This window comes from Pinus tabuliformis, chromosome 9 (assembly GCF_031772625.1).
Source record: "Pinus tabuliformis cultivar Carrire ecotype Pingquan chromosome 9, CPIR1, whole genome shotgun sequence".
NCBI lineage: Eukaryota > Viridiplantae > Streptophyta > Pinopsida > Pinales > Pinaceae > Pinus > Pinus tabuliformis.
The window spans coordinates 576,825,899-576,897,987 of NC_142307.1; positions in this window are offsets into that span (position 1 = coordinate 576,825,899).

A 72,089-nucleotide genomic window follows, 5' to 3' on the forward strand; every position below is an offset into this window, starting at 1 on the left:
TACGAAATGCCACGTGTCACTGTTTCGACCTTAGTACCTATAACTGATATACAAAAAACTATAGGTCATCGTATTTCTGAAACTTCTGACGAAATTTCAATCTGATGCTCAGAAAAAAGTTATGACGATTTTCTCCAGGTCAATTATTTGAGATATAATTCAGGATCCTGCAAAAAACCTAACTTTCATGGATCATATCTCCAACAATATAGTGAGAAAAGATCTAAAATTGGACCCCAGCTTCAAAGCAATTTAGACTCAAATGGGTTTTTTTTAGCTTTTGAAACTTCACAGAAAAAAGGCTATAGCGAAAATTCCACGATGACCTGTTTGGAGCAGCGAAACCCTATAATCCAAAGCTCTGATACCAAATGTTATGAAACCAGCTCACAAATAGAAGAAAAGATAGATGAACACCTTCAAAATTAGCCTCTTCGAGGGGGAAACCTCCTTTACATTACACAAATGAACAATTCTTGGATGATACAAATGAATAAACCTCCTTTTTATATATAGGAGTCTAAGGGTCACAATATAATCAAAGCCGACATAACAGTAATAACATAAGGTCACAACAATAATAATAGTGGGTATCTATTGGGCATACTAATATCAATATGAGGACAATAGGGGCATAATAATAATAATAGTAAGGGCTAGAATGAAAATAGTAATGGGGGAATCACTAGTATTATAGGGACCTAACAAGTTTTTTCTATTTTCCCTCTAAAATTTGATGATGTAATCTAATATTATTTTATTATTTCCATTATTATTTTATAATATTCCTTAGAAGCCCCATTTTAGACCTCAAGAAAGAGTTAAAATAGAGTTAAAAAATAAGAAAGAGTTTTTTGAACTTCACAATCCACTTTGATATGTGCATTGAACACAGGAAAGAAAGTTGATATTCTAAGAAACCTACTTTCCTCAACAAGTAGAATATGCACGATAAGATATATCATATTATTTAAATAGAGATAAATATATAACAAGAAATGAAAAAATAGATTTGATTTCATGTTACTAAGCATATGTTTTCTATATCAATTTTACAATATTTCCAAGGATACCTGAGAGCAATTAGCATATATATGAATCCATTCGAGACTATATATGTCAGATGCAGTACTCCAATTACAACTACTAGAACTATGAACAAAACTATGCTTTATTATAGTGCTTAGAAGTAGGACTCACACTTTCTTTATTTTCATTGACTAAACTGCATCATACATGTAAGTGACACGACTAAAATAGAGTGTATTCTAAGGGTGTCCAATTGGAAAGAGTATTACCTGCACTACGAAAAATTTTCTACGACCAATAATGTATTGAAATCTTGACCAACTTTGACACACATGGCACATTTACTATAGACCATCAAAACATTGTTGAACATATAAAATGATATGTTTCTTTGTTTATATTCTTAAATAATTCAGTAACGACACAATATTTTCTCCTTGCATTACCAAGCATTCTAACATTGCCTCAAAGTTTTGCTTGAGGAATTTTTGTTTTTTTTTCGAACAACTCTTTCACTTAACTTGATAAATAGGATATGATTTCACATTACCAATCAATATAATATTATCATGGGAAAAAGATTAGCATGTAGTCATCAGAGCAAAAAAGGAAATTTCTTCTACCAATGCAAATGATAGTATGAAATTGGATAGAAATGTAATCTAGTGAACTATTTTTTTTCCAACTATATGTTTTGTACTATGCTATGTCATTTTTTTCTTTTTTGTAGTCTCATTTCTTACATTGTTTTCTTGACATATCATATTTTCAAGTGTTATAACTACTCAGGCAATATTACAAATTGGTTACATTGTAATTTTTGGTAACATTACTTTACAATAATGAATTTCTTTGTTTATAGTTTCAACCAATCTAATTTTTTTGCTATTTAAAAGGATATTCCATACAAGATTTAAACAAATATCTAAATAAGTCATTGTCGTACAAAGTTAAAACAAATTTATAAACTGAATAACCAAGATTATGATATAACTTATAAAACATATTGCATTTATACATACATTTGTAATCCATGATAGTCTAATATGATATTTTCTTTAACTTTGTCGACAATATTACAATAAATAGCCTTTATCCTAAATTAAATTTCAAAACTGGTTCAACAAATAACAATAGTCAGCAGTGATTTCTTTACTAATTCACAATTGTTTCTAGACATTAACACTTCTACTTATTATATTTCTAGAATCAAGAACTGATTCATTTGTTCATGTTTTGTAAGAGATCTTATGACAATGTTCTTACAACAACTAGTGCATCTTCAAGATGCCTAAGCATTTTTTAAAATTATAGTATTTTATCCATTAAAATTAAAATATATTTTCTAAGCATTAAGATATTTTTGTTGAGCATTAAGATATCTTGGATTCCTGCATGTACCTCTTCCTTTGTGCTACTACCATTATTTCTTTGGGCTATTTCATCGGTGTTAGTAACAAATGAAAAAAGAGACAGACAAATTATAAAGAAAAACCTTAAGACACTTAACAATTTCAAAACAATAAAGCAAGTCAGTTGTCTATAGCTTACTAATGAGTTGAGAATGAAATGAACATTGAGAAATTTATTTGAAAGGCAATAGGCATGTACATAATGTGTGAGAGCCAATAATTAATCTAAATCGTGAATTCACATCTAAGTTATAAAATGACATTTAAATGCTATCGATTTCAATGTTATCCATTAACCAATAATCATCATCAATGTCGGTAATACAAATTTAATCATAAAAGTCTTGTGAAATTTGTTACTTTAAATCATATACATTTTACTTAAATTTCAACTTGACATAATCCAATTGCATGATTATTTTTTATGATTAATTATCTTACGGACTTTAGAAATCGATATCCAGATACGATTTTATTAATATCGTAATCCACATTCTATTTTCATTAACTAAAGCTATTTTTCAAATTAATAAATTTATTTTCCATAATTATTCAATGAACTAACACGTATTTATCACATTTACTATCTAGATTTTCCTTACTACTGTCCAGCTTTTACTCTACAAAAGTAATTTCAAATCCTATATGTCAACTTGTGACTTGAATGCCTTTTCACCTTTGTAGCATGATCCAAATATTAAATGAACTTTGTTCACTAAAGTAATTAAATTACGTAATGGTTTATAACTTCGTATGGTTTCTGCCATTTTACGTTAAGCTAAAAATTAACATTCGAAAACTATTATAAGTTTTTTTGCACATAAAAGCTTCGATTATAAACATTGCAACACTATAACAAAACTTTCAACATCTGGAAACCTTGCAGGATCATTGCATTGCCAAAAAAAAGAATTCTTTGAACATCACCACAACTATGGCAGAATAGCAATATCCATTTCCATGTTGCATTTTCATATAGGCACGGCATAATAGGAAAAAGATGAAAGTATTTAGTCAAAAAGTAGCATTCAAAATAGATTCAATCTACCTTCAAAGAAACAAAATTAGGTTGATTCGCATAAATATCAGTTTGCCTAAAACCTAGCGTATGGGCTATGTGTTGGTGCATTGTTTATAGGTGTAGGATTAAATTTTTATGACTAACATTTCTAACTGATGACAATAGAGCTTTGTATAGCTCAACTGGAAATAACCCTTTTCAGGTGGGCCTGGGATTTTAACCATTGTGTCTCATTGACCTCGCACTACACCTTGTAACAACCCAAGTACAATCTATAATAATTACGTAATAAAATATCTTATAAACACTAATGTTATACCACATAAATAACGAGTATAATATGCAATGTTAAATTTGATAAATGAATAATGATATTGTACATTAGCTTTGAACTTTTCCGCAGTCAGACTTTGCACTCACACATTTGTTCCAAGAAAAAATCTACAAACACCTTTAGTGTAGAATGCAGGGGTTCACAGAATGAATGCTGGAAAGCTTCCTTCACACAATGCACTTTCTTCATACTTCTACACATGTGTCTAATTTGAGCAACATAACCATAAACAAAACTTGTGCTCAATGGTTTGATTTTCTTTGTGCTTCACACAACCTTTACTCAATTTATTGTTGATATTCATGAATATAGGTATACACATTATTTATAATTTAAACAATGGCAAAAGGAAATATGGATTATTTAATACTAAAATATTAGCAATAAAAGCATTATTTATAATTAAAATATTAGCAATAATATCGTATGGGTCCATCGCTTGCCTTGATGTTATTGCAAACAACAAATATGGATTATTTAATACTAAAATATTACCAATAAAAGCCTCCAATGTGGAGTGCATATATTTGTACAATGAAATCTTGCAAGCTTCCTCTGCACATTGAACTTTGTCGGCACTTCTGCACATGTGCATAATTTCAGAAAGATAACCATAAGAAAATATGATAATCCAATTAAAAGGTAGAAATAACATTTATTGAAAATTTGATAATTTTTTTTAAACTTTGGTTAAAATTGCAAAAACATTTAGCCAAATAATGCACAATTAACTTCCAACATTTTGTACATTATTTTTATCATTACAATAATTACGAAATGAAATATGTTATAAACATTAATGTTATATTGCGTAAATCACAAGTAGAATATGAAATATTAAATTCAATAAATGAAAATTGACATTGTGTATTGGCTATTAAGTGAATGTACGACGTTGTATAAGTGTGGCATTCCACACAATGGAATTCCTTCGTACTTCCACACATGTGCCTACTTTGAAACATATGTGAAAGTACATAGATATGAATTGTTTACAATTAAAATAATATCAATAATATAGGCATAACCAATATTATGATGAACAACGAATATAGATTGTGTTTTAATATTAAAATATTATTAAAAATCTGCACAATGAATCTTATCTGTAGTTCCACACATATGCCTAATCTAGGAACATAACCATAAATAAAGCTTGTTCTCAATGAAATACGGTTTTGTACATAAATTTGTCCACACAATGCACAACCTTTGTTCAATTGACTACTTATATCAATAAAATACCAAGATCATAGGGATCTTTGAGAAAAAAAGAAATATAGAGATATGCATTATTTACAACAAAAATATTATATAAAAAAATTGGCAATATAAGCCTTTAGTGCCATGTGTGGAAATAATGTAGTTAACAATTACCACACATCCTTCATTGTGAGAAGGTCCTCAATGTGTGTGAAACTTTCCTTGTGTGGAGATTTATGCACATAGAAAGCTTTGCACAAGAAATGTGCCACACATATATAACAAATAGCTCATTGTCATAAATTTCATTATGTTGGTAAATGTGTAAGTGGAGAGAAATGTCAAACTCGCAATAAATGTTTATTTCAATGCCTTAGTTGCATATACTGGTTAAATATGCTTCAACACAAACAATTGATCTCCCACTTCAAATGAAATATTCATATCATAATTAATTACCTCTAAATTCAATAAATATGTTGTATTGCATATTATAAGCTCAAAAATGTTAATTTGCAGCATTCCTTTGTGAATTATTTTTATTAACTATACCTATGACCTATTACATAATTAAGGTGTTAAGTTAAAACAGATATATAATTAACAATTACCACACATATTTTATTGTGTGAAGGTACCTTTGTGAAATGGTTTCCGCACTGTGAAACACACAACAACTTTTAACATTAATTTTCTTTGGTAGTTAAACAAAAGTTTGGTTTCACCTAATTTTCAATATTTATTATATATTGTAAACTCTTGCTTCACATAATTTACTATGTTTATTATATATTAATAACTATTTCTTTTACAAATTTTCACATCATATATCGTATATCATATGAATGTTTACATAGTACAAGCTATGTGTGGGAGAATGGGGAATATTATTATGTTTCATTATCAGGAGATTTTACTATGCACAAAATGGGGTATGTGCCGGGAGAAAGGGGCGGCATACATAACTTTATTTGATAAGGAAGAAATCAATGTTAAAATACTTCCTTGTGTGGAGATTTTAGTATGCAGAGGACAAAGTATCTGTGGGAGAACAATTGCATAGAGATGTCATCAACCGATTACTAAATTATTAGCAATATTTTATGTCAATTTTCATTATGCACAATGTTGGAAGCATTTGTAAATGAAAAAAAAGATAACAATATATTCCACAAAAAATGGAAATTAGTACTAATAGTGCACTGTGCTATGCATGTGCAGAGGTTATGTAGAGAAAAAATGCATGTGTGCAACAATGAATGTGTGGAATTTGTGTGGAATGCGGAATGTGTGGAATTTGTACGGGATGAGGGAAGTTTAAAGGGATCATTTAATTGTAATGCATACTCAATATCTGACTGAAGGGAATTATTGAGCACAAAATTATCTATCTTTGGATGTTCACAAAGCTTTCATGGTGTAGAAAAAATTGGGTCTCCTTTTCTTAGACATGAGTGTTAAATGAACTATGATGTGTAGTAAAAGTAAGTGAGACAATTCATTCTGAATCAAAAACATGGATTATGTTTTAATACTAAAATATTAGCAATGAAAGCCTTTACTGTAGAGTGTGGAGATATGCACAATGAGAACTTGAAAGCTTCTTCCACACAATGAACTTTCTTTGCACTTTTGCATGTCCCATAAACAAAGCTTTCGCTCAATGAAATGTGGTTTTGTACAAAACTTTATGTGCACTCCATACAACCTTTACTCAATTGACTACTAATATCAATAAAATAACGTGATATCTGAGGGATCTTCGAGAACAAGGGAATAAAACGATATCCATTATTCACACTTAAAATATTTCCAATAATATGAGTAATAACATCATTTAGTGTAAATTGTGGATATCCACACAAAGAGCACTTCTGCACAAGAGCCTAAAGAAAGAGATATTCAAAATATTTGAAAATACAAAGATAATCATTATTTACAGTTAAAATATTACTAGTAATATCGTGTACATCAACCGCTTACTAAAATATTAACAATAAAAGCCTTTAATGCAAAAGTATTTATCAATTAATGACCACTTCAAAAGTTAGTGGATGACGGAATATAGGAATAGCTACTTGCGAAAGTGGCTAGAGATTTCGCTTTGAAAGAAACCTTTCTTCACACAATAGACTTCCTGCACACTTGTGCACAAGAGCCTAAACAAAGAGACATTCATAATACAAAGATAAGTAATATTTACACATAAAATATTACTAATAATATCATATACGTCAATCACTTACTAAAATATTAGCAATAATTTTTTTTAATGTGACTCTATTTATCAGTTAATAATCAGGGTGACTGAAAGATGTTATTGAGTATGAAAGTAGCTATCGACAGAAGTGGCTAGAGAATCTATTAAATAGGACTAGAGGTAGGGACTATGTTGCATCACAACTATTCATCTTGTTTTGTAGAGTTACTACTTTAAAGTTCAAAAGTCTTAAGAATTGGAATTCAACAACTAGTAAATGAGCCATGAGTTCCTTATGAATCATGATAATCTTCCTTAATGTTAAGATGCTAATTTTGATACATTTTCTATAATTGATGAATTGTGGGCCAGATTGTTGATTTGATTATTTGATTTTATTTTTTATAATATTTGAATAGTATATGTAATTTTTTATATCTTTTTAAAAATAAAATATATATAGGTATTTACATTATAAATAAAATTAGTGATTTGTAAACTATTATGGATATTTACAATTATTCATAACATATCTATTAAAGTAAATTGAAATTTATACTATGTCGGGTTATTCTTTAGATTGAATATATTATTACTTATCTTATTGTTTATGCATGCAAAAAATAAAATGTGTAAAATAAGTAAAAATTAAATACAAACACACACTAATCACATTTAAATCGAAGATATGCTCTAGGAAACCCTTTTGAGAGAAAAACCAACTAAAAGGTGAGACTGATCTACTTTCCTTTTCCTAGAATGGAAGTAATGCAAGTATAAAGGAGAAGGAACTCTCTATGGAGTTACCTACGACTTCTAGCCCTTGATCCGTAAAGTGTTGACACCTAATCATTGTGATTGGGTGAATTATTGTAAACAGATAGATAGGAATATGAACAGTCATCGGGAGACGAACTGAACAGTCTCTCCCTCATGTATATAATGAGGACCTACCTGATGGAATAATACAGTCAATTATTTTCTGCCCCATGGAGTTACTGCCTAGCCTGACACGGTATCAGAGCCAACTCCTTTTTAGCTCTTATGCCTTGTAACTCCCTTTTCTGACTGAGTGCCTGTACTACCTGCGCTCTGCTCCATATTCCATTACCTGCGCTCTGCTCAATATTCCATTACCTGCACCCTACTCCATACAATACGTTGCCCATATATTCATTGGTGTCAGTTCCCTGACATTTTCTGTCGAGCCTACCTACACCTTTTACTGCTGTTACGTTACTCTGCTGCGTTTGGCTCCCATACGCTCATACGCTGCTATGTCCACCTCGACCCTGCTGCAATAGAATTCCATGTGTCGTGTGTCTCCTTGACTGTTCAAAACTGCGCAGAGGTCTTGCATTTTAACCAGCGCTTGTACTATGGCTGTTTTGAAATGCTATCACGCTGTTTTGAAAGCGTATACGTTGGCTCTAGAAACGATGCAATTGCATAATCCTTCTAGCATCGCCTGAGAGATGTTAATAAAGATTTTGAGGGTCTCCTCATTTGACGAACTACTATTCTGTTTTTAACTGTGTAAAGAACCGCTGTATTTTTTGATTCCTGCGACCATCACTGTTCCCTTTCCATAATCCTTCTGCCTGGAGACTTGCATTTGAATGCCATTGTTGTGTGGCTAAACGAGATAAAGCACATCCAAAGAGGCCCAGCTCCCGACGGAAGAAGCCCTGCCACTGCACAATCTTAAGAGACCACGCACTGCTACTCCTCACCTATGGGAAATCATCACGCCTGCGTGTTTCATTGTATGGTAATGTAATATGTAATATTACCATTAGAGCATATAAAACGTTGAAGTGAAATATGTAATATTTTGTAATGGGTGTATATTACATTTAAAACATTGAAGTGAAATGTAATATGTAATGGGCGTATATTACATTTAAAGCGTTGAAGTGATATGTAATATGTAAATGTAATGGGCGTATATTACATTTAAAACGTTGAAGTGATATGTAATATGTAAATGTAATGGGCGCATATTACATTTAAAACGTTGAAGTGATATGTAATACGTAATATTTGAATGAAATGCGGGATGATTTTATATCAAACATTGGAGGGATTTGAAGAAAATAAGTTTGGAGAAAATATGTTGCATAAAGTTGTAGCGTGAGGTATTGATGTACATATTGGTATATGAGGAAGAGATTTGAAATCTTTTGAGAATGCTCTTTTGAGTACAATTTCACTGTATATTGGCAGAAGTATTGTTCTATCAGCAGAAGTATTTTTTTTTACAGAATGCATTCGATCATATCCATGGTGGGAATAGTTCTCACTGGCAAGGAGAACTATCCTAAATGGTCCTGGATGATAAAACACACCCTCATTTTCAATGAGTTGTGGAAAAGGGTGTGTGTTGGAGAAGGCGACAATGACCCAGTACAACCTACCTCAGACAAAGAGCTCGTCATTTGGGAAAACAAGAACACCAAAGCTTATGAATTAATCGCAACATCTGTAAATGAAGAGGTGAGTTGCCATATTTCGTGATATTCAACTGCCTATGAAGCCTTACAAAAGCTGAAAGAACTCTATGACTCACATTTTGCACTTGAAGTTGTCCAACTCATGATTAAACTCTTCACTCTTGAACTACAAAATAATGATCCTCTTGCTCTTGCATCTGAAGTAAAATATATAATGCATGATATCAAATCCACTAAGGTTGAATTGGATATTCCTCTTCTCGCTTTTCTCAAGGCACTTTATCCTACTTACTCCAATTATCTTGATTGCAAGCAAATGGAAATCTCAAAGATATAACCTTTGACTCTCTTGTGAAAAAGTTTGCTGAAAGAGAGAAAGCTTTTGGAAAGAAGACAGCCCCTGAATCTTCTGAAGAGACTGTGTGCCTTGCTCATAAAGAAAAGCATCCGGCTCAAGATTCTACAAGAGGAAGAGGTGGTCGAAGAGGAAGAGGAAGATATTTCAGAGGCAGGGGGGCAGACATTCTCAAGGAGAAAAGGCATATTTACACTGTATTTGCTGCAAAAGAAATGGATCACATGATGCCTCTACATCCAAGCTACCATGGGACAAAATTGAGCAGAAAAGAAACCAACAGAAAGGTAAAACTGATGATACAGACAAAGGTAAAGCACCTGAATCCGCTCATTATGTTGAGGCACAATGTAACATTGGAGTAAATGAAGATTTGTTTAATGCTTCACTTACTTCTTGGAAAAATGATTGGTTGCTTGATTCAGGAGCAACCTGTCACATGACTCATAGAAAAGATTTTTTTGAAGATTTCACTGACAATGTTGATGGAGTAGTATACTTTGCAGATCAATAAAAAATCAAGCCATCAGGGCTTGGCGCAATCAGGCTTAAACTGCCTGGTCTTCCAGACTTTCTTCTGCATCATGTTCTATATCTCCCACAACTAAAGAGAAACTTGCTGTCCCTGGTCCACATCCGCCAGCAAGGTCACTCCATTCATATGTTTGATGGCAAGCTTGAAGTAAGAAAAGCATCTGACCACTCACTTGTCATGAGGGGAATATAAGAAGAAAGGCTTCTCAAGTTGTAAGGAACCTATGCTCATGCACAACATTTCTCATACAATTGTCATCATGAAGAAGGTATACTTCCATCAAGTTTATTATGGAATGCTAGATTTGGACATTCGAACTATGATAGTCTCCGCTTGTTGAAGAAAAATGGTGTTGCTGGTTTGCCTACAATTCCTAGGAAACTTAAGCAATATGATGCTTGCATTCTAGGAAAGCATAACAAACAGTCTTTTCATGATTCACATTCAAGAGCACATAGAAAACTTGAAGTCATTCATTCAAATTTATGTGGTCCAATGCCTATTCCTTCTGCAAATGGAAATAAATATATCATGACATTTATTGATGACTACACCGGAATGTGTTGGGTTTATTTATTGAAGAACAAATCTTATGCTTTTCAAACATTCAAGAATTTTCATAAATGGATTGAAAATGATGCACAATCTCATATTGGGTCTATTCGCACTGATAATGGAAGAATACACATCAAATGAATTTGAAAATTATCTTTGCCAACATAGGATCAAGCATCAAACAACTGTGCCTTATAATCCCCAACAGAATGGTGTAGCTGAAAGAATGAATAGGACAATCTTAAATATGGTACGATCCATGCTCTTCTTCAAAAATGTAAAGATAATGTTTTTGGCTGATGCTATTCTATGTGCTGCATATATAAAGAATATATGTCCATCTAATGCTATAAGAAACAAGACTCCATATGAAATGTGGTATGGACATGTTCCTTCGGTAAAACATCTCAGGGTATTTGGTTCCACCTGTTATGCTTTGATACCAAAGGTACATAGAAATAAAATTGGTGCTAGAAGTCGTAAGTGTATCTTCCTGGGGTATTTAAACACCTCTAAAGCATATCGCCTCTATGATGAAGTAAATAAGAAATTTGTTGTATCTAGAGATGTAATTTTCCTTGAAACATCTAAAACTGACAATGTTTTTGAGCGGCAACTTGATCGCTTGGATATATTCGCAAAAGCAAAATCATTTCAAGAATTTGATAATCAGATTCCGCATCTTGAAGGTGGGATTCCTATACTAGATCAACATGTGGAATATTCTTCTGAAGAACACCCTCCCCTGCATGAAACTCCAACAACGGATGATGCTTTAAGTGATGTAATTGATAGAATTGGGAGACTCAATCTTGACTCAGTCCCAACTCAATCAATGGAGCAGCCTGGACCATGTGAGAAAGGTCCCCCTAAGTGGCTGACAAAGACACTTGAAAGTGTTCATCCTGATGAAGTTGGAAAGACAGGAACCAGAAATTCAAACCGGCAAAATGGAGGTGATGTAGATGACTCTAATTCACCTGTTGATATGGATGTTTCTTATGATTGTGAATTGAACTTGTCTACAGATTTTGAGCCAACTTCGTTCAAAGAAGCTGCTTTTCATGATGAATGGAAAGAAGCAATGCAAGAGTATGATGCCCTCATAAAGAACGGCACTTGGAAGCTGGTTGATCCTCCATTTGGAACCAAACCAATTGGCTGCAAGTGGGTCTACAAGAACAAGTATATAGCTGATGGCTCACTTGACAAGCACCAAAGCTAGGCTTGTGGAAAAAGGTTTTACATAGAAGGAAGGGGTCAATTATGAGGAGACTTTTGCCCCCACAACAAAATGGGCTACCATCCAGACACTCTTTGCACTAACAGCTCAGAACGGTTAGAAAGTCCATCAAATGGATGTAAAAACTGCTTTCTTGAATGGAGATCTAAAAGAGAATGATTTTATGTCCTAGCCTGAAGGATTTGCTGTGAAAGCACATGAACATAAAATATGCAAACTTGTGAAGTCCTTGTATGGCCTCAAACAAGCACCGCGAGCCTGGTATGAAAAACTAATTGAGCATCTTCTGAAACTCAATTTCAATCATTTTGATCTTGATGATGCAACTTTATTTGTCAAGAAAGTTGGAAAAATAGTTGTATATCTTGTGGTATATGTAGATGATCTTTTAATGACAGGGAACAATGAAAGCTACATTGCATCCATAAAGAACGAATTGGGGAAAAGTTTTGAAATGACTGATTTGGGCTATGTTCATTACTATCTTGGCATTGAAGTAACCCAACGTCTAAAGTCCATATTTCTTTCTCAAAAGAAATACATTGTAGATTTGTTGAACAGGTTAGGCATGACAGAGTGCAATCCTCTTACCACTCCAATGGAACAAAACTTAAAGCTCACATCTATTGAAGGAAAGGAATTTTAGGATGCAACAAAGTATAGACAGCTTGTAGGAAGTCTCAACTACCTAACTACTACCAGACCAGACATTTCATTTGCTGTTGGAATCCTCTCCAGGTTTATGCAAAAGCCTTGTGAGGGACATTGGTCTATTGCAAAAAAAGTTCTAAGGTACTTGAAGGGAACTCAAGACTTTGGAATCAAGTATACACAGGTGGACGACTTCAGCGTGATTGGATACTCTGATTCAGACTTCGATGGAGACAAAGAAACTAGAGTATCTACTTCAGGATATGCTATGAGTCTTGGATCAGGAGCTATCTCCTGGAGATCATGCAAACAATCAGTTCTAGCAGATTCCACAACAGAAGTAGAATACGTGGCAGCAGCTGAAGAAACAAAAGAAATTGTGTGGCTCAAGAAAATTCTTGAAGATTTGCAGGTAAAACAAGTACAATCAACTCCACTCATGATTGACAATACCTCTGTCATAAAGTTGGCCAAGAACCCGAAGTTCCATGATCGAACGAAGCACATCAATACTAAATATCATCTGATTCGACATCATGTTGAGGCCAAAACAATCCATCTCCATCCTTGTTCCACAAATGAGCAAATTGCAGACATCTTCACCAAAGCGCTTGGAAGGGAAAAGCTTGAACGATTCAGAATGATGCTTGGACTCACCAACATCCCTTCAGATTAGGGGGGGAATGTTGACACCTAATCCTTGTGATTGGGTGAATTATTGTAAATAGATAGATGGGAATATGAACAGTCATCGGCAGACGAACTGAACAGTCTCTCCCTCATGTATATAATGAGGACCTACCTGATGGAATAATACAATCAATTATTTTCTGCCCCATGGAGTTACTGCCTGGCCTGACATAAAGTTCCATGAATATTCCACTGGATAGTTCGTCACAAAACATATAATAAAATATATATTTAAAAACTGTAATTATACACTATTAAAGTTTATTAGATTTCTAGATTTGTATATTTATTGTGAATAATGCATGCATGCGAATTTAAAATTATGCAAAAAATATAGAACAATGAAATAAAATCTCACACACACACATTGGACACATGATAGGACTTGGGAAACCCTTTCGGAAGAAAAACTCAGCTAGAAGGTGAGGTCGCTCTACTCTCCTTCTCTGCATGAAAATAGGGTTATGAGTACAAAGAAGTACAACCTATAGCCCGTGGATGATACTGTGCATGAATCCTCTATATGTGATCTATCTCCTATCCCTCTTGGCTATTTTTTCTCATCTATGGAAAAAATTCATTCTAAAGAATGGAATCCCTTTTCCTCTTAGTGGCTCAGTTATAACATAACCCAGTAGCCTACTAGAGGCTACGTTTGACTACCTCAACTCTTAACCATAGTTACAATACAGACTCTTCTAGAGTCTTCTAGATAATAATCACATGGATAGCCTATTTTTCATGAATAATGGGGGTTTACATTGCATCTTCTCAAATTATGGTGATGAAAATAGGAATTTCAACATCTGAGTGGCATAAATTTCTCATGCAAACTCTGGTTGACATTATTGTTGTGCCATTAGAAAGGTCTCTGTGCCTAGAATAAGAAAAGACGTGTGGCACTAAAATTACAAATTTTTATCCCCAAATTTTTTTTTTGATGCCTCAAAATGCTCAAGAAAGGTTTGAGACCATGTTTTACCAAATTGGGCCTTGTTAGTAAAAATAATACCATGAACTATTTCCTCCACCTTTTCCATTCTAAAATCATCAAGATGGATGAAAAACAATATAATGGTCCAATATGGATCACAACTCCCCATTTTGGGAGACTTTTGGTCCCCAAAAGATTCTACTGAATGAGGTGAGGAAATTGTTCCCTTTCCTTCTCTCTGGTGTACTATTTAGCTTTGCCTGGAAGTTCTCCTTTCAATATAATATACCAAAGCTCATGCTTCCCCTATCTTGTAGTTCTAGACCAATTTTATAAAACTGTATCTTCTATCAACTCTACTTGAGAATATGGCACCAATCCTCCACAAAAGATAGGACATGTTCCTCTTCCTGATCAACATGGAAGGCTCATAGAGTTTCAAATTGTCTGCTTTCAACACTGAGTAAATATGCATATATAATGGTAAACTAAGTTGATAGGAATTATCACCAACCTTTTCTAGTATCTTGAGTGGACCATACCTCAGAGCCTTGATTTTCTTAGTGTCTCTTACACATTTAGATGGATTAGACTTATCTTCTATATAAAAATTTTAGCATCTAATGCATCCCCCATAAGATCGTCCCTCACTCCTCCTTGTTGCCCATATGTAATGTCCACAGATAAAGGCATAAAATATCCATAACATGTTCCAAATGGGGACATTACTATAGAAGTGTGGATTGCTCCATTGTAAGAATCTTGTATATATACAATATTTTCATCCCAGGTCTTTGGATGTTGCGAGTTGTATCACCTTAGAAGTTACACCAAAGTCTTGTTGACTACTTCTATCTTCCCATATTTATGTGGATGGAATGTTGTGGATCTTTTCAACTTCATGTCCATATTCTCCCTAAATGTAGTCCAAAATGCACTAATAAATCTTGTGTACTTGTCTAAAATGATGTTTGATTTGGTATCCCAATGTGCACCCAGACCTAGCCAAAAGAATTATTTTTTTGCTTCTTGTCCACTAATGGTCTTCTTATAGGGCATCAAAATGTACATCTTATTGAACCTATCAAATACCATGAATAGTTAGTCATATCCCTTCCATATTGTTGGTAAACCTCCCACAATGTCCATGTAAATGCTTTCCTAAGGATGAGTGGGTACCAGTGAGCGATGATATTGACCCTATTTCTTGTTGCTATGCTAGATGTACAACAAAGCATGCATCTTCTTATGAACCTAGCTACCTACTCTTGCATATTGGGCCAATACAAATACCTCTGCAAGTTGGCCATGGTCTTCCCTAATCCAAATTTTTTTGCAAAATTGGACGTGAGAGCCTCTCTAATTAGCTACAATCAATCAACTTTAGGAACACATAGCTTATCTATCTTGTAGAGGAACTCATCTCGAAGATGGAAGTTAATGGTGGTGTTTCCATTGTGCACATGACTCTGACTCTGTGACTGTTGAAACACCTCCTTGAAGTCCTCGTCCTCTGAATATGTCTCTTTGTATGCATCATGGGTTAATAGCTCCATGTGCATAAGAGTCCTCAAAGTTGTGATATTTGATGTGGGTTACCTTGAGAGCATGCCGGTTAACTTGTTGTGCTACCCTTCTTGTACTTGATCACCAAATGAAATTGTTGTAGAAACCCATCCACTTGTAATTCCTAGTTTGTTGTAGCTTACTTTGGGCATGCAGGTACTATAGTAGATAGTGATCTGTGTGGTTTACTGTCTCCTTTCCCATTAGATAGTGCTATGACTTCTTCATAACTTTAACTAGGGAATAAAGTTCCTTGTCATAAGTAGGGTAGTTAAGAAATACCCCATAAAATAATTTATAATGGTAGCATAGAAGCCTTCCTCCCTGCATCAAGAAAACATCAATAGGGTACCCACTCGCATTGGTATCCACTTCAAAGGTTTGTTACAAAATTGGTAATGCTATAACTACTGCTTGATTGATCTTATTTTCTAGCTCCTTGAAAGCCCTTTGTTGACCTTTTCCCCACAGGAAAATATTTCCACATGTTGTTATGGTATGGAGTAGTGATGCTACCATTGAAAAAGAGGCTATGAATTTTCTTAGGTACTATGTTTCCCCAGTGAAACTCCGAACCTCAAAAACATTATTAGGCACCAACCATTTCATGATGGCCTCCATCTTGGAAGGATCTATCTTCAACTCTCCTCCACCTATCACATACCCCAGATATACTAAAGACTATTGTGAAAACCCACACTTCTTGACATTTGTTACTAGTTGGTACTTCTTCAATGTCTCCAACACCTACGTCAAATGTGATATGTGCTCCTTATACGTAGCATTGTATACCAATATATCATCCAAATAAACAATAAGAAATGAATATATGGAAGGGCAGAGTACATCATTCATTAATATCATAAATGTAGTTGGTGTATTACATGGGCCAAATGGCATGACTAACCAAACATACAAACCTTGCCTAGTTTTGAAGGAAATCGTTTAGGCATCTTCTTCTTTGACTCGAACTTGGTGATATCTAGACTTTAAGTCTAGTTTGGTGAAGTATTTTTCTTGTTGCAAGTGATACAGTAGATCATCTATCCTAGTTAGGGGGTTCCTATTCTTGAGCATGATTTTGTTCAACACCTTGTAATCTATACACATTTTCCACGTACCATCCTTCTTTGGCCCAATGATAATGGGTGACCCACATGGTGATCTACTTGTTCGAGTTACACACTATTCGAGTAGCTACTTCAACTATTTATTCACCTTTCTTTCTTCTTGTTGTGGCCAGCAACAACCCCCCTTCTTATTTGGTGTTATTACTAATACCAAATAAGTGGGGACCCTTAGTCAAAATTAAAAAAAATCAATTAGTGCTTATATTTCCTTTTTCAATAAAACTTACCATCTTAAGCTTAGGAGAATACCCTTAAAAAATAAAAAAAGCCTAAGTTTTATGATAAAGTAGGATTATTCCTTAGGAAATATCGCATCGCAAAAGGATCATGGATACCCCCTTGCAAGCCAAATTCTAAGATTGCGAGATCGCGATACGGGACTATGGGTATATATCGCATCACATGCGTCAAACACCGCTTACGTTGAAAAACTTTAAACTGTCGATATGCGACGGCGCATATCGCAAATCGCAAGAAACAGATTAATGAAAATTGTCATATGCCACACTCCTGTGATATTGCGATATTTCGATATTGCGATAGAGAAATTATGCGATATTGTGATAAAAGTGGCAATACGATAGAACGATTATGCGATATTGCGATACAGCAATTATGCGATATATCGAGCAAGCGATGCCGTGATTCTGCGATGTTGCAACCTGCGATGTTGCAACCTGCGATATTGCGAAGCAAATCATAGAATCACCTCATCACAGATCTTTCGGGCTCGTGCTTTAAAAAATTATTTCCATAAACCAAGACCTGGTTATGCGCTTTAATGCCAATTAATGAGTTTGTTTCCAGTAATTAAAGGAATAGGGTTTCGTGCTTATCAAAAAATCATTTCATGTAAGGTGGTGTATTTTATATGTCTTCGGCATTTAAAGCTTTCCCGTCACCTTTTCCTGATCATTATTCTCATCTCATTTGTAAATTGCAGGAACGAAGAACAGAGAATGATACAAAGCAGTACACAGGATACTATGGGAAAGAAAGGCAAAGCCCCGAGCTCTGAAGAGAAGGAAATGGCACCCTTGTATACAGACACCGCCTGCGACCGAGATGCTGGTATTACTACCTGGGAAGGCATGTACAATCTAATTGAGGAAGAGAATCCCAGAGTAATGGAGGTTGAGGCTACTGCAGGCTCACATAGTTCCTCTGAGGCATCCATCACAGAACTGGCTTGTTCATTCTTACACTGAATAGCGGCAAGGCCCAAAATTCTTCCATATACAGACATGGTTAAATGGATACTAGACAATGCTGATATCAGAAACAAACAGTTTAAGACTTAGGGTGAAGGACTCATTGGGTCATTTGCTTCACAAGATTTGAGGCTCATGTATCATTTACCAGAGCCACAAGCAACTTATAACAAATAGTTCATTTAGAAGTTTGCAAAAGAAAACAAAGACCTGGCAGAATGCACCAAAGACTAGTCAAGAAGGGACGAACCGCTAAAAAAGGATAAACATGGTATGTATAGTACTGGTTCTCTCACCTCTCCGTATTGCTTTGCTTCTGCCATGCTTTGTAAACTTTTTGGAATGTCAGACATTAACAAATTTTCATCTGAATGGCTACCATTATTGGATGCTGCCACGAATGCTACTATCGTAGATTTGGCTAAAATATTGTTTGATAATTTAGTCATGGCCACTATAAATTACCGGTCTAAAAGAACTATTTCTCAGAGAATTTACCCCCCTTTCTACTTATTTTCATATGTGATGGATGCGATTTGTTATGTTTCCAAGTTTCGTTTGATGGGTTGGAAATGGACGACTCAAGACCCCTCACCCATTCATATGTATCATAAAGAATTGTGGGATTCTAAGTTCACCCCGTATTTCTACAAGATTTTTCATGGAGTCATGCTGCCCTTGTACAAAATATTGTATGATAAAGATCCTCCAAGATGTTCTCCTAAAGCAGATGTAGACATACTCCCTGTCGTGAGATGGTTCGGAGAGGAACTGTTTACATATGTCAGAGTATTTGGAAATACCACTTCCCCTCACATCTTACCCTTGTATGTCCCTGATGAACTCATGGCACGAGAAATTGCTTATCAAACCTGCGGAGAAGGAGGTTTGACCAAAGATTTGAAGGACAAAAAGAAGGCTATTTGGCCACAATTTCCTGTGGCCTGTGGGGCCTTTTCACTATTTGATGTAGGTCATGAATTCATGGAAGTAAACAACATAATGTGTTTACAATTATTCAAGTTTCCAGCAAGACCATTTGACCCTCATGATATTGCTAAGAATTTCACTACTACACTCAAAATAAAGGTGTTTTCCGGAAAAGATGATCTTTTTGATGACATATTCCAATAGAAAAACACACTTGAAGAAATTCTGCATTCGGCCCAGATGCGATTCTCTCTAGCAGAATTTCAAGAGTTCAAGACATACAAGGAAAGGAGATTAGCTAGTATCCCCTTGGAAAAACTATGCTTGGAACCCGAAAGGAAACCAACTCCGAGTGTCAGTCTGAGTAGAAGTTCAAGCATAGACAGGTCTAAATCTAAGTCAGGAAAAGAAACATCTGAACATTCCAAGAGATCAGAAAGTGACCATGGTAAAAGCGAGGGGTCAATAAAGGATACTGCCCAATCAAAAGAGCTCCCACAGCAACAGGCTTTTACCTCCCCGCAAACAGATCCTCCCACTCTCATCGTTCAACCATCAACAAACAGAACCGAACTAGATAAAGAATGGGAGACCTTCAATGAGTTGATCAATCTAGAGGGACCAAGTACAAAGACACCTGCAAGTGATGTACAGGCAACAGAAGATATAATTACAGGAACAATTAGCAATGTCCCAGAGATGGAATATATTCCCATCACCCCATCCTCTGAACTTATCCTCAAGATAGAAGAGATTCCTCCTCTTGATATATTTTATAGTCCACAACACAAGGCAGTAGTGAGAAGACAAAGGAAGAAAAGGAAATTGGAAAACGTGCTCTCTAATGAGGCAGAACAATTAGACGTCCTATGGCAAGATCCTACTACTGATCCCACTGAGAATCTCACCAAATTATCTCAAATCACAGGAGCATATGCCTCTGCAACCATTGACAAAGAATCTGAGGCACAACAACTGCTAAAAGAAAAAGAAGACCAGATACAAGTTTTACAACAACAGTTGCAACAAGCCAATACAAACAACGAAGCACAAAAACAGCTTGAAAGACTACAACAGGACTTCCAACAAATGCAGATAAGCTACCAGAATAGTTTGGCTGAGAAAGAAAAATAGTTGCAGGATATACAGGAGATGCACAAGGATGATCCTAAACTTACAGAATTCATCACAGAATCCATTTCTTTGAATGATCAACTACTGCAGCAATAGGAAGCATTGTGCCAAAGAATATCACAGTGGAACTCTTATTGTGAAATACGCGATAAAATCACTAATCAAATTGTAGGTTTACGAAATGATTATGATTTAGTTGATAAACGAGTTACCGAATATTTGACTTGGCAAGAAAAAGAGGAGGGAAAGAAAGCAGGCACACCAAGGATCAACGACAATCACAAAGAAATACTTTCTAATAAATGGGATGCACAACTCAGGGAAGGAGAACAAGTAGCAGAAGAAGCAGCCACGGCAGCAAACAGTGTTATTGATTGTATAAATGAAAATTTGCATAGAGCAAACCTGATCACAGAAACCACTCCAGGGTATCTACCAAAGGCATAGTAATTACAGACAAACTGGAGACAGAAGGCTCAAGAAAAGGCAGAATCAATCCAAAGGTTAACCAAGTTGAATTGGGATTCTTACTGGATGTACTTGGTAAAACCACACAACCAGTGCATGACTCTCAAGTGTATCATCAATTCTGCCGAGAAGATGGTTCAAACTCTTGCCAATTCTGTTTTCTCAGCATAGCTAAAATCAAAATTCATCCAGCCGACTCTTCTCAAACAGATGTTGAGCGCATGCAATTTCAAGGATCAGATACACAGTTAGTTAGTAATTTTAATTTTTAGTTTTAATTTTGTCGTAATTTTTGCCTGAAATAAAGATGGTCATTTGAACCGCATCCTACATTTTTGTAATAAGTTATTTTTAGATTTAGTTAGTAGTATTTAAACCCTTCTCATGCATTTAGAGAAGGGTCCTAAAATTTGTCAAAAACTTATCCCCAGAACATCCACTTTTGTACCCGCTGAGAAGGTTTTGATGAATGAATGGAACAGGATTTATTGATATTTGCATTTAATATCTACTACTGATGTTGCACTTCTGTACTCTTAGTGGATGTTGGATTAAGAAGAGATAAATCATTATCACTTGAGGCTCATGAGTAGGACTAGTTATAAATGGTACTTCTATCTCTTAACTATTTCTTCCTTTGTGTTAAAAGTGATATTCAAGTTCATTTGTTTATATATTGATGTGTGAATGTTTGAGTTATCATTTGGCACTTTTGTACGGTGATAGCTATTTATTTATGCTTAATATATGAATAGCTTATTATGTGATACATTTTTCACAACTGTTTCATCTAACTTTTTATATGAAATGGTTCATCTTTACTGAATTCTTTTCTCATAACAATTGAATGATCTTTATTACCAATTATTATCTGAAATCATTTTAGATTTCATAACAGAAGGATTACACCACGAGTTAGTGTATAATTAGATGTTTCTGTTTATTAGAATAAAATTTGCATGTTATGAGATTAGAGTTAAAATTAGAGCATTTCACTTAAGAACTTTTAGAAGGGAAATATCAATTCTTCACACACACACACATAAATTGGGAAACTGGTCCCATATCCCCAGTCGGACCCACTATACCAAATGGAAAAGGAACTGCTAACCAAGGTCCGGACCGGGTGCGTATCCCCCTTATTGTAGACCCGATTTTTGGGGCTTCAACACTTCTATAACAGACTAGTAGTACAACCAAGTGCTTGGCAATGGGGAGTCTAGAAATAGCTAAATCTCATGCTCCACTTCCCTCTTAGGTGGTAACCCTTTAGGCTCTCTAAAAACATTCCTATATGCTTACCACAACTCTTCTATTGTTGTTTCTATTTCTTAGTGCACCCCTCTAAGGTTTCCTTGCTTCTTACTGACTCTTTTATAGAATGATTTTGTCTTAGAAATAATAAAACATACTTCTTGATGGAACTAATCAATTTCTTCGCTTGATTGGCACTTACTAGTGATATTTTTTAGTCACGCTTGTGCACATTGGTGGTGAAATATTTTCCATCCTTCACAAGCCAATATAAGTTGGCTCCCTACATGAATATTTCATCTCGCATGTACATGTAGGGACTCCCAAACATGACTCTACATACATCAAGGAGAACCACATCTAACTCTAATTCATCAATAAAATCAACACTGATCAAAATTCTAATTTTACATTGTTCTGTTACCTTCATCTCCACATCCTTATTTACCCATCCCAGTGGATATGGGCTTGGATGGTCAATAAATTTCAGTGACAATTTCCTAATAAGTTCTATTGCAATGAGATTTGCTTGTGATCCTAAGTCAAATACAGCATAAATATTCATCTTCTTGACTTGTACCTTTATGTGGAAGAGTTTGGTCATTTCATTCTCTTCTTATTTCTAAAGGATACATATATTCACCTAGTTTTGCATTTATGTACCTATGATATTATCATCTATGTCTACGCTACTTTATACTTGGTTGCATGAATCAATTTCCGTGAGATTATTCTTCTTCTTCTCTTTCTCTTTTCTCTTTAGGTTAAGCTTTGGATGCAACTTTCAACACTTCTCCTCTATATGGATGTCAAAGTTACAATGGTTGCAGTGATTGCTGGGATATTTGTAGTGGTGTGTTGTGCCTATCATCTTTTTATCTTTCCCCCCTTTCTAATTCTTCTTCTGCTAAGTAGAAGCATTTTTTTTCTCATTCTATTTCAATGCACTTGACTTCACTTTCTTTAGGCTTATGTTCTCCAAGTACTATATTTGTACACAAGACTCATCCACAAATTTGGGCTTGAAGAACATCACTTGCTCTCATAGATGGTGGTGTAGACCCTCCAAATACTTGAGGAGTACAATTTGGTTCTTCAGGGAGATACCTATAATTTTGTTCATCATTCGAAACTTTTTGGTATACTCTTGCACACTTTTCCCTTGATTTTCCCTAGAGTAGTGCCACTAGATCCATTGCTCTTCTATGTACCCAATAGTGTAAAATTGTGACTTAATGATGGTTTTAAATTCCTCCCAAATAGTCACTAGAGGATCTCCCTCAAACCCCAGTGATCTAGGAGGATCTTCAGATACAATGGCATGGAAAATATCAAAATTCAAAGTGGTAGAAAAGTAAGTATCCTGAAACTAGATCAAAGTGCTTGTCACCTTGATTCCAACGGTGTGAATGGCACTCCAATCTGAGTCTGGATGATGAAGTTATGGCAGAAAGAGGGTTTCCTTGTTCCTTTGGAAAATGAGCCTTTTTCCCTTAAAAATGGATTTAAGCCTTTAAAAAGGAAGAATCGCAATCGCAGGGTCCAAAGGAGCGGAGTTAAGGAGGTGCAGTAGAACCCCTAATCAACGATCTCTGATTAAATTGGAGTCAGGGACAAGTGATGGCTGATATCGGGACTTAGGGTAGACGACATGCGATCGGAATCGGCAAATGCGAGATGATCGGATCGGTGGATCGGGTTGGAGAAACCTAAGGGACAGGACTGGGACCCCTAGACCATAGTGATGCAATATGCCAATGCGATAGGGCTGATGCGATACGTCGATATCGGCAGATTAGCGATCGATGATATCGGTGATCAGTGATCGACGGTTGGCAATCCCCACTAACAGGACTATTGAACCAGTGATATGTTGATTGTGATATGGGGATTAGACTCGATGGGTCTAAAAGCCCGATTTAAGGAAATTTGAAGTCCGGGACTTCGATTTTCTTAGTGTTTTCTGTGTATTATCCGTTTAAATCGAAAAAGTCCAATTTTGGGGTTTTTGTGAGGGAAGGGCGGATTCGTCGTGCCTGATTGATCCATACGTTAGAACAACCTTCTATTCTAATCAGACAACCCCCGATTTAAGTGCACTTGTAACAAAACAAGGATTATAAAGCCCAATGATCGGAAAAAGCAAGGGGAAGAGGATTTTTCAGCATGCAGTTCGAGGCAGGAGAGCTTATAGGAGGGCCGATAGTGCATTTTGCCTGAATTGGACAAATCTTATATGTTTTCAGCCCCTCTCAACACCACGGAAATAGTGGTATTGTCCATTTCTCCATCTGAGGTCTCTATTTTACAGCCATTTTCCAAAATGGAGGTATAAGCCACCTTTTATGTAAACTGGTGATTGTAATTCTCTTCTTTTCATGACATTTAATATATGAAGGCCTTCCCATTGATCGAGCAAGGCCCAGAGACATTGTCTAAGTGGAACAAACTTCGTTATCAAGTCTTGTTGTCCTATTTTTGTGCCTTTATGTGTTCCTTCTTCTTTTATGCGTGCACATTAGATTTTTGTGTTAAGCTGCAATTTTCACATGTGATTCTTTTCATACATCTTTAAACAAAAGGTCACTGGATCAAGTGGTATTAGAGCAGGTCTTTCTAGATGTGAATTGCATGTTTGTATGCTAACAAGAGATAGACTTCGAAGAGGTGAAGGGGAATTAGAGCCTTTTGATCCCGAAGCAGAGCGCGCACATCGAAGGAGAAACATGGCAGAAGATGATGCTCATCTTGAAGAGGAGCGCAATTTTTGCAAGGCCTTCTATTCAATGGCAGAGAATATCAGTCAGTTGGTTTTAAGTTTGGAGAAAGCAGAGGAGAGAAACCCAGAAGAACAAGGTTCAGCACATGGGAATGGTGGAGGAGAACCCACTCCTTCTCCTTCCGCGAGTGAAGGTTCCCCTTCCTCTCACCACCATAATTGTAGAAATTCAAAGGATGCATCTAAGAAACCTTTCTTTAAATTAGATGTTAAATTTGATCTTCCCATGTTTAATGGTGAAATTAATGCAAAGAAGCTTAATAATTGGATTAGGCAGATTGAGGTCTAGTGTAAGATTCAGCAGATCGTGGAGGATGAGGCAAAGATTCAGCTGGCCTCTTTACAGCTAAGCATCACCGCTCCCATTTGGTGGGAGAGAAAATTACAGATCAGTAAGAATGTGGGTAACCTCTTTTCCTCATGGCCTGATTTTATTTCTATGTTAAAGGAACAGTTTTATCCCTTGGGATACAAGCAAAAATCTTTAATGAATTGGTAGTATTTAAGACAAGGCAAAGGTTAGGATGTTTAGAGTTTTACAAAGGAGTTTAGAAAGTGTTACACAAAATATTGTCCCCATGATTATTTGCGGTCAGTATGGGACTATCATCATTCATACTATCCTCCTTAGCAAGTCTCAAACCTCAGCTCTTCATGTCAAGCTTTGAAAATGAGAGAAAGTCCTTGAAAATCAATAAAGCTCTGGTTCCGCACTTTCTCTTACTGTCACCTGTGGTCCCGCACCCCTTGGTCATGTTACCTGTGGACCTGCCCGCTCTGTCTCTAAAGGAGTGGGTGCGGACCCCTGTGAAAGTCAAAAAGGTGCAAGTTTATTATTAAAAACTCACTTGTGGTTAATTCTGGATGCTTCTAGAAGGAATCTTGACGTGGATGGTTTGCTCCTAGGTGGTTCATGCATCCCATAACTAAAGGAGCTAATCCCTTGATGACAGGAGCTTATCCCTTTGAAGGAGGGATTTATCCCTTTGAAGGTGGACCTAGTAACTTCCCTCCATTGCACTATAAATTAAGGCATTGGGCTGGTTGCTATGGGGGTTAGAAGCTGAACATTTTTGAGGGTAAATTCTATTGGAATTGAGACTTCCTAGTTAAGCTTGAGAGGAGAGATTACATACCTTTTGGCTTCTTTGGGAAGAGAGTGAAACTTGTCAAAGTAGAGGAGATTCTTGCTAGACCCTGGGAGGAGCTTGTACAGCATCAAGGCACCAAGGTTGTAAAGTTCTTCTTTGATTAAAGTTAATACAATCAGATTCATTTTTCTCAATAAATTGTCTTATATGGTTTGTTTCATGAATTCCTTGATCATCATGATAAATATGATTTATTATATTGGCTTTTCAGGAGCTATTTAATGTGTGTGCTTGTTTGTGTTTGCAGATTCTTTAAAAGGGAGCTCATTTGGATCATCGGAGCGTGGCTTCCACAAACTAGCATTGGACCCGAGGTAGGCCTAAAACACCTATTTTCCTTTCTTTATAAATTGCATATTTAGAGAAAGATATAATTTGTTTGGTTTGCTTGTCACTAGATATCATTAGATACTAGGGAGGTTGGTCTTGTCCACAAGAACGACTTATCCGACTGACAGAAAGCAAGCACTGAATTTGGTTATTGCACTTAATACACCTAAAGTTGTAACTAAGTATTTTGGCTCATTGCATAGCTACATTAGGCATTCATTGTTGTTGTTTGAACCAATCACTATTGACTCAGTGAGTGTGAAGGAAATTCATACTGAGAACAGGGAAAAAAATGAAAGAGATGATCATTCCAAAAAACCACCGTTCAAACCTCCCAATGGAAAATCTAAAGTGAAATTGAAAGGAAAGGAGAATAAGACGGCAACAACCAAAGAAGGAGAAAGGCCATATTGCAATCACTACAAAAAGGAAGGCCACGATCACGATCATTATTGGAACAACACCCAAAAAAGCGTCCAAAGAAGTATGGAGGAAAAGGGAAGCAGAAGACAATGGCAACTGCATAACAGGTCCTTGGATTGGATTCGGGAGATGAAGCATTGATCACAGCAGCAGGAAAAAAAGGTACTCTTACACCTCATGTTAATTTTGAATCACATGAAGGCACCAATTCTGTAAATGAGTCCCATCCTAATGATCGAAAGAGAATTTCACTATTTCATATCAGAGTTTTTGTAAATCATACTAAAGTAGAAACTCTGTTTGATACCGAATCCCAAGCAAACTTAATTGTAGAATCCTTGGTAAAGAAACTTGGCTTAGAAACAAAACCACATCTGAAGCCTTACCTGCTTGGATGGATAGATGATAAAGCAAAAATAAATGTAACCAACCAGTGTAAAGTAAAATTTGTAATCGCTTCTAAGCTAGTGGATGAAGTAGAGCTAGATGTAATACCATTGAATATCTGTGGCATGGTGTTAGGAGTCCATATCTGTATGATAGAAAGGCAGTCTTCTTTCATCATGAAAACAAATACCAAATCACAAAAGATGGGGTATAATATATGGTAAGGGCTCATCAAAATAAAATCAGTGCTAGCCTTGTAAGTGTTAGACAAATGAAAAGACTGGTGAATTCCAAGAAGGGTTACATGCTGATGGTTGTAAGGTAAAAAGAGGCAGAATTAGCTGATGCTCTCTAGGGCTGTGATCGGGAACATAAATAAGAATTATCTATATTAATTTCTAATTATGATGAGCTATTTTAGGAACTGAAGGGATTACCTCCGAAGAGGGAAATCCAACATGATATCCATTTGCAGCATGACGCTCCTTTACCAGATATTGGCATGTAGAGGATGTTGACCATTGAGATGGAGGAAATCAAGAAACAGGTGCAGGAATTGCTGGACCAAGGGGTCATCAGGCCGAGCACTTCTCCATGTGGCTCATTGATTGTCTTAGTCCCAAAGAAAGTCGATACATGGAGGATGTGTGTGGATTATCGCACACTAAACAAGATCATGCTGAAAAATCGCTACACTCTTCCATGCATTAATGACTTATTATATCAGTTAAAGAATGTTTTTTATTTCACCAAATTGGATTTTCACAGTGGGTATCACCAGGTCCAAATTGTAGAGCAAGATGTGTGGAAAACCGCTTTCAAGACGAAACAGGGGTTGTTCAAATGGATGGTGATGCCATTCAGACTTTGCAATGCTCCAGCCACTTTTATGAGGGTCATGAATGATCTCTTTCAGCCTTTTATTAATGAATTTGTTCTTCTATATTTAGATGATATACTTGTCTTTAGTAAAAGTTGGGTTGAACATGTGGGTCATGTAAAGAAAGTGCTTGATGTAATGAAAAAGGAAAAACTCTATGTAAAGTTGTCGAAGTGTGAGTTCGGGAAAACCTCTTTGGGTTACCTAGGTCATATTTTTGGTAATGATCAGTTAAATATTGATCCTTCTAAGGTTGAAGCAATTGTAAATTGGCCTAAGCCTACTAGTGTAACTGAGGTCCGTAGCTTTTTAGGTGTATTCCAGTATTGGAGGAGATTTATTACCAATTTCTCTGTTATTGCAGCACCTTTGCACACATTGACAAGTGTGAACAGGTCTTCCAATGGGGAGGAAGACAGCAGAAGTCCCTCGAAACATTGAAGGAAAAGATCAGCACCACACCAGTCTTAGCATTACTAGATCTCCATCAGCCATTCGAGATCGAAACCAATGCCAGTGGTTATGCCATGGGAGTTGTATTGATGCAACAAAAGAATCCGATTTGTTATCATTCTGAGAAGTTCTCTCAGGCTATGATAAATAATCCCACTTATGACAAGGAGCTTTATGCCTTGGTGCAGAGTGCGAAAAAGTGGAAACACTACCTGATCAACAAGGAGACCACCATCCATACGGATCAGTAACCCTTGCAGTACCTTCAATCACAAACCAAGTTGCAGCAATCTCGTCATTTCAGGTGGATGGGTTTTTGTTCCATAGTTTCATCTGCTAATAAAGTATAGGAAGGGAACTATCAATAAAGTGGCCGATATGCTATCTCGCCCTCCTATTTCTACTTCTATTATTTTGCATAATGCTTCATTATCTTTTGAGAGTTATGCTGAACAATATGCTAACGATGATGACTTTAAGGAGATTTATGCAAAACTAACCCATGGTTCACAGGTGGACAACTATCACTTGTAGGGGAAACTGTTGTATCACCTTTGTAAATTGTGTATTCCCACAGGGGAAAGAGTACATGTAATTCGAGAGGCAGACACCTCTCTTGTGTCTAGACACTTTGGTGTCGAAAAGACTTTATGTCATGTACAAAGATTTTGTTTTTGGCCTCATATGGAAAATATTGTGACTTGCTATGTAAAGGGTTGTGTGATGTGTTCTATGTCAAAGCCCTCTAATAGAAAACTCGGGCTCTACACACCACTCCCTATTCCAAGTCGTCCATGGGAAAGTGTGTCAATGGACTTTGTAGGAGGTTTGCCTTTGTCTAGGAAGAGTCATGACTATTTTTATGTCATCATTGACTGTTTTAGAAAGATGTGTACTCTTATGCCTTGTAAAAAGCAGATCACTGTAGAGCAGACTGCTTCTCTTTTATTTCAGCATGTTTGGGTCGATTTTGGATTACCCACATCGATTGTGTTAGATTGGGACTCTCGCTTTCTCGGAGAGTTTTGGACCAGAAGCATGACATTTAATCCATAAACTGACAGACAGATATAGATTGTCAACCATACCATGGTACACTTGTTACGAGGCTATTGTGGGAAACATCCCAAATTATGGGATGAGCATCTCCCATATGTACAACATTCCTACAACCGAGCAGTACATTCATCTACGCAGCGTTCACCATTTGAGATATGCTTTGTCTACCTGCCAAAGGACCCTTTTGATATGGTCTTTGGAAGGGAAGATGGCTCTAGTGGACGTAATGATAGGGCAAAGCTTAGCAGTTCATTCAGCGAATCCAGTTGATTCACCAAGCAGTACAAGAGCAGTTGGAGAAAATTCAAGCCCGTTACAAGGCTCGACATGACAAACACCGAGTTGACCATAAATTCCAAGTGAGCAACAAAGTGTGGTTCCATATCATCAAGGATAGGATGAAGGGAGAAGGGAAGAATTTGTGACCCATTCAATATGGTCCATTCACCATATTGGAGAAGAATGGAAATAATGCCTTTCGTCTTGATTTGCCAATATATATGTAGATGTACTCAGTAGTGAATGTAGAGAACTTAAAGTTGTATGAACCACCATTGATCATGGACATCGATGAGGTGGGCATAGTTCCTACAGTTGATGATTTTGCACCAGAATATCTCGATGAGTTACCTGAAGACATCATCCTTGATAGAAGAACCATGACTTCACGGCAAGGAGATGTGGAATACCTTTGAGTTGGTTTCAAGGGAATGCAACCCAGCAAGGCAAAATGGCTAGAGAAGGAAAGGGTGAGGGAACAATTCCCTCACTTGCCAATTCACTAATAAAAGCTTTTGGCAGTCCAAAATCTCCTCAATGGGGGGGATTGATCCAGGTGGATCTTCATATACAAGGGCATGGAAAATCTCAAAATTCAAAGTGGCAAGAAAGAAAACATCATAACATTAGATCGAAGTTCTCATCACCCTGATTCCAACGGTGTGAATGACAATCCAATCCGAGTCCGGATGATGAAGTTGTGGCAGAAATAAGGTTGCTTTGTTCCTTTGGAAAAAGAGGCTTTTTCCCTAAAAAATGGCTTTAAGCCTTTAAAAAGGAAAAATTGCAATTGGAGGTCCAAAGGGGTAGACTTAAGGAGGCACTGCGGAACCCCCGATCAGTGATCTCTGATTAAATTGGAATCGGGGACAAGTGATGGTCGATATTGGGACTTAGGGCAGGCGACATGCAATCAGCATCGGCGAATGCGGGATGATCGGATCGATAGATTGGGTTGGAGAAACCTAAGGGATAGGACAAGGACCCCTCGATTGTAGTGATGTGATACCCCTATATCGGCAGGTCGACGATTGGCGATATCGGTAATCAGTGATCGACGGTCGGCAATCCCCACTAACAGGACTATTGAATCAGCGATATGCCGAATGCGATATGGGGATTAGACTCGATGGGTCTATAAGCCCGATTGAAGGAAATTTGAAGTCCAGGACTTCAGTTTTCTTAGTGTTTTCTGTGTATTATCTGTTTAAACAGAAAAAGGCCAATTTTGGGGTTTTTGTGAGGGAAGGGCGGATTCGTCGCGCCTGATTGATCCATCTATTGGAACAGCCTTCTATTCTAATTGGACAACCCCCAATTTAAGTGTGCTCATAACAAAATAAGGATTATAAAGCCCAATGATTGGAAAAAGCAAGGGGAACAGGATTTTTCAGCACGCAGTTCAAGGCAGGAGAGCTTATAGGAGGGCCAATAATGCATTTTGTCTGAATTGGACAAATGTTATATGTTTTCAACCCCTCTCAATGCCATGGATGCAATGGTGGTGTCCATTTCTCCATCTGAGGTCTCCATTTCATAGCCATTTTCCATAATGGAGGTATAAGCCACCTTTTATGTAAACTGGTGATTGTAATTGTCTTCTTTTCATGCCATTTAATATATGAAAGCATCCATAATGATCGAGCAGGGCCCAGAGGTGTAGTCTATGTTGGACGAACTCCATTATCAAGTCTCGTTGTCATCTTCTTGTGCCTTTATGTGTTCCTTCTTCTTTTATGTGTGGACATTAGATTTCTATGTTAAGTTGCAATTTTCACATGTGATTCTTTTCATACATCTATAAGAAAAATGTCACTGCATCACCCAGGGTCTCCATGTGTCTTTGCCACCAAGTTAGGGCACAACCCTCTAATTTCAACTATGCAAATAAAATATTCTATTTTCCTCAATTTGATGGAAAATTAAGTACACTTCTAATTTCTACAATTAGTGATTTATCTTTAGAGAATCTAGCTCATTGCAGTATGGCTCGATATCAACCTTTGATTTCATTTGAAATAGAGCCTATGATTGACTCACGAAACCCAACCTGGGTTGATCCTTTCCAAATTACTTCTTCAGCTAGTTCTTAGTTTCCTCTTTATCCTATGATCCCCCTATGATTTTTCCTCTGCATTTGAACCACCATATTCTCCAAATATCCCAAGCTTATTGCTCAAGGCCAACATGAGGATATTTACACTATGATTTATATTAGAGACTTGTTGTTCCATCCTTGAAAACCTCTCCTCTATAGGGTCACGAGGGTTATTCACATATTCGCCAGCTATGATTAGGGTTTTATGACTTTTTCCTAGCTGATCTAGATCCCCTAAAAATATCCAAAAAACACCCAAAGAAACCTTCTCTTATACCAATATGATCTATAAATTTCCATGGATATTACATTGGATAATTCATCACAACATATCTGTTAGAAATATATTTAAAATCTGAAATTTTATGTTATTACAATTTATTATATTTCTATATCTATAGGTTGAATATGAATAGTGCATGCACGTGAATTTTTAAATTATGCAGAAAATAGAGAACAACGAAATAAATTTTCACACAAATATTTGACACACAATATTACCTTGGAAACCCTTTCGGGAGAAAATCCTAGCTAGAAAGTGAGGTTGTTTATTTGTTTACATGGAAATATGGTTGTGAGTACAAAGAAGTATGACATGTGGCTTGTGGCTACTATAATTCACAAAACCTCTATGTGTGCTCTAAACCCAATTCCTCTTAACTATTTTTTCTCAATTATGGAAAAAATTCACTCGAGAAAATGGATTCCCTTTTCCTCCCAGTGTTTCGGTTACAATACAACCTAATAGCCTACTAGTGGTTAGGTTTGACTACCTTTGTTTTAACCAAAGCTACAATATAGACTCTTCTACAGTGCTCTACATCATAATCATGTGGCTAGCCCCTTTTCGATGAATAATGGGAGATGATGTGGCATTCTCTCAAATTATGGTGGTGAAAATAGGAAGGTTAACTTTTGAGTGGCATAAATTTCACGTGAGGACCATTATTGATGTAATTCTTGCACAATTGGAAAGGTCTCTATGTGTAGAATAGGGAAAAAAGGTGAGGACCTCAAGAGGAATTTCGTTTACCCCAAAAAACATCATTTTATTCCTCAAAATGCTCTAAGAAGGTTTTAGACCCTATTTTTCCAAACTAGGTCTCGTTGGTTAAAATTATCCCATGAATTGATTCCTCCACTTTTTCCACTCCGGAAGCATCGATATGGATGAAAAAAATATAATGATCCAATCTGGATCACACATGGGATGCTACAAAGCATAAATCTCCTATTTTATCCTCTCTCAATCCCTAATCCAAGTTGTTTCACTCTATTTTGGAGCGAGATACAATATAATGATCAGAACCCCTTTTCCTCCTAGTTCTCTGATCATAACATAGTCAGATATCCAACTAGGGGTTAAGAAGTACTCCTTCAACTCTCAACAATAGTTATGAACTTGTCTAATCTCAATGGGAAAGTTATTGTTTTCTGTACTAAATTCCAATTTAGAATATAAAAAAGTGCTTGAGGGTTATAAGGTAAATTGCAAGTTAACCATGAGTTTTTATGTGTTTTTACATAAATTTAATGAGAAAATGAACATAAGTAAAACACTAAACAACAACATATATCAGACATAAACATCACCATAACTAGTAACACAATAACACATGATGAAGCAGTTCACCCCTCTTGGGCTATGTCTCCTTGGTCCAGATTCCAATGGCTTAGCCCTCTTCAATTATGCTCAAACGTGTGAATACATACATTTACAATTCTCAAATGGCTTTGAAGCCTATTCCAATGGCTTCAGAAGACCCAAAAATGCTTTTCTAGCCTCCTCCTACTCCCAAAATTGTTAAAGAATGAAGAAGATATGTTCTTCCAAAGTATTCCCACCAATCGCAAATCAATTTCCCAAAAAGATGACACCGATACTACAATTTCGTCCCAAAATTTGCTAACGAAGCACTGATTCCACCAAACTCCTGGTGAAATTGTTGGAGCGATTAAATGCCCAATGAGGCCTTATTTCTAAAAATCCAGGCCACATGGGGGACATTGTGTCTAGGGGCTAAGTCCAATGGCCTGCCCTCGCTAGTTGTGCCCCCACTCTGCTCCGCCCATTGTTTTATTGGGTTGGATGCATCCAACAGCTGACCCGTTTTTTGAATGGCACAATATTGAAGTTTAAATACAATTTGTATGACAATATATAATAAGTAACATAGTGGCGCAACAATAGTTTTCAATGTTTTTTGGACGGAGGTCTGGTATTCAACCCCCATCCATTCCACTCAGCCCTTAAAAAATGTAGGTGGCCCTCAGGCTACCACGTGGCAACCCTTGGCCATGCCACATGGAAACCTCTGATTGGCCACCCAAAACCACTGAAAATTGCCCATGTTAGCTGGCACTTGTCACCACATCATTCGGGAGAGAATCCCAATCATTTTCACAGTCAAACTACCATGTAGGCATCCTAGTCAGCCTGCCACGTCAGTAGTAAGGATTGTTGATTGTGCAATTCTACATTTATTTTTTCACCAAATTTGGTTTTTTAAGAAAACAACCAAAAAAATTTTCTAGGCGCATACGAAGTCTTTTTCACATGAAACGAGTTGTGACAGATTTAGGACAACAAGCACTATGTGTTCGTTCAAGTTCCACACTAATTCGACAACTTTGAATTTTGAGCAAAATTTTGAGCACCTGATCACTCCTCCCCACCAGAAGATTTTGGACCACAAAAGATCACTTTCAGTTGTTCAACAGGTAAAGGTTTAGTTCCCTCACCTTTCCAATCTCGATCTATTTAGCCTTGGAAGGATTTTTTCCTTTGAGCCCTAGTTGAAGGTAGTCTAGACTCCCTCATTTTGAAGACCTTGTTCTTCTGTCAAGAATGATGTCTTTCTAATGTTCATAAAGGTATTAAGGAGAAAAATCCTCAATGGGAGGAATCTGGACATTCTCTCCTTGATCTTTAATCAAAGGAGGCTCATACAACCTTAAATTTTCCACATTAACAACAACATAAATATGCATATATGAAGGCAAATCCAACCTGAAGGCATTGTCACCAATGTTTTCCAGAATTTTGAATGGACCACATTGAATTGGTTTCGTGCTTTTACCTTCCCCTTGGATCTTCTCTTTGCTAATGTGAAGATAAACTTCATCACCAACTTGGAACTTGTGATCTAACTTATGCTTGTCGTACCTTGACTTGTACTTGCCTTCGCTCTTTTTGAGTTGTTCTTGAACTCTTTGGTGTACCAATTGGATTTGTTCAATGAACCTTGTTGCTTTGTCTATCTCACTTTGACAATCAATAACAACATCCTTTCCAAAAATAAAATCCAAAGAAGACTTAGGAAAGTATCCCAAACATGCTTCAAATGGTGATGTTTGAGTTGAAGAGTGCTTGGAACAATTGTAAGCATGTTGAATGTAGTGCAAATGTTCATCCCACAACATAGGATGCTTGTTGCAATACCCATGAATAAGATGTAGCATGGTCCTATTTACCACCTCCTTTTGACCATTTGTTTGTGGATGAAATGTTGTACTCTTTTTCAATTTGGTGTCCATGAATCCCCACAATCTTGACCAAAAGTTCCCATGAGAATCTCGATCACTAACAATGAATTTTGGCAGTCCAAAATGCACCCATGCATTTTGAAAGAATAATTGAGCAGTTTGTTTAGTTGTAATTTGCTTTCTACATGGAATCAAAATACACATTTTTTTGAACCTATCCACAACTACATACAAATAATCATGACCTCTTTTTGACAATGGAACACCCCCTACAAAATCCATAGAAGCACTTTCCCATGGTCATGAAGATACCGAAAGTGGTGTGTACAATCCTAACTTCCTATTGATAGGCTTAATGACTGCACACAATTAACATTCTTTAATAAAACATGACACACTTTCAAGCATACAAGGCCAATAACAATACCTATGTATATGTGCCATCGTCTTACTTACACCAAAATGACCAATAATAAGAAAAGTATGTGCCTCTCTAATGATGTTGACTCTTTCTCCTTGTGGAATACAAAGCTTACCAAGATGGTACAACAAGTTATCATGCAAATGATAATCCAATTCCTCTACCTAGTTACCTTGACTCAAGTTTTCATAAACATCATGAAACTCATTGTCTAATGCATACTGCTCAATATAACTTTCATGCTAAACAAAATTATGCTGGAGTAAAGTAGATGCACTAATAATAGGCCTAGAAAGCATATCGGAAACCTTGTATGAGATACTTTTCTTATACCTTATTACCAAGTGGAATTGTTAAAGAAAGCCCATCCATTGGAAGTGCCTTGATTTTTGCAACTTAGATTGAGATTGCAAGCATTGCAATGGCTGATGATGAGTGCGAGTGATTGTTTCCTTACCCATCAAGTAGTGTTTCCACCTTTTGACACTTTGCACCAATGCATACACTTCCTTGTCATATGTAGGATAATTAATCACTGCACCATTGAATGTTTATGAATGAAAATAGATAGGCTTACCATGTTGCATGAGGAATTCACCCATGGCATAGTCACTAACATCAATCTAGATCTGAAATGACTATCTCAAGTCTAGAAGTGCAAGTACTGGAGCTGAAATGATCTTTTCCTTCAATGCATCAAAGTCCTTTTGTTTTTTTCCTCCCCACTAGTCAATGCATGCAAAGGAGCTTCTATAGAAGAAAATTTAGGAATGAATTTCCTCCACTATTGGGCTGCTCCAAAAACACTTCTTACCTCAGTAACTATCTTGGGCCTTGGCCAATTCAAAATGGAACAAACCTTGGAGGGATCTATTTTCAACTCACCTCCAAGAACAATATGATCCAGGTAAACTAAACAAGATTTTCCACACTCACACTTTGACATCTGTAAATACAATTGTTCCTCCTTTAAGACACCAAGTACTTTTCTCACATGCATTACATGTTCATCATGAGATTTACTGAAAATTAAGATGTCATTTAAGTATACTATAACAAACTCATCAAGAAATGGCCTCAACACATCATTCATCACGCACATAAAGGTAGCAGGGGCATTACATAAACCAAAAGGCATAACTAGCCATTCAAACAAACCTTTTTTTGTCTTGAATGTTCTCTTCCAAATGTCTCCTTCATCAATTCTAATTTGATGGTAGCCACTCCTTAAGTCCAACTTAGTAAAATACTTTGCATCTTTCAATCAACCAAGTAAATCATCTATTCTAGGCAGTGGGTAATGGTTCTTTACTGTAATCTTATTCAATGTACGGAAGTCCACACACATGTGCCATGTTCCATCCTTCTTTGGCACCAAAAAAATAGGTGAACCACATGACGAAGAATTTTTCATGATGATCCCTTTGTCCAACAACTCTTGAATTTTATTTTTAATTTTTGCACTTTCCATCATTGAGATCCTATACATTCCAATGTTAGGAAGAGGAAAATATTGCTGCAACTATATTTCATGTTGGATTCCTCTCTTGGGAGGCAATCCTTTCTATTCTTGAAACATATCATCATATTGGTTAACAACATCAACCAATTCAGATTTCAATCTTGAGTCAAAACCTTGAAAGGCTTCATTATCAACATCATTCTTTGGTTTGATCATAAGCACAAAATTCTTACTAGAATTCATGAGGCTTTTCATCTACCCCTCATCTACAAGTGAAAGATTTAGTTTCTTGCTATGGGCTCTTACAATATATTCTACTCCATCTTTGAACAAATGGTATTTGTTTTCATGTCTATGGAAGATAGATTTTCTGTCACAGAGATATGGACTACCCAAAACTATACCACATATGTCTAATGGCACTACGTCAAGCTCTACTTCATCTATCAAATTTGAATTAATGGTGAATTTTAGTTTGCAGTTTCTAGTTACTTGCAACTGTGAATTGTCACACACCCAACCTAATGGATATGGCTTATGATGTGGAATGGTTTCCAAGTTTAAACTTTTGACAATATTTTCAGAGATGAGACTGGCTTGAGAGCCACTATCAAAAAGAGTATCAATTTTTCTATGTCCTGAGATTACCCTTATGTGGAAAGTTGTATTCTCTTCTTTTCATTTGAAGTTTCATTCTGTAAATTTAAAGTACTAGTGCTAGCAATGGAGTCCTTACCTTTTATCCCTGTGGCTGTGATTTTAGTTTCATCACCCAAGTCAGATCCTAGACCTTATTGAATGGTTTCAATTATCTTTTTCTTTCCCTTGTTGTTGAATTTATTTGCTTTCATATTAGGATGAAGCTTCCAACAATGAGATTCATCATGACCCTCCTTGGAACAATTCTTGCATGTTAGTTTATCTCCTTCCTTTGTCTCCATTTTTGAAAGGCTTCTTGATGCCCACTTGTCGAATGCTCTTCCCTCTTGATTCAAGATGTGTGGCCACTACACAAACCTCATCTAAATTGGTGGGATTAACCATTAGGATAGTATGCCTCAAATAGTTGTGTAAACCCCAAATAGACTTCAACAAAGTGTCTTGTGACTGCAAATCTACACCTAATATCTAAGACCTTCTAAACTCTTAGGTGTAACTTTACACACTTTGACCCTTTAGTTGTCTAAAACTCTGCCAGTCCATTATGGATTTTTCCATATATGCTAGAGGGTAAAATTTTCTTTTAGAATAAATTTAGAACAAGAGATTGAAATCTTACCATGTTTTTCAATCTCATCTTGTGTCTTGGATTCCCACCATATTATTGTTGCACCCTCCAGTCTCAAGGAAGCTAGCTGAACCTTTGTGTCATCATCTTGAATGTTTTGAATCTTGCAGTAGACCTCAAGTTGACGAACCCAATTGTCAAGATTTTATGCATTCACTTCACCATTATACATCGACAATTCGAATTTTACATCTATTTTCAATAAGGGAGTTTTAGCATGTCCCTTTGAGGTATGTCCATGAGTTTGAGTAACAGTTGTTGTGGAAGAGGAAGAAGATGATGGTGAGGATGGAGATGAAGATGATTTTGGAGAATATGGTGGTTTATCACAATTTCCATTACCTCCTCCTCTTGAAGAGCTTTCTCCTATTGGATGCTTAGAGCTTTCACCCTGCACTCTTGTATTCCTCTCTTCGTAGAGGGCTTTCACCATCATTGTCATGTCAAAGAAGTCCTTCCTAAAAAACTTCTCATCCTCTGACATATTTGCAGGCTCTTCTTCATTTGACATGCTTACTGAAGCTTCAACTGCAATTCGAGGTAGAACTAGTGGGGGAGATTGTGGAAAATGTGCTCTCCTTGACCTTCTCCCAACTTGAGATTCTGCACCCATAAGCTTTCATTAGCCTCTCTTGATCTTCAACCTTGTAAGCATTTAAATACTTGCAAAATAATTAAATCCTCATTGCATAAAGAAAACCAAGAGCTCTAATACCAAACTTGATCTAAATGGGAAAGTTAGTGTTTATTGTATGAAATTCCAATTCAAAATATAAACAAGTGCTTGAGGATTATGAGGTAAATTGCAAGTTAACCATGAGTTTTTATGTGTTTTTATGTAAATTTCATTAGAAAATTAACATAAGTAAAACATTGAACAATAGCATATATCAGATATAAAAATCACCATAAATAGTAACACAACAAAACATGACGAAGGAGTTCACCCCTCCTAGGCTACATCTCCTTGGTCTAGCTTCCAATGGCTTGGCGCTTATTAATTATGGTCAAAAGTGTGAAGACATACATTTATAATGCTCAAATGGCTCTGAAACCTATTCCAATGGCTTCAAAAGTCCCAAAAATGCCTATCTAGCATCTTCCTACTCCCAAATTGGTAAAAACATGAAGAAGATATGTTTTCCCCAAGTCTTCCAGTTAATTGCACCTTAATTTACCCAAAATCTAGCACCGATCCTACAATTTCACCCCAAAATCTGCTAATGGAGCACTGATTCCACCAAACTATGGGCAAAATTGTCGAAGCGATTAAATTCCCAATGAGGCCTTATATCCAAAAATCAAGGCCACATGGGGGGCCACATGCTCGGGGGCTAAGCCCAATGGTCCGCCCCTACCAGTCGGGCCCCCACTCCACTCCTCCTGTAGTTCTATTGGGTTGCACGCAACTAGGGGTTGGCCCCTTTTCCGAATGACGCAAAATTGAAGTTTAAATACAATTTGTATGACAATATATAATAAGTAACATAGTGGTGCAATGGTAGTTGGAAATTTTTGTTGGATGGAGGTCTGGTGTTTGAACCCCACCTGGTCCACTCATCCCTTAACAAATTTTGGTGGCTCTTAGGCTTCCACGTGGCGGCCTCTGGCTGTGTCACCTGGCAGTGTGTGATTGGCCACCCAAAACCAATGAAAATCACCCATGTTAGCTGCCACTTGTCACCACATGATTCGACAGAGGAGCCCAATCAACTGCATAGTCAACCTGCCACGTAGGCATCCCAGTCAGCCTGCCACGTTAATAGTACAGACTGCTGACTGTGCAGTGCTGCATTTTTTTCCCGCCAAATTCGCGTGTCTAGGAAAACCAATAGAACAGGTTTTTGGGAGCATACATAGTCTGTTTTACATAAAACAAGTTTCTCCGTATTCAGGATGACGACATCTACATGGTCGTTTAGGTTCCACACCAATCCGAAAATTTTGAATTTTGAGAAAAAAATTTATCACCTCATCATTGATCCCTCTATAATCTTCTTGATAGACATCCTATGGATATCCCTTTCTCCATGTATAATGGGGGATAGTCCTCTCAAACTATGGTGGTCATGTTGAGAAATCAAGGGCAATTAGATTACGGTGATTTCTCTTATCTTTGATAACTACTTGTGATGTTATTTACTTCAACTTGTAGTGTTTATAATTAGCTTCTTCTTCTCTTGATTATTATAGTGTTCTTACCATAAAAAAAATACCAATCTATGAAGATCAATAGAACAAGAGGACATAAAATGTAGGCTACCATCTTGGGCCGAAACCTCTCCTAGAGAGGAAAAACAAAAATATCTCTTTTGTTCTTATAGAATATTCAAATGATGGAATTCGAGACCTATTAGACCGAAGAAAAAATCCCTCCAAGACCAAGTCAATTTTTTTGTAGATGAATTTATCTTTCAAAAAGCAACCGAAGTCAAGCCTCTCCAAAACTGCTGTAACTTCCACAAGTTCAGACCTACAACTTTTGACTCTAATTTTCAGTCGTACTATAGAGACCCTAGCTTGCACATGTGAGAAAAAGATGGCGAAATATACCTTGTCCCTTCTTCTCTTAGGTTTCTTATTTTTGTTTACGTATTTTTCTTCCAAATTTGATCTTCTTGACATCTAAATTCGACCCCTTGAGATGACCACAATTTGGTCTTGCTACAAAAACAATATGCCCTAATTCTATCACACATGTGAGAGAATTTGACCCAAAATTCATACTTTCAAACTTCAATTTTCCTTCTTATGCTCTCCTTCTTCTTCACTCCCTTTTCTATCTTTTCTTCTAGAGATCTAAATTGGATGGATATTTTCTTCATTTGAGGTTGACTGCACGGCTATATACACTTGTCATGGGGCTCGAAAAACCCTAATGCGGTTGACTTGTCTTCTTGCAGGTCGACTTAGTCTTGGAGGGACTTTATGACACTTACATAAATTCGTTTTACATGATACAAAATTTCCAATAGAGTCATTTACATATGAAAATCACTCTTTTACCTTTTTAACTCCATGGAAAATCTTAGAAGCACACAATGGGTGCTTAACTTATAAATAAATTAACCTAGAGCATGAAACCCATGCTATAAGGTAATAATAATAATTTTTTATTTTCTCTTTTACATCAAATAAAAAAAAAAATAGTACATAAAAATTTATGAAGACCAAAACTAGTTACATATTTCAATACTCCCTCTTAAATACACACACGGTACATGAACATTCTCATACTAAAGAATTCTCATAAGAAGAGTTAGATTGGTAAGTTATCCATAAGTTATGTTATCACCTTATATGAGTGCATCTCATCATATAAACCAACATTTTCATATAGAAAGTCCCTGACTAACAACTCTATCTCTCCACAAGATTAGAGCATAATGTTATGGAGATAATGACTTATAGACACCTTCATCATTGTCCCTCAAGGCATGTACCTCATGCGTATGTTCACATGGTATGTCATTTTAGGACCATTCCCATCCTAGATTTACACATCCTCATGGAATTTCCTCTTTGACTAGTATTTCCTATTGGCTTCCATACCTCATCCTCAAAGAGTATTAGTATCAACCTCAGATTCTTACCCAATCCTCCATTCTTTCTTCATGATGTGAAGACAATAATTATGTGTTATATCTGCCTCTCAACTAGGGGGGATTTACTCATTCCTATAAAAGGAATATACCCAAGCTCCATCTTAACTAAGGATTTCTTTCCAATAGCATCTATCTGCTCTTTGGTGGAGATCATGGTACTATCAGCTGCTTGTAGGGATCCTTCTTTCAGAAATCAAAATGTGAACTTCCAAAATATAATTACCTCTTCATGATGACCTTTCATCATAATATCAACTTCTACAACATCAACATCGTGCATATTGTAGAAATCCATCTCCAAGACATTTACTATCAAGGTTCTCCTTATTCATCATAAATATCAGGGTCTGCATACCTTCTCCATGGAGATGTCATAGCTAATCCTTCTAATTGTTATCATATGTTGATTACCCATATATATAGGTACATCTTTACGAACTCTTCTAGTAGCTTCTTCATATACTGCTTCTCCGGGATCTTAACACATAGTTCCTTCATCATAGGAACAATGGTTTCCAACCACCTCATATTCTTTATGAGGTCATGAAATGTTCATTCTATCTTTTCATCATGTATAAGACCTCAAGGAACAGTATATTTATGCTTTTGTGTGTTATGTATAAGGAAGAGTTCTTTCTTCTTCAATCATGCTCATGAGATAGAAAATTCTAAGAATTCTATCTACAATTAAGTGATGACATGGATATATCTGTCTATGTTAACAAATATATGTACATGTCTTCCTTTATGTGATCATGTGGGATTCCTTCAGCAGATTCCCTTTCCTGTCTTGAAGATGAAAATTATTCAACTAACTTGCCATGCTGCACTTTTCTTGTACCATATCTTCATCTTTCTAAATTGTGGATCCCACACTAGGTGGAATGTAGAATATCAATGTGACACTTGCTTCTTCTAAGTAATGATTAACCTTTTAAAAAACATTCCAATGGAGGATATTGACGATCCTTATTCTGCAAATACTTCTTAATGATGATGTGTGATAAACTCTTAACTTCCTATCTTGCTAGATCAATTGCTTCACCTATATAAACAGTTACTTAAGCTAATCTGATCTAGGTAGATATTGGTGTCCACCCACCTATTCCACTTTGGGCCCCACCATTGTTTCTTTAGGTTTTTAAGTTTCCTTAATCGTATCATAGTTTACTATTTTTGGCAGTTTTTCGGGTCCTAAAATTCTGATGTTGTTTTGAGGCCGTAAATGACTTTCTTTGGAAAATGGCAAAATTGAGTGTTTGATTGATGTTTGTAGTTAAACGTTGTATTCCTTGGATATATATTTCTAACGAGGTATCGTGCACATCAAACAAAGTTTTTATGCCAAAGTTACAACCCCGAGAAGTTGATGTACCAATTTACCCCAACGGGGCCCGTAGTTTTGGCATTTCATCTCCTAGGGTTAGGTTTTCGGATGTTTAGGCTTTTCTACTATTTCTCAAAAATAAATAAGCCTTTGAGCCTCATTATAACACAATTCAGAGGCATGTAGCCACCACATCTCTTCTCAGGGATAAGCTACCATCACCCGAGCTAGATTATTTCCATTTTGTATGTAAGAATTTTTCAGTTCTTTGATATTAATGAAATTAAGTTTTATTTCTTTTGTGTCTCTATGTTGATGTTTATATCCATAATATTTTGTGTTCCTATATAAGCTTGGATCAGTGGTATCTGAGCAGTCTGATCTTTCTCTATGTTTCTTTGCGTGTCCCCAATGAGGTCAGGGTATAAGGAGTTAGGTCTCGAATTGGTCGAACCTTTGCAATTAATACCAACCTTGCAAACCCCAATGACTTCCCATGGTGGAAGAAAGTAAATATGAAGGAGAAGGAGATCGCTTTAAAATATTGTTCGAAGAATACCTCGAGAAATAAAGGAACACGATGATGGACAAATTTTCCTAGATCCTTTAGTGGTCACTCATAGGTGACGAATCTTCATCCAATAACCACTCTCGCGGTGCCACTACCTTTAAGGTATAATTCACATTTTAAATCCCCATATTTGAAGGCGAGATAGATGTCGATGTCATAGATAAATGGTTAAATATATTAGAAGAATATTTTTCAGTTCATGATTCTCCAATCGGGAAAAGATTACTTTTCACTCCTAAAAGCCACCTCCCATGTCAAGGACTAGAGGGAAACCTACTATGAGAAGAGGGAAAAGAGGGAACCCTCACTATTTTTAGCCGCACCCACTTGGAATTCTTTTTTACATGCCATCAAGGAGCAGTATTACCTTGTCAATAGCTATGAAGATAAATACATAAAGTGCACTACACTGCAGTGGGGAAGGGACTGAGATGTGGCAGAGTTTGGAAATATTTCTCATACCCTTCACACAAAGTTGGGTATCAAGTATTGTGAGTGGAATTTATTACTTAAGTACCATGGTTTCCAACATAACTACATCTAGGATGAGATGGAGTTCTTTGAAATCTCCTCACTTGGTGTCGTCCATCAATACATTGTCAAGATCAAGCCGAAATGTAAACAGAAGAAGCGAGACATTGGATTCACGAACCTGAAACAAGGGAATCATGCCCCCAAACAACAAAACAAAGGAAAAAGCCAAGGCAGGGAGACCCAGGACAATCCACTGAAGCCAAAAGAAAATAACAACATCACCAAGACAAATAAGGACACAGGAAAATGGTGTGTGTTCCATAAGATCCCCACTTACAATATGAGTGAGTGTTAACCCAAGTAGTCATTAGTGGCCAAGTTGAAGGCTTTCAAATCAACTGCACGTTTTGAATTTTAGTCAGAACCATATAAGGGGAATAAAAAAGGGAAGCATATTATTCACGTGGAGCCCAGTTCCACTGTTTCCACCACCAAGATCCAGAAGATTGAGTCCAGAGATCCAGAGGAGGGGGAGCACCTCTTCCACTCACAAATGTGGATTAAGGGGTCTCTGTTGTAGTTCATTTTCGATAGTGGGAGCCAAAAGAAATTAATTTCAGCAGATATCATGAAGCGGTTGGGCCTACCAACCACACCACACCTATAGTTGTACACCATCACGTGGCTTCACTAAGGACGAGATCTCCGTGTTAGCAAGCATTGTTTCCTTCCCTACAAAGTCAAGTCATTCACAAATGAGGTATTATGTGATGTTTCTCCTCTTGAATTTTGTGATGTTTTATTAGGACAATCGTACTTGTCGAAATGTCATGATGTGTATGAGTCTGGGCATCACACTATTTTATTACTTTGGTAAATAATTTATACAAGATACTAGAGGTAGCATCGCCTACCACCATCTCTTTGATCTCTGCAAAGAAATGTAGTAAGATCATTTCCTAGACTAGGGAATTTATATTCCTTATGATTCTCCCTCAGGGAAAGAAGAATATTGTGGCCACATCCATAGCCTCGAGATAGGGATCCTCCACACAAAATTAACATATAGACAGTGTTGTGGAGGAGTACAAGGACATATTCACCTCACCCATAAGGGTGACCCTACACTATTAGGTCAAGTACACCATCGATCTAACCCTAGGCATGCCACTACCCAATGGACTGATTTATCGATGTTCTGCTTTGTAGAACGATGAAATCAAAAGGCATATTCAGGAGCTGGTACAGAAAATGTTTGGTCCCTATACTACTAGTGTAGCCCCTTATTGTTATTAGTGCGACCCCCTTATTATATTATTGTGCCCATGTAGTCCACATATTGTTATTATTGCGCCCCATAGAAGCCCACTATTGTTGTTTTTATGACCTTACAATAATATTGTTATGTAAGTTGTGATTATATTGTGACCCCTTATACTCCTATACATAGAAAGGGGACCTTCTCATTTGTATCATTCGGGAATTGTTCATTTGTGTAATGTAAAGGAGTTTCCCCCTTGAAGAAGATTATTTTGAAGTTGTTGATCTATCTTTTCTTTCATTTTGTGAACTAGTTGCATAACATTTGGTATCAAAGCTTTGGATTCTAGGGTTTTGCTACTTCAAACATGTCATCGTGGAATTTTCACTATAAATTTGTTTACAAATTTTCAAAAGTTGAAATTAAAACCCATTTGAGTTGAAGCGTTGATGAACCTCCTGTCTGAAATTCAGATCTTGTTTCACTATATTTTTGGATATATGATCAGAGGAAGTTAGGATTTTTATAGGCTGCCAAATTCCATCTCAAATAGGTGACCTTGGGAAAATCATCATAACTTTATCTTTCAATATCATATTCAATTTTTGTAAAAGTGACAGAAAGAGGACAGACTATAATTTTTTAAGTACTATTTTCAGGGCCGAAGGTCGAAACAGTAACATGTTGAACTTCGTACAAGTTCGCTCTACTAAACTAGTCTATAATCAGGCCATCATGGGAGATTAGGCATAACTCTTTCTCAAAGAATCCAATTTTGATCATACTAGTGGGGTTGGAAGGAGGACATAGAGGGCTACCACATAAAAAAAAATTATAACTTAGAGATTCGAAATTCCAAAGCTACAATCATTTCAATATCGAGCTCCTAAAAGAAAAAAAAATAATGACTTGAATCAAGAAAATAGAAACACATAGTAAGCAAAATTGGATGGATAATTTGAAGAATGTGATCAAAGCTAAGATAAATGATTTTTTCTATGGCATGGAAGCTAAGATAGATTGTATAGAATTAAAATCAAAAGGAAACATGGAAGATTTGAATAAATACAGGGAAGTTTTGAAGCAAGTGGTGGGCCCTAGTATTGCAGCAATAATGCTGCAACTCTTGGAACTCCCTTATTTAATTTTATCAACCTAGTAGTTCGTAACAAACTTGGAAGTGACGGTGCTGTATGCACAAGTACTAGCTCTTGCCGCAGCTGTCACTTGATCAGCTGTCATAAGTCCACTAGGAGCTTAAGCCAACTTCTATGAGCTCTTAGAAGAAGATTTCTAACTGGTGGATGAAATCTAACTCAAAGGAGGCTAATCTACTTGCAGAAAGAAACTGAAAGTGGAAAGAAAATGCAAACCCTAGCAAACCCTAGTTTTACTAACTAACCCTACTGGTGCAAGAAAAATGGTGAAAGCTACAGAAAGGAATGCCATTGACTCTTAGAAAGGTAAAATGCATGTGACTAAGCTACTTCTAAAGTGAAATATGAAAAGAAACATCTTTTTGTATTTTTGAGTAAGTTGGCAGAATTATTGTGCATGTGCTTTAACTGGTTTTTGACTGTGCAGAGGTGGATTGGCGAGATGAAATGCTTGCAGGAGGTTGGGAAGGTTAGAAGAGGGCCTAAGGGGTCCCTAGCACCCTTCCAAAGAGTTTCACAGAGTTTGGCTATCAAGAAACCGCTTTCGTGAGCTTCTACAGGAAGTCTGCAGGGGTTCTACAGGATGTTCTGAAATTTCTACAGGATGTTCCAAAAAGAGGATTTTGGAGGGTTGATGGAGGAAAAATGGTGGGAAAGTGGAAATGGATGTTGGATAAGGATGTTAAGGGGTATAGGACCTGGTGAAAGAGGCTAAGGAGCGATTGGATTTGTTCAAGGATGGAGGGAGCAATGATGCACATGAACGTAGAAACTAGGGCAAAGTGAGAAAACGTGGAAAATGAGAGGCAACAATCTGAGTTAGAGGATGAAGCAGGTTGCATGGATGGGGTAAGGATAGATGAGGAGGTATCATAGGTGCTCTAAAAGTTATTTCTCAAACTGAACAAACAAAGACTCAAAAAATCAAGGACCTAGCTACTTTAACCTAATCTGTCCTAAATAATTGCAAAGTAAATGAACAACAGTTTACTTGCAATGAAATCATGTGAAGTAGCTATGCAAACTAAGAAATCATGAACCTGAGCATGTAATCACAACTGGTATCAACTTCTGTAAATGAGAATCTAACACTAATAATTGCATGATGAAGCAGAAACAGTTTTTTTGGTGGCAGCAAGGACACCTTGGTCCCAGCTCATGGTCGCACTGAGGGAGAGGTGAGATCAGAGGTGCTTGATAGCCTTTTTCTAAAGATATTCTCTATTATTAACCTATCAAATCAATCTAATCATGAAAATCCTTTTTAATCATCAAAAGCAACCTAAATAACAGAACAAGATTTAAATCTAAATAGTAGATTTTATTCTAAGAATGCAGCAAAAACACATAGAAGTAAATAAAGGAGGTACTGGGCACTTGAGTTGGGCCCAACCCCAAGAGCTACAGCCTCCTAAGGAAGATTAAAGCTGGTGCAAAGCTGGATTCATCTTTATTGATCCAAAGAATAGTTACATCGCAAAAACTGTCTCCAAGAAAAAGCTTGAAAATGTGCTGAAATGCAGAGCTAACCTACTGCCTAAAAAATGACTAAAAAATGACTAAAATCGAATTACCAACTAGCTAAATTCTGCCTAGAAAGTGACTAACTAAAATGAGGCCGTAAGCCTTCTTATTTATACAAATTGAGGACCCCAACAGCCCTCCTAAACTTTAGGAACTCGGCTGCCAAAACTTGAAGTTAACAACACCTTCACTAGCCCTTGCTCAGCTGCCCTTGTGATAATTGATGTGGTGGCCCTTGAACTCCGAGCTGATGGTGGAGAATTCGAGGTAAGGGCCCATAAATGAAGGGGACACCTTCCTACAAATCCTCTCCCTTTTTCTTCCACGAATTTGGCTGCCAAGTGCTCATTAAAACCTTTGATTTTGTCTCAAAATTGACCAAAAAACTGCACAAAACACCCATTAAACTTGTTGGCATTATGACTAACCCAATTCACTCTATTAACATAAATATAATCAAAAACATGCAATAAACTAATGAGAATGGTGGATTAATTCGAATTAGGGAACTAAATGAGCCCATATAATTATCCATTTTTGGGGCTCATGAGGAAGGTTGGACAAAGTTGGTACAGGAAAAGCTTCCTAATGATGAAAAGATAGATATGAGGAAGTTTGATGGCAAGGATCCGTTAGCTTGGGTACTACAGATGGAGCAATATATTTATCTACATGATGTCAAAAGCACACAAAAGGTACATATTGCATCTTTATATTTAGAACTGACTCAGTGTGGATGGTGTAGAGGGCCTTGTTCTCGTAAACCACTTGTCACTTGGTAAATTTTCATGGAGAAAATGATAGCATATTATGAGGATACAAAGAGAAACACCTTCTTTAGCCAATTGGTAAATCTCAAATGAAAGGGTTCAATGGAAGAGCACATTGACGAATTCCAAAAATTGAATATAAGGGTAAATGATATTCAAGAGAACCATAGGATTGAAGTCTTCATAGGGACTTTAAAGGATAACATCCAACATGAAGTTCACCTTTGGGAACCTGATTCATTGTAGAAGGCATTCAAATTGACAAGAAAATTTGAAAGAAAAATTATGGCAAGCCTACCACTCATAACTATAAATATGGAAGTGTTGATGTTCCTAGCCTTCCACAACCTACAAGGTTGACACCACAACAATTGGAAGAAGAAAGTGTAAAATGGATTTGTTATACTTGTGATAGAAAATATAGTAAAGGTTGTACATGTGCTAAGAAGAAATTAATTTACATATATGGGTAAGTGGAGGAAGAAACAAAACAAGAAATGTCAAAAGAAGAGGATATACACCGGGAACCAACCCAAGATAAAAGAGAAATGAATATGACCATATCTTGTGATGCATTGACATGAATTACCACGCCTCAAACTCCCAATATAGAAGGAAATATCAAGAATAAAAAGGTAGTAGTGTTGATTGATTGGTGTAGTACCCATAATTTTGTTCATTGTAAGATAGCCAAGGAATTGAATTTCTTCCTATATCCAACACCAGAGTATCAAGTAATGGTTGCAAATGGAGGAACCATAAATTTCTCTAGAAAGTGCCACAATATAAAGTTATACATGGGAGAATAGGTATTCAATAGTCCAATGCTTTCCAATCTTTGGGTACGATAGCTTTTATTTTTCAAGAACTTTTCTGAAATTTTTTTGGGAAGGAAAGTACATTGAATTAAGGGCTATCACAAGGAAAATAGCAAATATAATCATCTCTAGTGGCATGACAAATATTCTAAAGAAATAACCACAAAGCTTAATATGTCCACTAGAGGTTCAAACATCGAAATCATATGTTTCTCCAGATCTCCAAAATTCCTTGGACAATCATTCTAAGGTTCATACAGTGGAAGAACACATCGAGCATCAACCACAAGTTATCCAACTCTTAAAGGATAACCTCAATTTGGAACATAATTTAATGAAACAATATGTAGATCAACATCGCAACGAAAGAAGTTATGATGTAGGTTATTGGGTATATATACAACTACAACCACACAAACAAATGTCCCTCAAGTAATCTAAGAAGGATAATAAATTATCATCAAAGTACTATGGTCCTTACAAGTTGTTGCAAAAGATTGTTACTATGGGATGCAAATTGGAGCTCCCTGCATCTTCTCGACTGCACCCAGTTTTCCATGTTTTAGGCATAAAGAAGGATATTGTGACAAGCTCCCATTTCAAACAATATTTATGAAACTTGATGAGGAAGGAAAAATCATATTAGAACTTGAAGCAGTCATGGAAATAAGAACCTGATAGCTATGAAATCGATCAAATTCAGAGCATCTCATCAAGTGAAAGAACTTAATCGTTGAAGATTTTGCAAGGGAGGATGAGAATTTTATACAGAGGCATCCAAAACTACTCAAGCATTGAGGACAACACCTTTTTTGAAGGAGAGAGGAATGTTAGGTCCCTATGCTACTAGTGTATCCCCTTATTATTTTTAGTGCAACTGCCTTATTGTATTGTTGTGCCCATGTAGTCCCCATATTGTTATCATTATGCTCGATAGAAGCTAACTATTGTTGTTGTTGTGACCTTACAATATTATTGTTATGTAGGCTCTGATTATATTATGACCCCTTACACTCCTATATATAGAAGGGAGGCCTTGTGATTTGTATCATCCAAGAATTTTTCATTTTTTTAATGTAAAGGAGGTTTTGCCCTCAAAAAGGTTGATTTTGAAGTCATTGGTCTATCTTTTCTTCTATTTTGTGAGTTGGTTTCATAAAATAAATGGCACATCAGGCCAAGTTCATCACCTTATGGGAGCCTGGTCATTTTGGTATAGAAGAAGGATGGGACATGGAGACTCTGTATTGATTATTGAGCTCTTAACAAGATCACTATCCAAAATAGGTATCCAATCCCATGGATTAATGACCTTATGGACCATCTCAAGGGGGCCAAATATTTCAGTAATATTGACTTGAATTTTGGTTATCACGAGGTACCAATCAAACCCTTCGATGTGTGAAAGACTGCCTTGAAATCCAAGGATATTGTTTTTGAATCATTGGTCATGCCTTTTAGGTTGATAAATACCCCTGCAACCTTCATGATACTGATGGATGACATCTTTTTTCCCTTCACCAACTCATTCATGCTAGTGTATTTGGATGACATCCTGATCTTTAGCCAGATTTGGGAAGAGCACTTCCACCATATCCAATAGGTCCTACAAACCCTGCAACAACACAAATTGTGTAAAAATTTGGAGAAATGCACTTTTAGTATGACCCAGGTTTAATATCTGGGGTACATCATTGATGAGTGGGGTGTGTATGTGGACCTAACCAATATAGAATTTATTCAATATTGGCCATACCCAACCACTCTAACATAGCTCATTAGTTTTCTGGGCCTAGCCAATTTCTACCACAGGTTCGTGTTGGGTTTCTCTCATATCACTTGGCCTTTGAGTCAAGTCACCAAGGGTGGAGCGAAAGAAAAGTTATTTTGGTTTGAATCCGAATAGAGGAAATTTTCCAAGTTGAACCATTACCTATGCTCTGCACCAATGCTCACATTACTAGACCTACAATAACCATTTGTGATTGAGACATATGCCTTCAACTATTCTATTGGTACAGTTCTTACTCAATAGGGGCATCCAGTGGCATATCACAGTGAGACACTTTTAGACATAGTTCAAAATTAGCCCACCTATGATAAAGAGATGTATTCCATTGTGTAGGAATGTCGACAATGGAAGAATTACATTCTAGGGAAGGAAATGTTCATCCACACAAACTGCTGACCCCTGTAGCTTATATATAAATAAGGAAAGTCGGAGAACGATCATCATTAGAAATGGTCCACATACTTGCAATAGTTCCATTTGAGTATCAAGCATAAGAAGGCAAGCATTAATAATGTTTCAGACTATCTTAGTCGACCATCAATCATGGTGCTGCCACTGTGCTCGACTCTTGTGGACATGATACTTTGAGGTGGCTACATCTTTACAAGTGTGATCCAAAATTTAGAAACGCATACCAGACACCCCTGGAATGCATTCAGGCTCCAAATTTTGACCCCTATGATGGATTTTTATGCCACCTGGAACACCTCTTTGTTCCTTCAAGCCAGTGTGCGAAGATTATTCCGGAGGTCTTATACAGTCAAGTCGCTGGATATTTTGGAATAGAGAAAACAATGGTCATGTTACATAAGAATTTTTATTGGTTGAACCTTCAACGTGATGTTTGGAAGTACATCATATCCTACACTTCCTATTCCATTGCTAAACCAACCATCAAGAAGCAAGGCCTATATACTCCTATCCCTACTCCTAGTCGGACTTGGGAATCCATCTCTATGGATTACATGTCTCACTTCCTTCTACTAAAAATGGAAATGACTACATTTTCATGGTCGCTGAAAGATTCTCTAAGATGGTCATTCTTGTGGTCTTCAAGAAGAGTATCACAACAGAAGCCATTGCTAAGATCTTCTTTGAACAAGTGTGGGTACAATTTGGGATCCCACTAACCATTATCTCAGATTGGGAAGTACGTTCTCGTATACATTTTGGTCAATCCTCTAGTCGATTTTGGATACCAATCTCACTAAGTCCACAACTTTCCACCCTTAAAATGATCGACAAATAGAGGTCATCAACATGATGATCATACACAATGTGTGCATGTACAACTCGAAGCATCCATGCACATATGATGAAATCCTCTCCTATTTATAGCACAACTACAACAACGCTCTCCATGGCTCCACTAGCCATATCCCATTTTAGGTGGGGTTGGGATTCCAACCACTATGTCCCATTGATGTGGCCATACCATTTACAGCTACTCAGGCAGATTTGGCTCATGTTTGGTCTGAAGCTGATAATACTAACAACTTCATTAAGTGCATTAAGTACATATTCCAATAGGTCCATGACATATTGGACAGAGCTAATGCTAAGTACAATCTGTGACATGATCAAGATCAGGTGCCATACAAGTTCCAGGTGGGTGAGAACGTTTGGTTACATTTACAGAAAGAGCTACCTCGTTGGGGCCTACCACAAACTTCCCTTGTTGTAATATGGACCTTACACCATCACTAAGGGTTTAGGGGACAATATTTTTGAGTTCAAAATTCCACCATTCCTTAGCCTACACCCAGCGCTCAATGTGGACTGTCTTCGACCATAGTTTCCACCATTACTGGACACATCAGACATTGTAGAACAACTCACACCAATAGAGCTAAAGCCAGACTGTATGGAACAAGCCACAACTGATCAGATCATGGACATAGAGATCAAAAACACTTGCTAGTAGAAGATCCAAATGTATCGGTTTGTCAAAGATGGCCAACTCCTGCACTAAGGCAAGTGGCTCACTGGGGACCAACTTCAAAAGAAGATTCCCCATCTCATGGAGGCACTCAACACAATAGGGAGCATTTATTCCTAATGGTGGAGGATTGATCCAAGTGGATATTTATGGCCACCCACCTATTCCACTTGGATCCCCACCATTATTTCTTTCAATCTTTTAGTTTCCCTAATTGTAGCACAGTTTAATATTTTTGGTAGTTCTTCAGATCCTAAACTTCCAGAGATGGTTTGAGGCCCTAAACAACGTTTTTTTGGAAATCAAACATGAATGTTTGATTGAGACAAAGTTTGTATTCCTCAAATGTATCTTTCTAATTAGGTATCATGCATGTCAAATGGAGATTGTATGCCAAAGTTACGACCGTAGGAAGTTGATGTACCAATTTACCCCAGCAGGGCCCACAGTTTTGGTAGTTCATCTCCTAGGGAAAGGATTTTGGATGTTTAGGGTTTTCCATTGTTTCTCAATAATAAATAGGCCTTTGAGCCTCATTGTAACATAGTTTAGAGGCATGTAGCCACAACATATTTTCTCAGAGATATGCTACCATTCCCTGAGCTAGTTTGTTTCCATTATGTATGTAAGCATATTTCAGTTCTTTGATATTAATGAAATGAAGTTTTATTTATGTTGTATCTTTGTGTTTATGTTTATATCTCTATTATGTTTTGTTCATGGATAAGTCTATATAATTATCCTTCCATGATTCAATGATTTCATCTAAATAATGCATCTTATCATGACTTGCTACCTAAAAATAAACTAAATGTGTGTTAGGAACCTTTTAATAGTAGAGATTTTTTACTTCTTCCTTCTTTGACTTCTTTTCTTTTGGCTCTTCTACTTCTTTGGCCACATGGGCTTCACTTATTTCCTTTATTTTATTTTTTCCCTTCTTGAGGTTAGGACAATTCCTCTTGAGATCCCCATATTCATTACACTCATAGCACCACATCTTAAACATGTCAATTTTCTTTTGAAATTTCTTTCGAGGTTCAAACTCTCCAAACTTCCCTTTCCTCCTTGTCATAGTTTCATATGCTCATGTTTTCTCATTTGATCCAATGCCATTATTTTCCTTTAATATGATTTCTTCAATCTTACATAATGACCAGAGATCACTGAATGGATTGTCTTCTTTCTTTCCATATATTATTGATACAAAGTTGCCCCATTCATCTAGTAGTGCATTAAGTACAAGAGTAGACATCTTTGGATCTGACATAATTTCTCCTAACAATTTTAGTTGATCTATTATTTGTGACCCATTTATGTGATATGAGAATTTCCCTTCTTCCATTTATACCATCAGCTTATATAGTTGGGTTCTTAATGATATTATTTCTCTCGTAGTACTTACAGAGAACAATTCCACCAACTTGACACAAATTTCTTTCAATGTCTTCAACTTTGCTACATAGGGAATGAGAGAATACTTGATGGATTCAATGAGTATTATTTGAGCCCTTATTTCTCATTTAATATACTGTGATAGTGGTTTATATTTCTCTTGTGAAGGTTTGGAGATTGAGCCCTTGACATATTCAATAAATTCATTTTCTATGAGAAGTAAATCTATTCTTTTCTTCCATGTAAGGTAGTTTCATGTGGAAATAAATTTGTTGTTTTCCTTGCACAAAGAAGTCATTTGGTTTTTTGATTGAGAAATAAATATAAAGTACTTAATTTTCAAATGAAGGTACCTCGTTGATGGTGTCTTCCACTAGATTCTTTGTTGATGATGATATTCCTTCTTCTATATTTATAATGTTTCTTCTTCAATATAAGGAGAGATGTTCGTATCCCTTCAAATATGTTGGATATGTGATCCTTTCTTCAATGTGAGGGTGATCAAAATTATTTTTGATGATGATGAAGTTATCTTCTTTCTTCCTTTGGTTGATAATGTAGAATGAGGAGGCTTCCAAGAATACTTCAAATTTGTAGAGTCCTTTATTTGACTAGAGTTAGGGTCCTTGAGGTCTTCTTCTTCTTCCAAGATGATAGGGTCTTTAGATATCCTTGATGCTATTAGTTCTCCTTAATGATTTGATTTCATTTATTCTTGGACCTTATGTATCGTTCTTCAATTGAATGATATTAAAGCTTCTTGTCACCTTATCTCTAATACCATGTTGAGAATTCAAAGGCAACTATATTAAGGTGATTTCTCTTATCTTTGATAACTTTTTGTGATGTTCTTTACTTCGAATTATAGTGTTTATGATTAGCTTATTCTTCTCTTAATTATTATAGTGTTCTTATCATCAATAAACTCCCAAACTATGAATATCAATAGAACAAGAGGACACAATATAGAAGCTTCTAGCTAGGGAATAAACCTCTCCTAGAGAGGAAAATCCACAAGGATTATTCTCCTCTTAAAAAAATATTCAAATGAAGAATTCCATGACCTATTAGAACCAAGAAAAATACCCCTCCAAGACCAAGTCAACAATATTGTTGATGAATTTCTCTTTAAAAAATTCAACCCAAGTCAAGCTCCTCCAAAACTATTGCAACTTCCACAAGTTCATACTTGCAACTTTTGACTGTAATTTCTGGTTGTACTATAGAAACGTTAGCTTAGGCATGTGAGAAAAAGATGGTGAAATAGACCTTCTCTCTCCTTCACTTAGGTTTCTTCTTTTTCTTTAGGTATTTGGCTTCCAAAGTTGATCTTATTAACACCTAAATTTGGCTCCTTGAGATGACTACAATTTAGTCTTGCTGCGACAAAAAGATGCCCCAATTCCTTCACATGTGTGAGAGAATTTGACCGAAAATCTAGACTTTAAAACTTCAATTTTCCTTCATTTTTTGTCCTCCTTATTCACTCCATTTTCTTCTTTTTCTTCTAGAGATTGAAATTCAATGGATATCTTCTTCAAATGAGGCAGACTTTTCTTCTTGTAGGCCAACTTGTTGTTGAAGGGACGTTATGCAACTTACATAAATTCCTTTTACATGATACAAAATGCCCAATAGTGTAGTTTACATGTGACCATGACTCTTTGACTTGTTTGACTCTATGACAAATCCTAGAAGCACATAATGAGTGCTTTACTTATAGATAGATTAACTTAGAGCATGAAACCCTTGCTATAAAATAATAATAATAATTTTTCCCTTTCTCTCTTAAATAAAATACAAAAAATAAATAGTACATAAGAAATTATGAAGAATGAACCTAGTTACATATTTCAACAAGTCAATCACAATAGGGCAAGTTTGGGGAGGCATAAATATGTCATTTCAACTCTAATTGACGTCTTTAGTGTATTATTGGAAATGTATCTAAATTTAGAAAAGGTCACAGGGTCCAATAATTAAGTAAGAAAATTTTACTAGGGTGTACATGATACAGTACATGATACATGATACTGTACATGTACATGATACTGTTATTAGAGAAACCAACGTATACCGAGAGAACTTATGATTTAATCAATTTATCATGTGTTGATCTTTAATTAGTGTATTCGTAACTTGTTAAGTAGTGCAGTAAAAACATAATAAATAATCACACATAAGCAACACACATGAACACCAAGATTTATGGTGGAAACCCATTGCGGGAGAAAAACCACCTACTGCATTCATCTATGTCTTCTTTTAATAATAAGAAAATATGTTTACAATCTTGTACTAGTGCATACTCATATTAGTACGCAGGCTCCCACCTGCAGAAGGCTACAACCTTCTCTCGTTTTCCAGCTTTCTACAACACCCTAGCTCTTGTACTAGCTCTTGTAAGTTTTTAAAATCCTGAGTGCCCTCCTAAGGGAGAAGTGTTCAATTCCATAAGAATTTTTTTTTGAGTTGCGAATTCTTACAAAGGTATAAGTGATCTTTGTACCATAATAAATCATTTTGCCAGCTAAATGTATCAGATGTACTGGAATCTTGTTGTAACTTTCGAATAAGTGCCCCTACTTCTTCATCATTCTTCCATTCCTCCCTTGCTTCGTTTGTCCAATCTGGTTGGATAATAGAAATGGTGCACAACAATGCTTCCACATCCTCATCCTTTCTTGAGAGTGCATCTGCCACCACATTTTGCTTCCCTTTTTCGTAGATGATTTCAAAGTCATAACCCAACATCTTTGTGACCCACTTTTGTTGCTCTTCAGAGGATAATATTTGTTCTAAAAATTATTTAAGGCTATCATGATCCGTTTTTACCTTGAAGTGTCTTCCCATTACGTAGGGTCACCATTTCTTAAGTGCACATAGTATTGCCAACATTTCCTTCTCATAAATAACTTTGTGTAAAAACTTTCCCTTGATTGCACGACTTTCAAAAGAAATGGGTCTTTCATCTTGCATTAAAACAACACCATTTCCATTTCCTGAAGCATCGCATTCCACAATAAATGTTTTGTGAAGTCCGCTGTAGATAAGACCAGTGCTTGGCACATTGCCTCTTTAATATGTTCAAAGGCCTCTGTTGCTTCTGGAGTCCATGAAAATGTATCTTTCTTCAATAATGTTGTTAGAGGTGTTGCTATTCTCCCATAACTCTTAAAAACTTGCAATAATACCCTATCAACCTGAGAAATCCTCGCAGGTGCTTTATGGATGTGGGGATTTTCCATTCCTTAATAGCTTTAATTTTGCTAGGGTCTACCTTAACTCCTTCATGAGATACAATATGACCTAGATATTCCACCTCTTGTACTCCAAAGAAACATTTGGTTCTTTTTGCATATAATTGTTTCTCCTCCAATAGTTGTAGCACCCTGTCAACATGTTCAACATGATCCTTCCAAGACTTGTTGTAGATTAGTATATCATCAAAAAATACTAACACAAATTTTCTAAGGAAGAGTTTGAAAATGGAATTCATCAAACCTTGAAATGTAGAAGGTGCATTGGTAAGGCCAAAAGGCATGACCAGCAATTCATAACGACCCTCATGAGTTCTAAATGCTATTTTTGGAATGTCTTAAGTCTTCATTCTAATTTGATGATATCCTGAACGAAGATCCAACTTGGTGAAGTAAATTGATCCATGCAATTCATCCAGTAATTCATCAATGAAAAGAATGGGAAACTTATCTTTAATAGTGAGCTTGTTGAGCTCCCTATAATTTGGACACATGCGCCATGATCCATCCTTCTTGTGCACCAATAATACTGGAGCAGAGAAAGAACTTTGACTAGGTTGAATTATACCAGCCTCTAGCATTTCTGCAACCATATGTTCAACTTCACTCTTTTGGGCATAGGGATATCTGTATGACCTGATGTTTGGAAGAACACTTCCTGGAATCAGATGAATAGCATGATCATGATCACGAATAGGTGGGAGACCTTTGGGAGTCTCAAATACCTTGGAATGATTGTCCACGAATTTTTGGAGATCTCGAGAAATAGATGATTCCAATGTGGAAACATCTAGCGAACATGATTGAGCAATTACACCTCTTTGTTCCTTTTTTAGAAGCTTTGTCATACCGTTACAGTTGATTATATTTCTCGGTTTCCCTACAATACCCCTTAATTCAACTTCCTTTCCTTCAGCAGAAAATTTCATGAAAAGTTATTGAAAGTTAAAAGCTATTGTACCCAAGGATTGTAGCCATTAGACTCCTAGTACAACATCAGCACCTCCCATTGGAATGGAAAGCATTGGGCTCGTCAATACATATTCTCCCATGGATAGCTTGATATTATGGCACTTTCTAGAGCAATTTATCATTCCTCCATTTGCAATCATCACTTGACACTCTGGTGCTGGATATAGGAAGCAATTCAATTCTTTTGCTACCTTACAATGAATAAAATTGTGGGTACTTCCTGAATCAATCAACACTATTACCTTTTTCTTCTTGATTTGTCCTTCTATCTTGATGGTTTGAGGAGTGGTAATTCTAGCCAATGCATTACAAGATATGGTCGGATTCATTTCTTCTTTATCTAGGCTTTGTTCCTGGAGTATATCCTCTTCCTTTGACCTTTCTTGCTCCTTTTCTTCTTCCTCTTCACAATCTATGTATAATAATTTCTTCTCAGCACACTTATGACATTTAGTGTATTTGCTATCACAACTGTAACAAAGCCCTTTTGCTCTTTTTTCTTCCAATTTTTGTCGTGTCAACCTTATACGTTGTGGAAGGCTAGGGGTAACAACACTTCCATCTTTATAGTTGTGACTGGTATGCTTCCTGGTTTCCATAATTTTGCTTTCCATTTTTCTTGCTAACCTGCCTGCCTTCTCTAATGAATCAGGTTCCCAAAGGCGAAAATCATGTTGGATATTATCCTTTAAAGTCCCTATGAACATATCAATCCTATGCTCCTCTAGAATATTTTCTACCCTTATGTTCAATTTTTGGAACTCCTCAATATGCTCCATTATCGAACCCTTTTGTTTGAGACTTATCAATTGGCTAAAAACAGTGTTGCTTTTTGTGTCCTCATAATGTGCTATCAATTCTTCCATAAAAATTGCCCAAGTGATAATTTGTTTACGAGAGAAAAGCCATTGATACCATACAAATTGATTTGGTTCCAAATATAAAGTTGCAATACTTACCTTTTGTGTGTTTTGCACATTATTGAGATCGAAAAATTGCTCCATCTGTAATATCCATGTTGCAGGATTCTTGCCATCAAACTTCCTCATATCGATTTTTGGAATATGCTAGGTCTTCGATCCAACATTAAAGTCGATGGAATCATGATTAACATTTTTTTTGTTCTCATCATGAGTTTCCTTTACTACCCTTTCACCATTAGTGACCATTTCTTGCAGCAACTTATTCATATTTATCTTCAATTATTCCATATTATCATCCATGCCATCCATTTTAGCGTCCATTCCATTCATCTTAGCTTCCGTGCCATCCATCTTAGCTTCTACACCTTTCTTTAAACAATCCATCTTAGCTTCTACACCTTTCTTTAAACCATCCATCTTAGCTTCTACATCTTTCATCTTAGATTCTGTTACTTTTTGTGCAAGTGACACTTGTTGCACTTGGTCTCGTAATTTTGATATATCATGTTGCATTTCTTCCTCTTCTTCATGAGTCATGCTAGAGCTTTCAGGTTGCTTACTAGGTGTTTGCATTTTCTTTCCTCGAGGCATCAATTACCGATAATAATGCTTTACTATGCCCTTTGAATTCCTTCAAACTAATTTTTCAAACCAAGCTTAAGCAAAAATTAAAAAAAAACTACACACCTTTTTTCACTTTGTAGGAGCTTGATATTGAATCTGATATATCTCTGTAATTTAGTATCATCCAGTTCTGAAATTGCGATTTGTAGTAGCCCTCTGCGTCCTCTTTCCAATGCCACTAGTCTGATCCAAATTCGATTCTCCAAGAAAGAGTTATGCACAATCTCCCAAGGTGACCTGATTATAGACGTTTCCAGAAGAGCGAACTTGTATGAAGTGCCATGTGTCATTGTTTCAACCTATGGCACTAAAAAAATATGTACAAGAAACTATATTCTGTCCTCTTTCTGTACCTTCTTACAAAATTTCAATCCGATGCTCAAAGAGAAAGTTATGACGATTTTCCCCAGGTCACCTATTTGGATTGTAATTCAGGGGTTTGTAAAAAGACCAACTTCCTCAGATCATATCTCCATAAATATAGCGCAAAAAGCTCTGAAATTCGGACCCGAGGTTCAGTGCAATTTCATCTCAAATGGGTTTTTTTTTTCGCTTCTAAAACGTCACAGAAAAAAGTTATAGCGAAAATTCTACGATGACCTATTTGGAGCAGTGAAACCCTAAAATCCAAAGCTCTGATACCAAATGTTATGAAACTAGCTCACAAAAAGATAGAAAAGAGAGATAAACGCCTTAGAATTCAGCCTCTTAGAGGGGGCAACCTCCTTTACATTACACAAATGCACAATTCTTGGATGATTCAAATGACAAAACCTCCTTTCTATATATAAGAGTCTATGGAATCACAATATAACCCAGCCGACCTAACAATAATAATATAAAGCCACAAAAATAACAATAGAGGGATTCTATGGGGCACAGTAATAAAAATATGGGGACAACAGGGGCACAATAATAAAAATATGGGGACAAGTGGGTAAATGTAAGGGATAGTACAGACTAGGCTTGCTAATATAATAAGGTATACATCCTATGTCGAACCTAGCTACACATTCTTAGATCATCGGCGAGTGCACATAGCTAGGAAAATTGGCAATTGTCTTGTCAATGTAGAAATTTCCTACAAACTTGGAGGTGTGATACTCTATAATCAACTAGAATCAATCACCTTTAGGAACCCATAGCTTGTCTAGCCTATGAGGTAAACTTTTCTAAAGATGATAGTCAACTATGTTGTCACCATCGTCCACATGAATCTGGCCCTATAGCCATTGATACACCTCCCTAAAGTCCTCATCAATTGTATATGCCTCTTTATATGCACCATGGGTGAAAGTATCCATGTGCATCAAAATTTCTAAAGGTATGATTTTTGATGTGGGTGATTTTGAAAGAATTTTACAAAAAAAAATTGTTTCCCTTCTTATGCTTGATCACTATATAGAATTGTTCTAAAACCGTCATCCACTTGCGATGTATAGTCTACTATAACTTACTCTAGGACTATAGGTACCATAGCAACTAGTGATTTATGTGGATGACTATTGCCATTCCCATCATATAGTGTTTCCAACTTTTGGAAACTTGTACCATGACATAGAGCTTCATATCATTGGTAGGATAGTTGAGAACTACCTAATGAAACATTTTATAATGGTAACAAATAAGCCTTCCTCCCTTCATCAAGACTACTTCCATAGTGTACACACTTTCATCCATCTACACTTTGAAAGGTTGTTGTGAGTTTGGTAATGCAAGAACCAATGCTTCACTAATTTTTCTCTTCAAATCTTTAAAAGCCTTCTCTTGACCCTTCCCCCACTAGGAACTCTTCCCACTCATAGTTATGGAATGGAGTGATGTAGTGACTGTTGAAAATAAGGCCATGAATTTTCACAAGTATTGTGTTTCCCCAATAAAAATCATAAACTTAGAAACATTTATGAGCACAAACAAATTAATGACGACCTCCATCTTTGTAGGATCTATATTGAGCTCCCTTTGTTATGAAACCATCTCACAAAAATATAGAAAAGAAAGATCAATGCCTTAGAAATAAGCCTCTTTGAGGGGAAAACCTCCTTTACATCACACAAATGAACAATTCTTGGATGATATAAATGTAAAGACCTCCTTTCTATATATAGGAGTCTAAGGGATCATAATGTAATTAGAGCCGACATAACAATAATAATGTAAGGGCACAACAATAACAATAGTGGGTTTCTATGGGGCACAATAATAACAATATGGGGACTACATGGGAACAAAAATATAATAAGGGGGTTGCTGTAATAACAATAAGGGGTTACACTAGTAGTATAGGGAACTAACATGCCCCTCTCCTACAAAAAATGTTGTTCTCGATGTGTTTGTATAAAATTATCATCCTCCCATGTGGAATCTTCAACGGGTAAGTTATTCCAATTGATGAGATACTCTAAAATTGTTCGATTTCCTAACTATAGATTTCTCGGTTCTGTGATTGCTTCAGGTTCTAATATGATTTTTCCTTCCTTGTCAAGTTCTCGCAATATTGTTTGAACTGTGATCTTCTACAACTTTTGAATGAGTTCCCACCATGCTTAGTCAGTCTTCCATTCATCCCTTGCTTCATTTATCAAATTTGGTTGAATAATTATACCAACCTCTAGCATTTTGGCAACCATACGTTCAATTTCACTCCTTTGGGAATATGGATATCCGTAAGGCCTGATGTTTGGAGGAACACTTTCTGGAATCAAATGAATAGCATGATCATGATCACAAATAGGTGGGAGGCCCTTGGGAGTCTCAAATACATTTGAATGATTGTCCAAGACATTTTGGAGATCTGGAGAAATATATGATTTTCATGTGGGAACCTCTAGTGAACATAATTGTGCAATTATGCCTCTTTGTTCTTTCTTTAGAAGATTTCTCATTCCGTTAGAGATGATTATCTTTCTTGGCTTCCTTGTGATACCCCTTAATTGAACTTGCTTTCATTCCGAAGAAAATTTCATCAAAAGTTCTCGAAAATTAAAAGCTATTGTACCCAAGGATTGTAGCCATTGGACTCCTAGTATAACATCAACACCACCCATTGGAATGGAAAGCATTGGGATATTCAATACATATTCTCCCATGGATAGCTTGATATTATGGCACTTTCTAGAGAAATTTATGGTTCCTCCACTTGCAACCATCACTTGACACTCTGGTGTTGGATATAGGAAGAAATTCAATTCCTTGGCTATCTTACAATGAATAAAATTATGGGTGCTACCCGAATCAACCAACATTATTACCTTTTTCTTCTTAATATGTCCTTCTAGCTTGATAGTTTTAGGAGTGTTAATTCTAGCCAATGCATTACATGATATTTTTGGATTCATTTCTTGATGCTCAATGTGATCTTTCACTTCTTGAAAGGTCCACAATATCGAGGTGTGTTAAAATTGGAAACCAGGGCAAAACTTCATGTGGGTCATCTTATTCATGGCTAATAATATTTTTATTAGATTCCTCTCATCCAGAGGTGGAGGATTGATATAAAGATCATCCGATTCCGATAAGTATTCATGGAGATATGAATTTATTTTGATTATGGAATTATTATCAAGCCGACCTACAACTCATGTAGGCTCAGAAGCCCAACAGTCGCATCTATTCACCCACCAACGTTGCGGATAAATATAAGAGGACTTTTCCTCATTTGAACTCACTCATCTCATCACATCTCTCTCTCTCTACTACGCAGATATGAGTCTCTTCTCTACTGCGCTGAAATGGGTCTCTCTCTCTCACACATGTGAAGTCGGAAACTGCTGAAACTGAAGCTACAACTGCAGAAGTAAAGATTGACTTGCATGGCCTAGAATATCTCCTATTTGGAACTACGCTGTAGGTTCATCTGAAGCTCCTTTGAAAGCCACAAATTTTGGTGGTGGAATGAAGTCAATCCGATGAACGGTTTGCAAGATATTGACTGCCCTAGTTTGAAGCCGGAAACTGCTGAAACTGAAGCTGCAACTGCAGAAGTAAATATTGACTTGCGTGGCCTAGAAGATATCCTCTTTGGAATTACGCTGTAGGTTCATCTGAATCTCCTTTGAAAGCCGCAACTTTTGGTGGTGGAATGAAGTCAATCCGATGAACGGTTTGCAAGATATCGACTGCCCTAGTTTGAAGCCGGAAACTGCTAAAACTGAAGCTGCAACTGCAGAAGTAAAGATTGACTTGCATGGACTAGAAGATCTCCTCATCTGAACTGTGCTGTAGGTTCATCTGAACCTCCTCTGGAAGCCAAAACTTTTGGTGGTGGAATGAAGTCAATCCGACTGTCGGTTTATGAGATATGGTCTGCCCTAGTTTGATAATGAAACCGCTAATGCTGATGCTACTGATCTAGGGTTTGCTACTGCTGATATGAATCAGATTTATTGTACTATTTCTCTCTGCTGAATTATTGAAGATAAAAAGAAGATTTGATCAAAGGGTTTCCCCACACATTGTGGGGTTTGTCCCTGGCTAGCCGCCACATCTTGTGTCTCTTGTCTTGGCTTGTTTTCTGTCGATCGTTTAATGTTCTATCTGCACTTTACTTTATGTACATGTGATTGCTAATCGGTGGAATATAATAAGAAAAATAAGTAAACTGTTATAAGCATAGAACATACCATAACTTAACAGAATTATTGTCCAAGACATTTTGGAGATCTGGAGAAATATATGATTTTGATGTGGGAACCTCTAGCGAACATAATTGTGCAATTATGCCTCTTTGTTCTTTCTTTAGAAGATTTCTCATTCCGTTAGAGATGATTATCTTTCTTGGTTTCCCTGTGATACCCCTTAATTGAACTTCCTTTCATTCCGAAGAAAATTTCATCAAAAGTTCTTGAAAATTAAAAGCTATTGTACCCAAAGATTGTAGCCATTGGACTCCTAGTATAACATCAACACCACCCATTGGAATGGAAAGCATTGGGATATTCAATACATATTATCCCATGGATAGCTTGATATTATGGCACTTTCCAGAGAAATTTATGGTTCCTCCACTTGCAACCATCACTTAACACTCTGGTGTTGGATATAGCAAGAAATTCAATTCCTTGGATATCTTACAATGAATAAAATTATGGCTGCTACCCGAATCAATCAACATTATTACCTTTTTCTTCTTAATATGTCCTTCTAGCTTGATAGTTTTAGGAGTGTTAATTCTAGCCAATGCATTACATGATATTTTTGGATTCATTTCTTGATGCTCGATGTGATCTTTCACTTCTTGAACCTTTTTCTTCTTGATATGTCCTTCTATCTTGAGAGTTTGAGGAGTGGTAATTCTTGCTAATGCTTTACAAGATATGGTCAGATTCATTTCTTCATTCTTTGGGGTTGGTTACTGGTGTATATCCTCTTCTTTTGACATTTCTTAATCATTTTCTTCCCGCTCTTCACAATCTATGTAAAATAATTTCTTCTCAGCACACTTTTGACCTGTAGTGTATTTTCTATCACAACTGTAACAAAGCCATTTTTCTCTTATTTCTTCCAATTGTTGTCATGTAAACCTTGTAGGTTGTGGAAGGCTAGGAAAAGAAAATCTTCCATAGTTATAGTTTTGAGTGGGAGTATTCCTTGTTTCCATAATTCCCCTTTCAATTTTTCTTGCTAGCCTAAATGCCTTCTCCAATTAATCAGGTTCCCAAAGACGAACCTAATGTTGAATGCTATCCTTTAAAGTCCCTATGAAGACATCAATCCTTTACTTCTCTGGAATATCATTTACCCTTATATTCAATTTTTGGAAGTCCTCAATGTGCTCTGCCATTGAACCATTTTGTTTGAGATTTATCAATTGGCTAAAGAAGGTGTTACTCTTTGTATCCTCATAATGTGCTATCATTTCATCCATGAAAATTGACCAAGTGACAAGTGCTTTACGAGAACAAATCCATTTATACCATAAAAATTGATTTGGTTGTAATATAGATATGCAATATGTACCTTTTTTTAAAATTGTACACCATGTAGATCAAAATATTTCTCCATCTATAGTATCCAATTTACCGGATCCTTGTCATCAAACTTTCTCATATCGTGTTTTCTTGATTTTAGGAGCTCAATCTTGAATCTTCTGTATCTATGTGATTTCAAATCTCCAAGGTCTGAAATTGCATCCTCTCCTAGCATTATGAGTCCTATTTCGAGCCCCACATGTCTGATCAAGATTGGATTCTCCAAGGAATTGTTATGTCAAATCTCGCACAATGACCGCATTATAAACTGGTTCAGTAGAGAAAACCCTTACGAAGTTCCTCGTGTCAATGTTTCGTCCTTAGGACCTGAAAACAATACACCACAATCTATAGTATGTCTTGTTTCCATAACCTCTGATGAAATTTCAATATGATTGTCAGAGAGAAAGTTATGATGATTTTCCCAAGGTCATCTATTTGGGATGTAATTCAGGAGCCTACAGAAACCTTAAATGTCTTCAATTGTATCTCCAAAAATATAGAGAAACAAGATATTAAATTTGGGCCTGAGATTCACCAATTTTTCAGTTCAAATGGGTTTTAATTTCAAAGTCTGAAACTTTGTAGAGACATAATTATAGAAAAAATGTCATGATGTCTTGTTTGAGATGGAATTATGGAGCTTGGAAAAACCCTAACGTCCGCAGATCAGATATCTGAAACTATAGTGAGACAAGATATGAAATTCAGACCCAGGCTTCATTGATATTTCGTCACAAATGAGTTTTTTTTTTTTAGCTTCTCAAATGTTGCAGAAAAAAATTTATAGCGAAAATTCCACGATTACTTGTTTGGAGTAGCGAAACCCTAGAATCCGAAGCTCTGATACCAAATGTTATGAAACCAGCTCACAAAAAGATAGAAAAGAGAGTTCAACACATTATAAATAAGCCACTTTGAGGGGACAACCTCCTTTAAATCACACAAATGAATAATTCTTGGATGATACAAATGACATGACCTTCTTTCTATATATAGGAGTCTAAGGGGTCATAATGTAATCATAGTTGACATAACAATAATAATGTAAGGGTACAACAATAACAATAGTCGACTTCTATGAGGAACAATAATAACAATATGGGTACTACATGGGAACAACAATATAATAAGGGGGTTGCACAAATAACAATAAGGGGTTACACTAGTAGTATAGGGACCTAACACCCTTCCACCAATCACATAGCCTAAATACACCAAGTATTGTTGTACAAACTCACATTTCTTGATATTTTCCAACAATTAGTGCCTTTTCAAAGTCTCTAACATGAGTCAAGTGTTATATATTCTCCTCCCAAGTATCACTCTAAACCAATATATCGTCAAAATAAACAAGAACAAATGAATCTAGATAGAGGGAAAAGCACATGATTTTTTAATATCATGATTGTAGCTAGTGCATTAGATATACTAGAGGGCATGTGTAACCACTCATACAAGTATTTTCTAGGTTTTAAGGAGGTATTGTAGGTGTCTTCTTCCTTGGCTCACACATATTGATACCTTGATTTTAAGTCCAACTTGGAGAACTATTTTTCTTGCTACAACTGATCCAATAGATAATCTTTCCTAAGTAGGGGTTACTTGTTCTTGAGCATAATTTTGTTTAATTCCTTATAATCAATGAATGTTCACTATGTCCATCTTTATTTGGCAAAATTATGATGGTTTAACCAAAAGCTGAGGTACTTGGTCAAATCACACTATGCTTCAGGAGTTAAAACAACTACTTCTTCACTTCACTTACATCTAGAATGGACCCTTTGTACGTCCCAAGGTTTGGAAATGAAGATTCTAATGAAAATTGGATCTTGTGCTCCACTTCCCTCTTGGTTGGTATCCTTTTAGGATCATGGAATGCTTCCTTGTATGCATATAGAAACTCTTTGATTTGTTACCTTTATGCCTTATTCCACTCCTCTTGGGGGATATCTTTACTCTCATTGAATCTTCTACAAATTGATTTTCTCTTAAGAATAATAAAAAATACCTTTTGTTGGAACTGATGAATGTCTTAACCTTAGGACATACCAATGAAATCTTTGAATTTCATCTATGCAAGTTAATGATGATTTTTTTTTTTTGAACTTTGACATTGTGATACTAGTTATCTTTCTACATGAATATTGCATCCCTCATATACATGTAGGGGCTCCCGAAAACAACTCCACATACATCAAGTGGCACCACATTCAATTACACTTCATAACTATAATCAATGCTTATAGAAAATTTAATGTTACAATATTTGGTTACCTTTATCTTTGCCTCCTTTTTTATCCATACCATTGTATATGGGCTAGGATTGTTATGATCCATGTGTCTTGAAAATGGTAAGAAACCAATAATGAAATTCTACTTTGAGGGGGCAACCTCCTTTTAAAAGAATAAAATTAAAAAGATAATATTTTATGGTCCTAAGACTAGGTATTCTTAGTATATATATAGGAGACAAAGTATACTATTATAATGATATGGGGTCATGAGGGCTTCTAATATACATAATAATATAAAAATAGAAATGTAATCACTCAATATCTAAGGCTTAATAAGGGATTTTTGGGTTCACATGGGGGTTTTAGAGGGATTAACATGGCCCGCCCCTTCAAATAAGTGTTATCCTCAACACTTGACTATAACTGGGTGTTTCTCCATAGAAAATCATCTTCCCATGTTGCTTATTTCAATAGTAGGTTCTTCCATTTGATGAGGTACTCAATAATTGCTCAATTTCTCAGTTTCTTAGTCCTTGTTTCCAAAATTATTTTTGGTTCTACCATTATTTTCCTTTATTCATTAATTTTTGGTAAAATAGTTTGGACTAGGACCTTATTGCTGATTACCTTCTTTAAGAAAGAAACATAAAAGAATGGATGTGCATGTGAAGATGGTGGAATCTCCAACTTGTAGGCTATACTTCCCATCCTTTGCAACACCTTATAAGGGCCACAATACCTCAAACCTAGTTTATTTTTCTTTCTTCTTTTATTTGAGGGACACCTATTTATATGGTTGTAATCTCACAAAAACTCAATACCCCACTTCAAATTCCCTCTCACTGTGATGTTGATCTACTTATGGTTTCGTCATATATTGTGTCATAACCAAGTTGTCCTTCAAAAGTTTAAGAACCTCTTATTATTGTTGGATGTGGTCCTCTAATGCTTGAGCCTTTATAGTCTCATTAAAGGGTGATGTGATTGACAGAGGATGATATCCATAAAGTGCCATAAATGGTGACATTTTTTATGAAGTATGGAAGGATGTGTTCTACCACCATTTTTTCAATGGAAACAATTTGATCCGTTGTGCCTATTTATTAGATGTAAGGTAATCTAAATATCCTTCTAAACACTTATCCATAATATTAGTTTTCCCATCAAATTGTGGATGGTAAGATAAGTTGTGAGCCAATTGATTATCCAAATGAGAAAATAATTCTGACCAAACTTTCCATTAAAAATTGGATCTCTATCACTTACAATAATATTTGGTATTCCATGTAGATTTTGGAATATTTCCATGAATTATTATACCATAATGATTTCCTTTAAAATGACAATAAAGAGAGCTACATTGAGCATACATTGTCATTCGAGATACCACTACCATAATAACACTCTTTTCTTCAAATTTAGGAAAATTTGTAATAAAATCCATTGAATTGTGTTGCTAGCATTGGTTTTGTATGGAAAATGGTTAAAGTAGTCTTAGGATATTGATATTCTATCTTTGATTTTGTTGGCATACCGCACATTCCACCACAAATTTTTTCACATTTTCTTTAATTTCTTTTGAAAAAAAATATTTATTGATCCTATGGCGTGTCCTTAAGAACCCTGAATGGACTCCTATAGGAGAAGTGTGTAATTCCAATAGGATTATTTGTTTGAGATTAGAATTATTACATAATTACAAGTTATCATGATACCATAACAAATCATTTTTCCATGTAAATGTTTCTATTGCATTAGGGTCCTCAGGTAGTTGTTGAATGATTTTGCATATCTTCTCATCTTGCTTCCATTTTAGCTTTGGTTCTTCCACCTAGTCAAATTGTGGCATGGAAATAACACCTAGTAAACCTGTTATGCAACTAGCTCACAAAATAATAGAATGAGATAGGTCAATGACCTCAAAAGTAGCCTCTTCGAGGGGGAAACCACCTTTGAATTACACAAATGAATGATTCTTGGATGATACAAATGACAAGACCTCCTTTCTATATATAGGAGTCTAAGGGGTCACAATACATTCAGAGATGAGATAACAATAATAATGTAATGGCACAACAATAACAATAATGGTCTTCTATGGGGCACAATAATAACAATATGGCGACTGCATGGGAACAACAATAACAATAAGAGGTTGTAATGACAATAATAATAAAAGAATACACTAGTATGATAGGGACCTAACATGCCCCTCTCCTTCAAAAAAGTGTTGTCCTCAATGCTTGAGTAGTTCTGGATGATTCTGCATAAAGTTATCATCCTCCCATGTGGAATCTTCAGCATGTAAGATCTTCCACTTGATGAGATACTTTGAAATTGATCAATTTCGTAGCTGCCGATTTCTTGTTTTTATGAGTGCTTTAGGTTCCAATATGACATTTCCTTCCTTTTCCAGTTCTGGAAATATTGTTTTAACTGGAAGCTTGTCACCTATAACCTTGTTTAAGCATGAAACATGGAAAACTGGGTGCACTAGGGAAGATGAAGGAAGTTCTAATTTGTATGCCATACTATCAATATTTTGCAACACCTTGTATGAACCATAATAATTTGGTAATAATTTATTATCCTTCTTAGCTTGGTTTAGGGACATTTGTTTGTATGGTTGTAGTCATAGAAATATGTTGTCACCTACATCAAAAATCC